This window comes from Toxorhynchites rutilus, chromosome 1 (assembly GCF_029784135.1).
Source record: "Toxorhynchites rutilus septentrionalis strain SRP chromosome 1, ASM2978413v1, whole genome shotgun sequence".
NCBI classification, from domain to species: Eukaryota; Metazoa; Arthropoda; class Insecta; order Diptera; family Culicidae; genus Toxorhynchites; species Toxorhynchites rutilus.
The window spans coordinates 66,032,389-66,104,477 of NC_073744.1; the positions used below are offsets into that span (position 1 = coordinate 66,032,389).

A 72,089-nucleotide genomic window follows, 5' to 3' on the forward strand; every position below is an offset into this window, starting at 1 on the left:
AGCCAGGTCAGACAGATCTTGAGATATCGATACCACCAACTGAAAAAACATCGTTTCGAGAAAAAAACACTTTAAAAAAATCGTACCTTCGGTCACCTTGCAGTTATATCACAGATATAACCCACTTCTAGTATTTTCTAAAATTTCAAGATTCGAAAGGATGAAGATAACGAATAAAGTTATTTAAAATATATTACATATCATTGTTCAGCATATCAGCATACAAATAAAATCTCATATTAGGAAAAAATGCAGCTATCAACGTACCTCCTGAAAATTCAGAACTGTTCGCTAGCCACTCTAATGTAAAAATTGGCTTATAAATCTAGTTGAATTACTTGTCAAATGCATTCAGTATGAACGGTCACCGTCTTCTTCATACCTATCAACGTTCATATATACATGTCATCATCGTAAATGACGGAATACATAGTTCATTTGATGCAATAATTTGGTGATGAACCAATTGCGGTTTAATCATTAACTTGAGAAAGAATGTGTTATGGTTCGCCCTCACTCTGTCTTTCTTCTACCCTCGGACTCCCGGGATCCTGAGCTAGGGGCTTTAGCTGGAATTGTTTCCATCTTTTATCCGACACATGGCATATATCATCGAAAAATCAGCTTGGTTTCATGAGAAGGGATATCTAGAAATCACCATCGAAGAAAACAACACTGTTTTGGAAGCTGAAAAGCCTAACTTTTTCATCCTAAGGAACCTTATTATCGCTATGAAAAATACCCTACAGATTAGTTACATTGTAAAACCGCCAGTAACATGATAGATAAATAAACGAAAACAAGACGCAACGATCGAAATCATAGCCAATCATAAATTTTTACAACCGTAAGTGCGAAAACCGATCCAATGTAATTTATTGCTTTTATAAACAGCCTTCACCATCATCCTATTCCTATGCACAAAGCGAACATTCCTTTCATCGGAGTAATGGGGGGATTTTTAAATTACATGAGTATCAATGCTCGAAAGTAGCAACACCGAAATGCTGCCCATATGCTGCTCAAACGGAGCATATTCGGAATGTTTCGATCTCATTTTCCCTTCGCAAACATTCGCGTGCATGGCAGGCACTCGTTGCTCAGTGCTAATGACATGAAGAAAATGAGGAGCATTGCACGGAATACGAACTAATGAAGTTCCTTTGATTTGAACTGAAGGAAAAATGAATGAGAACGCGATTAGGATTTTCATGCTTGAGCCGGTGCTTGAGCTTGGGTAAATCGTGAACTTCGTAGTTGATCTTCGTGATTGACCTGAATCAGCGAAATTGATAAAAGAATACACTGCTTTGGAGTAACAATCATTTTTCCAGGTGCAAGTTTCGGTGACTCGAATGTTGAATAGATAACAACGACGCCGGCCACATCCTTACAGTGATTTGATCTACGTTCTGTCCGTAATTTCCGTTTTGTCGGTTGTTATATAATTGTTCTACAAAGAACTAACGAAATTCACACAATGCTATAGAGGCATAATTAATATTATCTAGCAATATCCATTCACTGAAAATAATAGCTTCTTTCGTTTTGTTTTTTGTCAGATTTTATTTTTGTGTTGCTAATAACATTGCACACACGACACATACCAGTTCATTTCTCTCGAGAATTAAAGTTCAACGTTTGACGGTTGAAATCGTGGTGTGCACACACACACAAACACGCCAAATCTGCTAAAGGACTTTCACGATGATTTACCACCCAAGCCTTGCAAGTTCGCCATACATACCGAAGCGCTTTTGTTGGTCATTGTTGTACGAGGTAGAAAGTGAAATTGGTTGTTTTTCCCATCCCCACTACCATACCGCTAACGAGTGAACATAACCTATTCAAGGTTCTTTTACTACAACAACGGCCATGAATAATACATTCATCTAGTTAACTTTCAGTGAAACCGAAACGAACAAACGTTCGTTCCGTGGGCATGTGGGTACCGTGTGTGTGTTGAGTGCTCGATTCTACTGCATATAGCCCTCTCAATTCTTTTATCCGTGGCGTCAGCCTGCGAGGATCCTTCAGGCGTAACGCACATTCATCTCGCTCGGCTGCTGGGGAACGCTGCAAGTAAGAAAAACTTTTCCATCCAGTCATGCGCTGCGGGGCGATCATTCGAAGCGGTAATTTTCCTCGGCCAATAGTTGCATCACGCAAGGCAGCACCAAAGTCCACGAGGCTCGAAAGAAAGTGAAACGCCAGCACCAATTGCTGGACTTACTGAGCCTGACTCAATTTGCGGAGTCTGACACACTTTCCAGCAGACCTTGCATGCCTTCCGAGGCACTAGGGAGGGGTGGACCATCGGAAGGACGTTTTTCATTTCTGTGGTTATATCGGAGCACGTCGACTCGACACGACGATCTGCTCGAAGATGGTGGGCTTTTGCATACAAGTAGTGATGTAAAATTGTTATCAGGTTACAGTTATCCGTGTTTGGAATCGAAAACAAACCCATTACAGCTGCAGCATTGTAATACCAGTCGAAGCCTGGTTATTGATATTAATAGTTTTCCACTCAAATTAATCATTACTTTCCATACATTGTAGATAGTTTAGCTGACGATGCGAAACATCCAGCTATGGACACCAGTTTTATCGGTGCAACAATCTTTTTCAACGAGCGTAGCTGCATCTTCGCTTTTGATTGATTGCGCTTCGGGTATCAATTGGAATAACAATCTGGATATTCTTAGAATGTAAACTTGAGTAATCCTACCACTTAGACTTCGGAATATAACTAATAAAACCTTTGCTGTTTTCACAGAACCTTTGTGTGCCTTAATGCAGCCATTCCATGTCAAACCGATATACACTCTGTCCCACTTCTATGAGACCACCCTGATTCTATTTCGTTGCAACACAAACAGATAGAACTTCAACAAGATATATTCACACATTGTTGAATGAAATGAATAAAGTACATTTAACGTCAATTCCGTTCAAAAAAGTTGTTTATTTATTTATTGTGCTCAAATATGATAATTTCAGCTGTCCAGTTTCTATAAGTTTCTATAAGTCCAAAAACTTTCGGTCCTTAATCCCTTGCTTAGTTTCTTTGCTGATGAACAGTAGCATTGTTTTGCTGGAATGCGAATTTTTTGCGACGATATCCACGCGAAAACGGTAAGAGAGAGGATTCTAGAACATGTATGTAATCCTTGAATGATGTGAAAGCTATCTTGAGCATTCCGGTTGCGCAGAATCCCACCCAAACCATGCACGAGTATCCACCAAAATTCCTGGATTCGATTTGATGGATTTGATTTGATTTATTGATCAAAACAACTAAAACAACGGATAAACGTAACCGGTCTTATAGAAACTTGACGCTTGAAAATGACAAAACCTTTGGTTTACGCTCAGCGCTTGGACACACACATATAATAAAATAAGTAAAAAAACACTTTTTAAGTTAAACGGTTTAATTGTGATTAAACATAATAATGTACTAAAAGCTAGAAAATAAGGTTGCGTTACTTAATGTGACATAGGGGGTGGGGGGTAGTCGTGATCGTAACATAAAAAATCCATTTTTATTCCTAAATAAATTCACGTGCCCCTATATTCTCGGGCAGCTATATTCGATTCTGGGATCGAATAAGGTGTGTTTTCTCAACCAAAATGATAAAGCACATGTTGTACTTGGCAGCCAGTAAGCATGCACCGAATGCATCTCGAATCTCGCGTTAATCTATCATTATTTTGTTATGACCAGTGTTGCCACACGTACAGATTTATCTGGAAAGGTACAGATTTTTTCGTTAATTTTGGTACGGATTCTACAGGGTACAGATTTTCGTCAAAAAGTACAGATTGAATCAGATTTTTTCCATGTGTGAAATTTCTTACATTTGAACAAAGCAACATCGAGGTGCTCCCGTGGCCGAGTGGTTAGCGTCATAACTAACATGCCGGGTGTTCGGGTTCGATTCCCGTTCTGGTCGGGGAAATTTTTCGTCAAAGAAATTTCCTCCGACTTGCACTGTGATCACGCGTATTCAAGAGCTTGCCACTCAGAATGCATTCAAGGCGTATTATTTGGCATAGAAATCTCAACTAAGTACTAATAAAAAATGACGTAAGTAATACTACGTTGAGACGGCGAAGTTCCTCTAGGAACGTTAGTGCCATTAAAGAAGAAGAAGAAGAAGAAGAAGAACATCGAGGTGCATGACGACTTTTACGCCACAATATCGCTTGGTGCTGCAATCTGGATTCAGAAAAAAATATGTATATGCATCATAAAACACACGAATGGCTTGCAAATGTAAATGTAGTGTTCGTAATAAATAAATGAGTATTTTTTCATGCTTTATTAGCATGATAGATTTCTCTCTACCACTAATAGTTTCGATGGAACAGATCTTTGGTGGGTCGAAAAAGTACAGACGAGAAAGATTCTTAACCCCTCTGGTACAGATAAAAATGTGGTAACACTGGTCATGGCTGCTAAACGTAAGATTATTACGTCTGTTATCACTTTGATCATGCTGAAGTAGTTCAATACGGTGGTCCAATGTAAGTTGCAGTTCGTTCAAGAAGACACCGTTCTTCGAACGCATTTTGTCATGGTCTCGATTTTAGAAGGGTGTGCGAGCTGCCTGAATTCGAATTTATTCGGTATCGAGGTATAATAAAGCCAGTAATCATAATTATTGTGGATGGAGGACCTGATGAGAATCCTCGTTTCGAAAGGGTCATAAATATTTTCGATATATTATTTTAATCAATTGAATTGATGCTATATTCGTTGCTACAAATGCTCCAGACGCAGTGCTCTCAATCGAGTTGAACATCGGATGGCTCCTCTTTCCAGGGAGTTCAATACTTCTTCGTGATCATGAGGAATTTCACTTGGATGAGAAACTAAAAACAACGGACCCGGAACTGGAAACGAAACATTTTGAGTATGCAGGGGAATCGTTAGCTGATTTGTGGAATAATCTACCGATCGATGAATATCCAGTCGAAGCAGAATATATTGAGGGGGGTTTCATGCACTCTAGAAACGGCTGTATACGGCTGTGGTTTCTCAAGCAACGGGAACTTGACAATAGCATTTCTTTTGAAATGATTTACTTGCAGGTTAAGGTAAGGTAAGGTATTGTATTATAGAGACTTTAAACTTTTGCAGTTCATTCTTCTCTAGCCTTGAGAAAGGCCCTTTGAAAACTCTACTCTACTCCAGCACTACCACCTCTACCCTCTTGCCTTGAGAAAGGCACTCGATCCCTCGCCGTCCAGCTCGTCCAGCAACGATGTTGTCCAGTCGGTGTCCACACAAAGAATGTTGCAGGTTAATGAAGGAAGGAAGGTATTGTATTATAGAGACTTTAAACTCTGAGAGTTCATTCGTCTCTGTTGCAGGTTAAGAAGTGTGCACCTAATTTTATAGTATCCACGTCGTTTGAGCTCGATTCATACTTGGCTTAATTTTAGGATTCGACAATGAATAGATCCAAACATAATTTTTTTTATTAAGCCAGCGCTACACGATGCTACGAACACCCTCGAATGCTGGACGCTTGATGATTCGACGCATCGTGTAGTCGACTGACGAGCTACGAACCTCCAATGTCGAGTGTCGAATATTCGCGTTGGAAGGTAATCCGTTCGTTTTGGATTACCTTCCAACGCGAGTGGCACGAGTCAAAGGATTTTGACGTAGGACTACTTCTTTCATTTCTATACCGGGGTGTAAGTTCAAAGTTTTGAAAACGAAAGCGTTACGCCGGAGAACGAGATTTTGAGCGTTAACAGCTCCTAAACAACTGAACGAAATGGTATGATATACACTTCATTTGAAAGATAAAATGTCTACGCGTTCTATGCTTGTTACTTTTTGATCCAAAAACTTGTTTCAATTGCCTTAAAATTGCTTTCAAAACAGGCTAATGAAATCACACCAATCGGTATAAAAGCGAGTGTCACTCGGAAATCCACTCAGTTATGATTGCGTAGCGTTTGAGGTACCATCGCTGGGATGAATGGATGTTTCCCTAACACAGACTTCAAAACCATGGAGCCGTTTGCGCTTTTGCAAATCGGAATGTTTCCCTAACACAGATTCCAAAACCATGGAGCCTGGGGAAATCGGCATTGAAAAATAGATACAAGCAGCGGTTACTTTTGTACTCGTTTGCTTTTTTGCAAATTGGAATGTTTCCCTAACACAGATTTCAAAACCATGGAGCCTGGGGAAACTGGCATTGCAAATTATATGCAAGCAGCGGGTACTTTTGTATTCGTTTACGTTTTTGCAAATCGGAATGTTTCCCTAACACAGACTTCAAGATCATGGAGCCTGGGAAAATCGGCATGGCAAAATAGATGCAAGCAGCGGGTACTTTTGTACTCGTTTGCCTTTTGACGTAGGACTACGTCTTTCATTTCTATACCGGGGTGTAAAACCAAAGTTTCGAGAACGAAAGCGTTACGCTGGAGACCGAGATTTTGAGCGTTAATAGCTCTTAAACAACTGAACGAAATGGTATGATAAACACTTCATTTGAAAGATAAAATGTCTACGCGTCATATACTTGTTACTTTTTCATCCAAAAACTTGTTTCAATAGTCTTAAAATTGCTTTCAAAACAGGCTATTGAAATCACCAATCGGTATATAAGCGAGCGCCGCTCGTAAACCCACTCAGTTATGATTGAACAGCGATTGGAGCATGTTGTCGCTGTTGTTGTGAAGCTAATTTCGTTAATCATGAAAACGCTGATGAACGGTGTCACCAAGAGCCTGTTTGTGCACCTAAGGCCAAAAGGGAATCCATCAGGAGGAGAGTGATGCCACGGTTCCGCTTGAAACATCGGAGCAGCCGCCACACACACACACATACACGCGCGGAATTCTCGTTGCTATCATCGTTGCTGAAAAATAATCTGCCAGTTCCCCTGGGAATTGAAAAATACATTCATGCGAAAGAGTTTATTTTAATGTTTTCTATCCATATAACACTGCAACCAAATACATTTGGTTTTGTCATTTTTCAATCAATCGCAATTAACAGGAAAGCTTCTGAATATTTTTTTTCCCCATCAGTGGAAATTTTCGTATCCAATATTGGATGCATAGCATGAAAAACGGAAAATGTTTCACATCGCGAAAATCAAGTCATTTTCGAGCGATTATTTGCTTCCTACTCATATAATGCTGCGACCAAATACATTTCGTTTTGGATTTTTTCAACAATGGCAAACAATGTTTACTCAACAATTTCTCAAACGAGAAATGGGTGTGGTGAGAAAGGATTAGCGAACGCGAAAACGACAAACGGGAGAAAGATACGTTTGGAGGTTGAAGGAAATTGGCAGAAAACTTCTTTATTCTATCATTCAAATAATGTGATTCATACCACATCGTTTTGCCAGAAAGAGATTATTAATGTTCAAAGGAGGAATCGAGTCCTCCAAGGAAATTACCCAGCGCAAATTAGAGTCGACTATCGATTGCGGCATTCGTACACAAATAATTTTATAGTGCAGTTTCACCAAAGTGATTTCTTCGAATATATTCACTACATCATGTCATGTATTTCATATTCTTCATTAAGAAATCCATATCCATGGCACCTATCGGTAACGAATTATTATCGAAACCACGATTTTCGCTAAATGCTCCTTTCAGTTCGGCCTGTAAAAAACTTTTCTGTACTCTAATCCATCAAATTTGGAGCCCTGAAAAGGGCCGTTGATTATATGCTAAGCTAATATAGCACGCTCTCCTCGGATACAATGAGCCAGCTGGATGTCCTTGGGCATGATGTGACGCGTTTTGCATGGATAGCACACAAATTGGTATCTTCGAATAAGCCTCCTGCAGCGTCATAGCCGCGGAACTTTGGAAGCGCAAGTCGGTTTTGAAGTCCTGAGCAATTCCACGATCCAAATGCTGCAAAGGTAGCTGCGAATCAGCAATTCGGTCGACTTCTGATAGCGATGAATTTCACGCAAAGTTCCCGGTCGATAGCGATGTGGCTTCTCCACCTATCCTGCTACTGGTGCGCTTATCCGAGCTGACTTCGTGTGCCTTACCACCGAATGACTAACGAGCTGTCTGCGAAAGACTAACGAGCTCTAGTCCTCACGGTGCGAGAGTATGAACGAAAGCAAAGGAAGCGTCATTTTATAAACCATATAAGTATAGAATCTAAATCCCACCCTTATTATATTCGTGAGTATACAGTAAGATTATATAATAAAGAGGGTGGGGTTTACATTCGATTCTTTTATGTTTTATAAAATGACACTTCCCTTGCTTTCGTTCATTTCTTACTCTACTCTCGCACCTTGAGGACTCGTTTCATCGGGACTAAGCAGACAGCTCGTTAGTCCTTCGGTGGTAAGGCACCACGAAAGCAGCTCGGATAAGCGCACCAGCCGCAGGAAGCGTGAAGAAGCCACATCGCTATCGACCGGGAACTTCGCATGAAATTCGTCGCTATCAGAAGTCAACCGAATTGCTGATCCGCAAGCTACCTTTGCAGCATTTGGTTCGTGGAATTGCTCAGGACTTCAAAACCGACTTGCGCTTCCAAAGTTCCGCGGTTATGATGCTGCAGGAGGCTTATTCGAAGATACCAATTTGTGTGCTATCCATGCAAAACGCGTCACATCATGCCCAAGGACATCCAGCTGGCCCATCGTATCCGAGGAGAGCGTGCTATATTAGCTTAGCATATAATCAACAGCCCTTTTCAGGGCTCCAAATTTGATGGATTAGAGTTCAGAAAAGTTTTTTACAGGCCGAACTGAAAGGAGCATTTAGCGAAAATCGTGGTGTCGATGATAATTCGATACCGATAGGTGCCATGGATATGGATTTCATAATGAAGAATATGAAATACATGACATGATGTAGTGAATATATCCCCATATCGAAGAAATCACTTTGATGAAACTGTTTACCGTTTGTCGTTTTTAATTGTTGGGAAAGGGCATTATTTCTGCTGACTAAATTCCAAGAAAAAATCCATTCCTTCTTTAAGCGTGATTCATTCTGCTTCGGATCAACGGAACAGTGATAATCATTTCATACAAAAGATAAAATGTCCAAGAGTTATATGATTGCTATTTATTGAGTCGGAAAATTGTTTCAATAGCTTAATGATAGCTTCGAAAACAGGTTATAAAATGACGCTTCCTTTGCTTTCGTTCATTTCTTACTCTACTCTCGCACCGTGACGACTCGTTTGTTTGGGACCAAGCAGATAGCAGGTTAGTCTTTCAGTGGTAAGGCACACGAAAGCAGCTCGGATAAGCGCACCAGCCGCAGGATAGGTGAAGAAGCCACATCGCTATCGACCGGGAACTTTGCGTGAAATTCATCGCTATCGGAAGTCGACCGAATTGCTGATCCGCAAGCTACCTTTGCAGCTTTTGGATCGTGGAATTGCTCAGGACTTCAAAACCGACTTGCGCTTCCAAAGTTCCGCGGTTATGACGCTGCAGGAGGCTAATTCGAAGATACAAATTTGTGTGCTATCCACGTAAAACGCGTCACATCATGCCCAAGGACATTCAGCTGGCCCGTCGAATCCAAGGAGAGGGTGCTATATTAGCTTAGCACATAATCAACGGCCCTTTTCAGGGCTCCAAATTTGATGGATTAGAGTTCAGAAAAGTTTTTTGCAGGCCAAACTGAAATGAGAATTTTCGTTTGGATGCCATACAGCATCGAGAAAATTCCGGAAAGATCTAATCGTTGCTGAAAAATAATCTGCCAGTTCCCTGGGAATTGAAGAATACATCCATGCGAAAGAGTTTATTTTAATGTTTTCTAATAATATGGCGAACACAGCGACCAAATACATTTGATTTCGTAATTTTTCAATCAAGTGTAATTAGCTGGAAAGCTTCTGAAGATTATTCTTTCCCATCAGTAGGATATTTTCGTATCCAATAATGGATGCATAACATGAAAAACGGAAAATGTTTCGTATCGCCAAAATTATATAATTTTCAATCGATTATTGCTCAGTCGCCGAAATTTTCATACTCAGAGAGTTCATTCTCCTCTAGTTTGCCTTCCAAATTGCCATCGTAAACTACACCTTCTCTCGATTCAATCACGCACGAAAAGCATACTGAAATGATATTCTGGTGGTGAAACCCATTCATTTTTCGTGAGGCGTCGTGCACAAATTACGTAACGCGATAAGGGGGGAGGGGTTAGATGTTGCGTTACTTTCTGTTTATTAGAGATAGGAAATTACGTTACGAAAGGGGGGGGGGAGGTTCAAAATCCGGATTTTTGCGTTACGTAAATTGTGCACGACGCCTGAGGACATCGACAAGACAACATCGTTACTGAACGAGCTGAACGGCGAGGGATCGAGGTATTCATTACCTGGCTTGACCTGACCTGAAATGCAATCAGTTTGTTTTAACTGTGAGGGAGCGCAGAAAAGCCGATCGATCAGAAGGAGAAGAGAAGGTGACCAAGAGAGTATCAGCATCGAAATACGGTTCCTCGGGAAGACATAGAAGCAGCCGCCACACACACACACATACACGCGCGCAACTCTTTTCGTTTGCTGGTTATCGAGAGGAAACCTGGAAAGAAATGATCGTTGCTGAAAAATAATCTGCCAGTTCCCCTTGAAATTGAAAATTACATTCAAGCGAGTTTATTTTAATGTTTTCTATCCATATAATACTGCGACCACATACATTTGGTTTTGTGATTTGTCAATCAAGTGCAGTTAACAGGAAAGCTTCTGAAGATTATTCTTCAGAACAAGGTTTTTTGTATCCAATATTGGATGCATAAAACCTTGAGTCTTCAAAGTAACACTCTCGTTTTTGAAGTCACCCAAATATTTATTTATTCATTCATTCAGGATGTATTTAGATTCAACTTCAAACAAATGATCTCTAAATCAACGATAGTCCTACGTCACCCTTGCGGTTATACCTTAGATATAACCCACTTCCTGTTTTTTGCAAATTGGAATGTTTCCCTAACACAGATTTCGAAACCATGGAGCCTGGGGAAACTGGCATTGCAAAATAGATGCAAGTTGTGGGTGCTTTTTACTCGTTTGCCTTTCTGCAAGTCGGAATATATCTCTAACACGGATTTCAAAACCATGGAGCGTGGGAAATTGGCATTGCAAATGTGACGCAAGCTGCTTGCATTTTTGCAAATCGGAATGTGTTTTCCTAACACAGATTCCGAAACCAGTAAGTTGGGTTGGCATTGCAGATCTTGGCAGTACTTTTATACTCCCATGCATTTTTACACTGCGGAATTCGTTTTGCTAACACGGTCTACAAAAGCGGGTGCAACTTCTACGCATACCGTTTGATGATTAGGCAAAATGTTGATAACTATTTGCTGCGATAACCACTAACATAATGCATGAATTGACCTAAATTGGGATTTGTTTGCAATTGAATTCGTAAAATGTTTAATTCATTCACTAGTTTAATTAATAATTTAATCAATACATACAATAGATAGCTCTGTGCAGCGGTGATATCGTACCCAATGAGGAACATCCGAGATGCGATTATTGCTAATTGAAAAAAACACAAATGATTACTAAGCCAACGACAGTCCTACGGCAACCTTGCGGTTATATCATAGGTATAACCCATCCATAGTTTTTGTCATTCGTTGATTCGACACTCGATGACATTCGATACACCGCTACACGATTCGTCCGAATATATTTTTGACAGATTGGTTTGTTTACAAGTTTTAGATGAGGGAACTATGAAATTGATTCATAAAATTCAAAATACTCGGCAAAATATTGCAGTTTAATCGATATCAGTACAATTGCTACGGCAGCAATTTCAATACTCGCATCGTCATCAAGTTTCCTAACGTTTTTGATGGTAAATAAAAACAATAAATCGATCAAAATACTCGCCGATTGTTTGGACCGATTGCATTGAATCGAACATTCACTTCACTGTGTAGCAGCACATTCGTCACAACATTTGTAGATTCATCGAGTCAAATGTTTGAGTCCAACAATCGAGTAAAACGTTGGACGAATCGTGTAGCACCCGCATTACCTGAAGACTAATGATTTGACCGTTGCTCGGGTAGTTATATAGCTATTTGTATATTACCACAATCCCAAAATCTGGGAAGAAAATAGGTCCAAAACAAATATTTAGATAATGAACACTGAATTTTTTTATTCGCTTTATTTATGATTTCTCATCCTAGGAATAAAATAGTGATAGGGAAATTGGGGGTAAGATCGGCACCCCTTGACTTTTACTAGAAGACTCTGATTATCTATGTTTTTGACCACTGAACATATTAGTATCTATTATTTCAGACGTTTTAAATCACATCGAACCCACCGTGATCCAACAAATGCCAAAATATTAATCCAAACAAACGAGGGTGATGCCGATGATGCGCAACCGGATATATTTTTTCGGTAGTGGAGTTTTAGCTTCTATTCTTGAACTAAGTTTTCAAACCCTATTTCGTTGCTCTACAATTTGTCCCCTGGACTTTCAACTATCACTGGGATTCTAGGTGAGGTATGTTGAAGCAATAAATTAATAGAAATAGTCTTCTCAAAACATGTGTGCTGTTAGGGTTAGATCGTCACCCTTCGAGTGGGCTAAGTTCGGCATGGTTTACGGTTAGTTGAAAGTTATTGAAACATATTTTTCATCTGTTTCAAAAAAGCTACCTTTTTTTCGCAGCTACCAAAGGAAATAGAATCTGGGAGTTATCCCAAGGAGAACCTCATCCTTGTAAAAGAGGCTACCGCTGGTGGAGTTTCGGTCAAACGTGGTTCCAAGGTTCCCCAGGTCAACATTACAGGATCAGCTGGTAAAGCTCAAAACTAGAACCAAGAGAGGATATTTATTTATCTATGATTTGAGGTCGAATCCTACACTATACACACCCACGGTTCAAGTTCTATAAGTCCAGGTGATGTCTCGCTGCTTTGTGTCATTGTAAACAAACAATGCTTCAATTTATATTCTAGTGTATAGGTATTGGTGACTACCATACACTGCATGATTTTCATATGTGTGTGTGCAAGTGTTGAACGTAAACGAATGTTTTTGTATTTTTCAAGTGTCTAGTTTCTGTAAGACCAGTTACATTTTCCGTTGTTTCAGTTGTTTTGATCAATAAATCTGGAAAATTCCAAAGGGAAAAGAGCTCACGGAAAGCGAAGAAAGATAAATCGATGCATTTCACCAAGAAAATGTTGGTATCAGAGAAATTGCTCGTCTGATTGGACGATCCCATCAAGTAGTGCTCAATTACTTCGCGAATTCTCAGAGATACGGTAAGGAGAAGAGAGCTCTACGTAAATCGAAGCTCTCTGACTGGGATTAGCGGGAAATAGCTAGAACCAGGTGTATGACACGATTATCGCTATCTCACTCTACCTACCGTCACCGCCTATCTCACTATCCCTCTGCTGTAAAAGTTCATCATCGACATCACGATATGTCAGATGGTGGTAAATTGGTAATTCGCGATGACGTCGACGTCTGGTGGCGACTTCAAGTTAGAGCCATAATTTGGGTCCCAAAATCGTTAGTGTAAGCCGGTTTTCAAATTTTAAAATTTGAATGAAAATTTTCACATTATGTTATTTAATTATTAGAAACACGTATTTCTGACTTTCATTCATCCATATGGTCATAAAATTCCAACATTGTTGCTGATTTTTTTCTCTATAATATAAAGTTGTCTTCATAAACAATGTTCGCGTGGTTTCATATAAATAAAACACAAATTTCTGCATAACTCGAGAACTAATGTACAGTAAATGTTTCTATGGTAGTTAAAAACTCCACCTTCCCTAAGGAGGGGCTGCCATACAAATGAAACACAAATTACAGGGGGCACACAAACACAAACTTCTGCATAACTAGAGAACTAATCAAGCAATATTTGGGATGAGAGGGTTTTTGGGTACGAGAAATTTTTTCTATGATGGTATGACACTCCTCCCACCTTCTCTGGAATGGAGATAGGGTCCCATAAAAATATTACACGTATTTCAACCAAAGATATTCCAACCAAACATGACAATTGAAAATTTTCGGAAAACTCTGAAGGAAAAAGGGAAAATTAGGAAAATTAAATCCCATATGTTCTACGCACGATGAAACGCACTTCTATATCTTCTTCTATCTATACCAATAAAAAAGTAACGCCGAATGTATTAATAAGAGCAGAACTCGAAGAAGGGATTGTCCGATTTAGGGCTGTCTTTATTCTATCATATTTTCTGTACAAAACAATTATTTCATGTAACGCAGGAACATGTTATTTGAAAGTGGTTGAAAAGTCTTGAACGAAAATTATGTCTGAAAATAATCTGATATTTTAATGATGAGTTTTGTTAGAAATACTAGGAATTTTATTGTTAAAGATATTTAATGGGGTTGATTAGAAGATCAATCAATGAACAGTTCTGGACCCATGAACTTGCTCATAGTAAGAAAACGTGAATGGTTGAAGGTATTGATAGCAAAAAAAAAACAAATTTTGGGCGGGACGAAGTTTGCCGGGTCAGCTAGTCTATAAATAAAAATGGAAGGCCAAATGTGTTGGTAAGCACAAAACCAGAGGAAGGAATGGTTCAATTTGAGTCATCTAGATTTCGTTATATTCGTCTCTTCCCGTAGATCAATATAGCGGAGAGAAAAATCGGAAAATTCGGGAAATTGAATTCCTATATGTTCTACAATTAGCTAAGCGTGGTTAGTCCATTTGATGTCCTAACGAAATTGATTTTTGTTGTTCCAAAGTGGAAAAGCATTTTCGGACGGAATAACGCATTCCTGTATCTTCTATCTATATAAACAAAAATGGAAGGCAAAATGTGTTGGCGGTCTTTAGAATTGATTCACTCAATAAAACTCATAAAACACAACACTCAAATATCGAAAAAATATTTAAAAAAATGTATATAAATATTTTTTGGCTCGCGTTTCCCGTTTTAAGCGCTGAACTGTTAAGTCTGCCTAATAATCCTACGTCAAAGGTAAAAAATAAAAACAAATATTTGTGTTACACAACCAATGTCCGGAATAAGAAGATGATTTCAAATCCGGACGGATCAAAGTTCACGATGAAAAAAGTGTCCGGATCTCAAATCACGACACAATGAAGAAATTTACAAATTACAGCAAATGTAACATGATTTTGTGGATGTCTGTTATTCATAATTTATAATTCTTCTTCTTATTCTATAGGAAAGGCAATTTTTCATGCTATGGCATGTCAATATTTTTTAGTAGCTGAAGTTATCATCGTAAGCACTTAAGTGTCCGGATTGTGATGCATTACGATACACTGAACGTAACTGATTTCATGGCGGGCTAATGCTTCGTCAAAAGCTTCCGACACATACCTCCTCATCGCATTAAAAAAAGCTAAGCACAATATCGTCGAGCACCGCTGGTAAACAGGTGATTCAGCTTTCCGCAATCGTAAGCTTTATCTCTTTCAGTATATCAGCTTTAAGAGGGGCAGAGAAGAATACTTAAAGGCGCGTAATGGCGATATCTTGAGGTGGGAAATGTCTTTCAATCGCGAGAGAGCAGCCACTTCAAGTATGGCGAAGCCTCGCAGAAGGAAATTACATTTGCGTTATCCTACTGTTTGGTAATCCAACCGTAGGGATGATTAATGGGACAGCACAGCGTTATCCGAAGGAGAAGGGAATAAACCCTACTTCATATACCTAATGCTTAAAACAGTAGGTACTCGTAAGTAATGATTTCGTCGAGCCGCTCTCGCTGTTGTACACTTACGCCAATTAGTTTTAAAAAAAAAAACATTACATTAACTTAGATAACGACAAATTGGGTAAATAAAGTAAATAAATGATTTAAGTTCAATTTGATTTCATCTCATTGATAAATAAAAACAAAGTCCATGGAAACGGTGGAAAGTTTCACCTTCACTAGAAAGCAGTCATGCATAAAACCATGAATCATTAGATTATTTTGCTCTTGCATCTTCTGTACTGGGAGCGTGGAAAAACAACGGTCCATTTGGCGCGGGAATTTCTGGTTCTACATCAGTGAGTATCAATATGTAATGGTTGAACTATGGATAATTACTGATTCGAGCTCATAAACTCTCCGGAAATATTCTGTCGAAAACATCGTTGGAGCTGTTTTTCAAAAAACAACTGACAGCTTGTAATCCTTAGAACTTTCTAGACAATATAAAACCCCTTGTGGTTACACGAGTAAGGTTGTTAGGAACATTTTATTCCGTTTCAGTAACTATAATTGCAAATTACCGGGACTTCCATCGAAATACTTCGGAGGTGCGAAAGTGCCATTAACAGACTGGTACTCACTTCATTACGAGGCTAATGTTCTCATCCCTTTTAATGTGTCGCAAATATTATACCAGAGGAACCGCTTTAATTTTTGGTACACCTGCTTGTTTACGCTCATTTTCCGAATCGTCACCCACCCATTGCGGAGGTGAAGTTCACTAACGACACAAACTATGTCCGAGTGGCAACAGCTGGGAACGGCAGAAAAGCTCTCATACGGAACCCGGTGGAAAGCATCGTTGAATTGCTACTGTACAAACAGACTGAACACTGAACGGCATGAAATCAATTTCTGCGGTTTGTTTTTTTTCTCGGCCATGTCGCGACGAATATCGGCAGATTTTCCATTTCTTTCTTTGCAAGTGGAAAAATTGCTCCGATCTGATTCTTGTCGGGCAAACTAATTCCCCCAGTGTATAAAATGTTTGTTTCAGCCTTCCGACGACATCAGTTTCCACTCGACAATAAACTGTTTCAGATCCAAACGGTTGGTCGGCACAAGAGTGAGGTCCTCCCTGTGGTGCTTGACGCTTAATTAATAATAATTAGCTGGTGAAATGGAAAAATCAAGTGCGCGGTTAGTGTTCGCAGCAGTGATGGTTGCGTTGGTGGGATGGGTGAACTTGACCTCTGCCGCCAGCAGCAGCACCAAGGACTGCGTCGGAGTGGAAAGTTCGCTCGTTTGCTTCGGAGAAAAGATGCTGCGGAACGTGATGAAACAGGTGGGGAAGGAAAAATCGTTACACGTGCTGCCGGGGGTTGAGATCGCGCAAATCGTACGGAGTGACGAAGAGAGGGAGCGGGCCTTCAACGAGATCGACGGCACGGATGAAGGCTTGCTGGGTAGACTTTCTCGATATTTGGTAGACCATGAGCTTAAGATCAACTTGGGAGCACTGGTGGATAATAGCAAACTGCAGGACGCCATGCGGTCGACAATCCTAGACGTCGGAGATGTTGAAGGTAGTTATTATGGGAAAAAATAAGTAAAAAAAACTTTTTAAGTTGAACGGTTTAATTGGGATTAAACATAATAATGTACTAAAAACTAGAAGATAATTAGGCAAGTAGCAGTTAGCCGTTATCACACCTCTCCTTCATTAGTCTAGGACATTAATAAGACTACAATAAAATCGTGGGACATATGATGAAGTCGCTAATAGTGGATAATAGAAATCCTTCATGCCCCACGATTTTATTTTAGTCTTATCAATGCCCTAGATTAATGAAGGAGAGGTGTGATAACTGCTAACTGCTACTTGCCTAATTATCTTCTAGCTTTTAGTACATTATTATGTTTAATCCCAAAGTTTTTTTTACTTAAAAGTTTTTTTTACTTATTTTATTTTCTAATTTTTAGTACATTATCTGTTTCATTAGAATATTTCTCTACAATAATACCATTGTAATGTATTCTATCAGTCAAAAAATTTCATTTGATACCAATAATGAGTGGATTGCAGAAAATACATAGTGTGTTCTCCAAATGTAGTTTGTTCGTTTGATACACATATCTCAATCAACTTTTTTTTTGAGATGATATCATGAATTCAGCTATTTTGTAGCGGCGGCCAAATTGGATTTTTCAAGATATGCAGTTTTAAAATGACAGCAGAGATAAAGGTATTTTATAAATTCGGTCAGTTCCTATTAGTCAAATTTCTATTAATGTGGGACAACCTTACAGACATACAAACATACAAACGAACAGTTCAAGCTAAATAAAACCGTTTAATAAAGTCATTTGCTATTTTGTGATTGCGGCCATCTTGGATTTGTATTTTTCATGATCTACTGTGATCTACTATTCAAGCCCATTCATTTGATAGTCATATTAATCGGGTTTTTAGAAAATATACAGCCATCATTGATTTGCATTTTTCATAAATAACTGTGTTCTACTAGTCAGGCCCTTTCATTTGATACCCATATTAATGGGGTTTTGACATAATATGTAGTCCGCCATTTGGTAGGATTTTGATGGATTTGCATTTTTCATTAATAACTGTGTTCTCATAGTCAAGCCCTTTTATTTGATACCCATAATTATAGGGTTTTGAGAGAATATATAGTCCGCCATTTTGTAGTGGCAGCCATCTTGGATTTACATTTTTCATAAATAACTGTGTTCTCATAGTCAAGGCCTTTTATTTGATACCCATAATTATAGGGTTTTGAGAGAATATGTAGTCCACCATTTTGTAGTGGCAGCCATCTTGGATTTACATTTTTCATGAATAACGGTGTTCTATTAGTCAAGCCCTTTCATTTAATACCCATATTAACGGGGTTTTGACATAATATGTAGTCCGCCATTTTGTAGTGGCAGCCATCTTGGATTTGAATTTTTCATAAATAACCGTGTTCTACTAGTCAAGCCCTTTCATTTGATTCTCATATTAATGAGGTTTTGAGAAAATATGTAGTCCGCCATTTTGTAATGGTAGCCATATTGGATTTACATTTATCATAAATAACCGTATTCTACTAGTCAAGCCCTTTCATTTGATACCCATATTGATGGGGTTTTGGAAAACCCATATTGATGAGGTTTTGAGAAAATATGTGATCCGCCATCTTGGATTTTCAAGATAATGAAATACGCAGTTTAAGAATGACTGCAGAGATAATGGTGTGTTCCAAATTTCAGATCAATCGGTCAACAGGAAGGGGGTCAAATTTCTATTAATGTGGGTCAGCGCTACAGACAAACATGTTACAAACATACAAACAGATTACAGGGCAAGCTAAATAAAACCGTTTAAAAAATTACGGAAAATGGAAAATTATTTTCGCTTTCGGGAGCTCGACCTTAGCACAATATATAGGATATTATGTGAATTCATCATTTTTTATAATAAAATTTCGTTTCACCAAAAATGATTCGACCGCTCGAGTCGTGTGGTTTTGTTTTCGATAATTAACACGTTGATCCATTCGTCGGTCCCTAGCAATTGACATTGAGCTTTTCGTTAGGATATCGTTGACCACTGGAACTGACAGTTACAAAGCAAGAAAGTAAAAGAATATGTTGTTTGTTTTCGAATGTGTTACGAACTGTGACTGCTTTCTAGTCGAATTTCTGACTATTTTATTTTTATGCAATAAATGTATATAATGTGTTTGCATGGGGAGTGCAGCGAAAACAATTCGGGGCTCAACGTGTTAAAGAGAGAACTGGAACAACCTGCAGTCCATTTCTGAACTAATCAGCAATCCTCTAGAACCAACTAAAATTTTGCAATCAAATTGTACTCGCAACTACGTCATTATTAAGGATCAGGATATTTGATCGATATATCTCTGAATACGATCATCGCCCGAAGCTTCATTCTCCATTTAAGCGTTTCCACGACAGTGTCAAAATGTCTTCACAAAATCATATGTCTTCACAGTAAGGTAAATGTCTTCAAAATGAAGACATGTCTTTAAACCTGACTTCTCTGGCTGTAGCACTTTCGAAGAAAGTACATCCAGGAATGCCATACAAACAGGTTTTTCTTTTATATTACAAATTGGATTTAAAAGGTTCCGCCTTGAAACCATTGTAGATTTTTAAAAAGTTGCGCGTACATTCAATTAGATGTTATTTTCAAAACTGAATACTTTTGTTTCTCAATTTCGCTCGTGTTAAGAAAAATCTCATGTAAAGTTTATTTTTTTTTTACAAAAAAAAGTAGATGGGTCTAGGCCTAGAGGCACGGCGGAGTTTTGACATAGGACTGTGATTGTATTTAGTAATTCCATTTGAATTGAGGTTTTTCATTGTTCAAAACCTGTAATGTTTTCTCTTTTGACACATTAAATGGTAGCCGTTTCTAAACATAGCCATTGACATTTTTAAACACAAGTCTAAATAGTTAAGATCTACATAAATATAAGCATAAGTCAAATAAATCTATGATTACAGAAATATATTATAGACAGAAATAGCACTTTATGCTTCGTTACAACGTTGTCCGGAAGATTGTTTGTAACAACTTTATAGCCCGGTGATGTATATTGAGTATTCTATGGCCATGAGTGCTCTCTTGGGAAGTTCTTGTAGATGCTGCAGTGAATTTATCTCATTCGGTGGAGTTCGATTGAGCTGATATTTTGTAGAGTGTTTTTTATCGTGTAAATCAACATTTCACAGGAAGTCCCGTATGGAAAATCAATATGACGAATCTCATTGGCATCCTAAACCATACGTTTGCTTCATATTCCGAAAAAACGACAAGTCCCAAAGTGTTTTTGACAAAAAAAAATTTCCGAGATGACAGTAGATCTCGACGATTCATGCAATGAAGACATTTGGCATCAAACATTTTTTTTCGAGAACCCCGATTTCCTTTAATCCCCCTTGGGTGATTTTTCGGTTTTCAAAAAACACAAACTTTGCCCCCGTGCGACTTTAGTAAATGAAGTCCGATTGAGCTGATATTTTGCACAGGGTAGTTTTTCGTGGGAATCAACATTTTTAATCAAGTTCGCTTTGAAAATTCAAGATGGTCTATATAGAAATCAAAGACATAGTCCTATGTCAAAAGTTTTTCATAAATTTCCCCTCATATTATTTCTTTCTGTAGTTAAAGAAACGGCATCACTGCCAGCGATTGTGCAGTTTATGATGACGGATGAAAACTTAACGATTTCATCACGTTTGAGTTGCCTCGATGTGCAGAGCTGAGTTGGAGAAGCGATTGACATCGTCAACATAGATCGGGTTGCGGTTGCCCAATGTGTGGAAGGCCTAAAAGACACTTTTGATGTGCTCCCACAGTAGTTTACATTTTTTCAATGAGGTGCAGGCAGTTCTGTCAGCCTAGTGAATCTCTATTGTTAGCCCATTCTCCTTCCTTTATGTCTTCACAAACGATCAGAACTGCTTTTGATTGCGTCGTAGATTGTCCTGTAAACGCCTAGTACAGGCAAACCTTTTTTTGTGCGGATAGGGACCGCACAAAAGAAGTCGCATAAAAAAATCGTGTAAAACTTCACCAGTAGCTTTAAAAAATCATGTTCGGTACACATTTTTGAAAAAAAAAAAATTTGTGCGGTAGCTAGGGACCGCATAAAAAAAGTTTCCCACAAGAAAATAACTCAAATCCACGCCATTCACCGTTCAATTTCCATTTGTTTCCCTGCTTTGCGATGGGACACTTTGCCTCTTCGGTTGCGCGTGGCTGTTTTGTGCTTTTAGTTGCATGTCGAAACGTTAGAAATCATGTCATGCAAAAACATAGAAAACTTAAAGCATTTGATGAGAGGAACGGGATGATTTCAGAACAGAAAATCGCACAAAAAAATCGCACAAAAAAATTGCACATAAAACACCGCACAAAAACAGGTTTTACTGTATACCTTTTGTAAAGGAAACGGTTTTACGATCGATATTCCTTGCCGGCAACTGAGAGTAAACGTTTGATTATTGAATTGCTAGTGTAAGAGTACTTGCGGAGCGCCTTAGATCTCAGTTGTTTCAGATGTACACAATTAGATATAGCTCGGCTCACGATCTCCTCGAAATAGTAAACGGCATCTATTGAAAAGTGGGAATCTCAACTGCCAATATGTCTGGGAAAATAACTGACACATTGCAACGAAATCATTGTTTTGAAAGTCGAACTCATGCACATCAGTTGTATTGTCAAAGCGAACGGGCATCGATAATTTTTTAGGCATTTCCAATGCAGGCTGGTGATTGTCGACGCCGATCAAGGTTACAGAAGAAGTTGCATCGAAAAAAAAATATGGACGATATTCAAAAGTGTATAAGGACTATTCACCTTTAAATAGAACTGATTTCATGTCAACTCGACTGACCATTGTATTGGCAGCACCATCTCAGATTGCAGTGAAATGTTGTGGGTGTAAAGATATTAGTCATTCAAGCAACTTTGTAATCTTGAAATTTTCAAAAAAATTAAGCTACTTTTCGAACAGGGCCAAAGTTTTTTTTCTTATTTTTTTGCTAAAAGTAAAAACAAAAATTATGAACGATAAAATATAATTTGCTAATGAATAATGATCGGCCAGATTATGGATTACGTCTTTCGGGAACATATTGGGGTACAAATTGAAAATCGAGCACAATGATCGGCCAGATTATGGTGGCTTTGATTTGAATAGGATCAAATTCAATTCCAAAATGACCATTCTGAAGACTGAGAGTATAGGTTAAGTTTTCTAAATTGACTTTTTCTAAGGTTAGAGGCGAATGAGTAAAAAGAAGTATTAAATTGTATGATATTCAGCTGAAATTTGATATGAACCTATAGATATTTTGTTTGGCTAAAATTTTGATTGAAGTTTGGTTTTCATCCTCTAGAAATTATTACAAATTTTACATTTCCTGAAACAATACAAAAATTTAATTGAAGTCTAGCGGAATTTACAAATTGATATTTTGCTAATGGCAATTTTATTATATTGACTAACATTCAATATACATTTTTTGAAATCTTTACCACGACACGGAGGGCCAAAAAACATAGGCTATTGACGATTCTGTTCAGGGTATGTTTAAAGAATATTTTTCAATATTAATAATATTGTTTGTTGAGGGGGTATTCTAGTGTAGAAACTTGATTTTTAATGTTTTTCTTCATATTTCTGAAGTTTAGACACTCAAGAATACATCCTAGTTTCGAAATTCCCATTATCTACCGAGTTATATCCATTTCAGTGATATCTCATCTGGTACGGCCATAACAATTAACTTCAAACGCGTTTTTCTCGAAAGTAGTTTTTTAAAACTGGCGTACACGAAATCTCAAGTTCTACTGAACCGATTTTTTGTCGATTTTATTTGAATACAATCTGTATGTATCCCTCTATCACATGAACTAATAAAAATTATCATATTTTTTATTTCACTATTTTCAAAAAATCGAGAAACGCAAAAAAATCGCTTTGAACAGCATTTTTTCTTCAATCGGCCGCCATTTTGTCATACAACATGCTTTTGACTTGTCCAAAGTTCATGCGATAGCGGCATCTTTACTGATTCAGAATCTGTTCGTGTTTTTTGTATCACATAACCAAAATGTCTGGAATCGTGTACGCCATGGTACAACTTTTTAGCTTGTTACTATTCAAACTATGAATATTTTTTCCGTTCAATGTTTGTTTTAATTGTTGTTTTGAGATATAAAGGTTTTTAATATTGAATTTAATTGTTGAGAAAGATTTTTAAACAGTACAATTAAACTGTAATTTTTCTCAGACGATTCATTTATTTTTCAACAACTTTGTCAAACATTACATTCTAATCAGATATCTGGATTTTGAGTTACGATTTTTTGAAAGATAGATCAATGATTTTGAATACGCCCTTATAAGAAATCAGTTGTAATTAAAAATGGTCATATGTTATGCTTTGGGGTGTAATTGCTCTTATATAAAAATAGGATTACAGACGAAAAGCGGAAACAACATGTGGCCGTGTAGAAACAAAAACCAACAAACAATGAAAGCAGAAGATCTTGAAAATTCGTGGATATTGCTCAAAATTTTGTCCATTTCGCATCCGTGAAAATAAAACAAACCTGTAAATTTTCGGATATATCCGCAGATCCAGCATGTCTGGAAGCATCTCTACAGTCAACGTGGAATTAAAATCTCTGTATTCCTATAACTCTACTCAACAGAAGCACGCAAAAAGGACAAGGGCCTCGGCATGGTCATGGTGATGGGCGTCATGATGGGTAAAATGCTCGGTGCGCTCGGCCTAGGTGGTGTAGCAATGCTGGCCCTGAAGGCACTTGCCGTTTCCATGATGGCCCTGCTGCTATCCTCTATTCTGGGACTGAAGAAACTTTCGGAAGGTGGCCATCATCACAAGGGGCGCGAGAATGATGAAGAATTCCACGTAACGGCCGGTGAATCACTGCGGACTGACTACGGCACGAGTTATGAAAATGAAGCCATCCGCAGGCGGAGATCTCCCGGGGAACTTTCCGGCAATCTAGCCTACCGGGGATGGACCGGTATCGTGCAATGATGCTCCAATTCCGAGGATTGACTGCTTTTCGTATCAGTATTATAAATTATTAAACCTTATTTATTTTAGATAGCTTCATAAGCTGGAATGAGGATTCATAGAATTAAAACACATTGCACACACGGCAGTGAAACGATAATTTTTCTGCCTCGAACCCTTACTAGCGAATATAAATTTAATTAAAAATTCAACAAGAAAACACCCGAAAACATTAGCAAGCGAGCTGTCATTCCCGCACTCCATTTACAGCAGCGGAAGATAGGCGGAAGTCAGGGGATAATTTTCCTAGTGTCATTAATCAAGCGTGAAAAATTATCCACTCCGTGACAGGAGCACGTGCGGCAACGGGTTTTAGGAACACAAAATAGGTACACGATTCACAAATATACGTTCACCCTTAACTCTGAAATTCCATTTCAAACATGCGTTGGGAACTGTGAGCAATTTCCACTGACACGACCCTAAATGGTTTTGTTGAGCATTGGAAGCTCAGTCGATATTTCCACAGCATTCACTAGAACTGTTGCAAGAATTCATTGAAAAAATGACTTTATTGGAGTGACACAAGCCTTGAAGTTGTGCATGGATTACCCCTATATTCAGAAATATTTACTGTTGGGTTTTGTCGTAGGATTACGTCTTTCGGGAACATATTGGGGTACAAATTGAAAATCGAGCACATCGTGAAAATTGTCCAATTTCAAACGCTAATTGCTCAATCATTTCATGATGGATTGATAAGATTTTTGCGTCAATCAATTTCGGAAATCCATAACAAGTTTTTTAATTGAATAAAATAATATATGTCATGAACCTTACTATCGAACAATTGAAAAATCTCAACCCCTATCCTAACGGAAACACCCACCCACTGATTGGTCGAAATTGACGACACAAGCAGCGGCTCATGTACTTACAATTATTGGTCAGTTATTTCCTGATGGATTTACGAGTATCAATCGATCCGAGCACTCCATAACAATTCATCACAATGAATAAAATAATATATTATATGAAACTAACTATCAAACAATCGAAAAGTCTCCAAACGGAAATACCTCGTTCTGATTGGGCGAAACCGAAGGTACGGAGAAATCGGCATTGCAAACACATCAAAGTAGGGGGAACTTTTGTTCCCACCGAAATGTGTTCCCTAACAGAGACATCAAAACCAAGCTACCTGGGAGAAATCATTTTTCCAAATACATAAAAGTATGGGGAACTTTAGTTCTTACCGAAATGTGAAATGTGCATTAAAACAAGGGTGCCCGGTTGGATCTTCCACGAGACCTTTCAACTATTTTAATTTCCAGATTTTGTTTCACTGGCCACGGTGATGTTTTTGTGTTTTGTCTCGATATTTCAAGTTATTTTTTTCAAATGTCTAAACGAAAGTGCTATTTTACCGACGAATTGCGTCAGAAGTACCCTTTTTAACAAAGATTGTAAGGGGTTGTATTTAGGGCACGACCGCATATTTTCGACGTAGAACTACGCAATTATATTATGCAATCCACTTGTTTACCACTTCGAATATTATTTTAGAATGCATCGAAATTTTTGTAATAGATTATGTTCTTCGTTACAAATAAATTTGATGAACGTCCTTTTACGTTTGATATGATGCCTAGGACGAACAAAATATGTGAACGGGAGAATTGTCAAGCGAAGATTTTATTTTATATTTCCCTCTGAAATTATTGCACATCTCATTTTTACGAAGTTCTCGAACCGTGAAAGTTCATTCACCTCTAGTATCTGAAATGACGATTTTCCCAGGCTTCTCAGTTTAAAAGTACGTTTTAGGGAAACATATTCCGGTCTGCACAAGAGCGACAAGAGAGCACAAAAGTACTCAACACCAAAAAAATATCCCCGACTTGCATGTATATTTGCAGAGCGGATTTCCACAGGTACATCGATTTGGAAGTCTGTGTTGGGGAAACCCTAAATCGGGCCAATCAAAACTTGGCAGTTAGGGTGTTTAGATAACGCTTGAAATTTTTCAGTTGTTCATTTGTTCATCTCGTGAAAAATAATATTTTATTAATTGTGATAGACGTGTAGAAATATTTCCTATCAACTGGTGCAAACATCTTTCCGATCTGTTAAGAAATGTTCGAGTTATAAGCATTCGAGATACGGGTAAGGTTAGCACACAAATCGGCAGAACAAATGTATGGGAAAAAAGGAAGTTCTTCCATTTTTCATGAATTTAAACCATTTAGAGATTAGCGAATTGTAATGTTGTCGCAGGTCGCAGGATCGCCATGTGGACACCCAGTAGTTTCTTTCGGTTATATGAAAAGACTTTCACGTACGCGTTCATACTGAGTCCGCCCAACTGGGTCAGACTCCCTTTTATTCAATTCGTTTATTTCTTACAACTAGCTACAACCTAAATTCTATTATTATGCGTGGTCAGGCGAATTGTAGTAAAACACATAACACATGTGTCCGAAAAGATGTCAACCGGAATCGAAAGCATAAATAGGAAACGTTTGCGCATTTGCGCAAGCATGTGTTTGTCATTAAATTCACGCTAGCGAAGCTAGCGAAGAAGTGCAAAAGTAAACAAAGGAAGTTAATGGTCAGCGCGTCATATTATGCAATAAATAACCATCGGAACCTTGGCCTGAATTTACGACATGGTTCGCATGTTTATTTTGGTTGCACAGCGTGACGCACTTGCTAGAATTTTGTTGCCATAAGGGCATGTGTATCGGGTTGTAGGTGGTCCAGTGATCCTGTTACACCTTCCCTCTTTTTGAGAATGATGTAATCTAATGGAATCATTCGTGTTCAGTAAATTTCGCCTAGAATTCGTCTGACCTTACAATTATTCTGGTTTTTGTATGTATAAACATGTTTGTTTAATATTTGGAATATGTACATTTTTTTTTGTATTCGAGTTAATTAACTAACTAATTACTAACTTGGTAAACTGTTGTAGTATACAATACAACATAGGTATTTGAATAGGTAATATTATAAACTCGTGATCGTCTGGGAATTTAATTTAGTTATGCATTCCCTTCCCCCTAATGGAGATGGGTTTCTCATTAGTTGCATTTTATTATGCGATTTTTATGTATAGTCTGTTTGTTTTTAGTTTTAATGTCTACAATTGTGACATTGGGATGCTCAATTGATATTATTTGGAATGGTCCAAGGTATATTTTATCTAGTTTTCTTCTGTTCTCATTCGTTAACAGGACTGAATCTCCTATTTTTATTTGTATTGGTTTGGCAAGTTCACTTTGTTTATCTGTACGCTTCTTTTTTATTTTATCAATTAACTCTTTAGTAGTCTTTGCTGTAACTTTTAGTTTGAACTGTAGCTCTTTGTGGTAGTCTTCGAGATTGTATATTGGTTCTATATGTGTAGGATTTTGGATATTGAAGGGTAGTATGGCGTTTCTGCCAAAAACGAGTTCGAAAGGTGTGTAGGAAAAGTCTGTGTGAGGAGTCGTGTTGTAACAGAATGTGTAGTAAGGCAGCCAGTCATCCCAATCACTTTGTGTAGGGTTGACAAATTGTCTTACGTATTCATTCAGACAACGGTGATTCCTTTCTAGTCCTCCTATGGATTGGGGGTGATAGGGTGTCGAAAAATGTTGTTTTATCTGTAATAGTCTAGATATGTTCTCGAATAATTCATTCTTGTATTCGGTTCCTTGATCTGTTTGGATAACAGAAGGAGTGCCGTAAACAAGGATGCAGTTTTCGACGAAAGCTCTTGCTATTGTAGATGCTTGTTTGTCGGAGGTTGGTTTTATTATTACATATTTGGAAAGGTTACATTGGATAGTTAGGGCGTATCTGTTTCCGGAATTTGATTTATTGAAGGGGCCAATCGTGTCCATGGATATATGGTCGAAGGGTTTTTGAGGGGTTTTGGTTTGTATATAATTTTCGTTAGATGTCGTTAAGTATTTGTTCTGTTTGCACTGTATGCAATTTCTGACGTAATCATAAATTTCTTGTTTCATTTTTGTCCACGAATAGAGTCTACTGAGTTTTTTGTATAGTCGGCTGGCACCAACGTGTCCGCCTATTGGTGTGTTGTGAAAATTTTTTAGGATACTTAATTTTTCTTCACTGCTTTCTATCACACGCTTGGGTGTGTAGAGCACTATTTGCAAGTCTTTTAGTGAGTCGTTACAAGTCTTCTTGAAGAGTTGAACGCTGCATAATTGGAATATTGCGCTCGATAACGCTAGAGCTATCACGCTTATTCTCAGTTTCTTGGTCATATTTTCAATTTTTTGTAATAAGTTTCCTAGGGATTTTTCGTCATTGCTTGCAATTTCAGTGTATGTCGACATTTTTTTTCTATATCCTGTTTTGTTTGTTATTGCGCATTTTATTATTTCAGTTTCATTTTCACAAGTGATTTCATTACTTTCAAATGCGCGTCCGCATTGAAGTTTGGGTAGACTCTCCCATTCTCTAGGTTCGACTGCCTCGTACACTTTAAGTTGATCAGACTCGGTGTTGTCGAGTGCAGTGAAATTCGCTTTTTCGGGGTTATTTTCAATTCTTTGTGTTTTCCTAGTCATGGCTCTAGTTTGCATGGCCATCACTGTTTTCAGTGTTTCAGAGTCAATTTTTATTCTTGATAGGGCATCAGCCGTTACATTTAGTTTTCCTTGTAAGTATTCTACGTCGAAATTAAATTCCTCTAGATCCAGCCTCATTCTAGTGAGTTTTGATGAGGGGTCTTTCATAGAAAATAGGTAAACTAAAGGTCTATGATCTGTCTTCACAGTGAATTTTCTACCATAAAGATAGGGTCTAAAATACGTTATTGCCCAGTGAATTGCAGTCAATTCCTGTTCAATCGTTGATTTATTTGCCTCACCTTTCGTGAAGGCTTTGCTCGCATAGGCTATTGGAAGTTCTATTCCGTCTTGTTCTTGGGTTAATACTGCGCCACATGCCACTTGCGAGGCGTCAGTTATTAGTTTGAATTCTCGTGTAAAATCAGGAAATTGAAGTAACGTTGGTGAAATGAGTTCATTCTTTAATTTATTAAATGCTATTTGACATTCGGGGGTCCAGTCAAATTTTACGTTTTTTCTTAGCAGTTTGTTCAATGGGTGTGCTATTTCTGCGAAATTCGGTATAAACCTTCGATAATAATTACAGAAGGCTACAAAACGCCTGACTTCATCGGGAGTCGAAGGTGTGGGGTAATTTAATATTGCTGAAAATTTTGTTTGGTCGGGCTGTATGCCGACAGCTGAAATATTGTGTCCTAGGTATGTCACGTCGGGTCTAAAAAATAAGCACTTTTGGGGATTTAATTTTAGGTTATACTTTTGTAGTTGTTGAAATACATTTTCTAAATTGTTGAGGTGATGAGTTACAGAACATCCAACAACGATTATGTCGTCAATATAAAGAAATGCACATTGGGGAGGTAGTCCGCTGAGAGCTATGGACATCATTCTCTGGAAACTGTTTGGGGATATATTAAGGCCGAAAGGTAACCTAGTGAATTCGTAGTGGCCGTTAGACGTTGAAAATGCTGTGTATTTTTTTGATTTGTCGTCAAGTTCTATTTGGTGAAAACCTGACATTAAATCTAATGTGGAAAAGTATTTTGCTCTACCTAAATTATCAAGGATTTCGTCTATTCTTGGAAGTGGAAATTTATCTGGTGTAATTTTTTTGTTTAGTTGGCGGAAATCAACCACCAATCGCCATTTCTTATCTTGGTTGTTAGATTTTTTGGGAACCAGTAATATTGGTGAGTTATATGGTGAGATGGAATGTTGAATTATTTTATTATCGAGCATGTGATTAATTTGTTTATTTATTTCTGTTGTTTGGGCTTCAGGTGTTCTGTAATTTTTTATATATACTGGAGTTTTGTCTTCTAAACATATTTTTTGCTTGTAGAAATTGTTTGTTGTTAATGTATCTTTTTCCAAAGCGAAAATGTCGTTATAAGTTGTACAAAGTTTGATAAGTTTAGTTTTCGCATTGTCTGGTGTGTTTTCCAGTTTTAATTCTTTGAGTAGTTGGGTAATTCTATTCGGAGAATCCTGATTTATTGTTGTGTTAAGTTGATTAATGGAGTATTCGCTTAAAGGTATTGCTAGTGGTTTGAAATCTGTTGGTATTGTTGTTTCACTTGTATTAGTGTTTATGAGATTAATATATGATGAATTTTTAGAGATTATTGAGTTTGCGCAGAATAGGCCTGGTTTAATTTCTTGTGCTATTATGACGGTATCCTCTTCTATGTTCGGTAAGAAAAATTGTTTTATTAACTGACATCTTGGTGGGATAACGTAATTATTATCCCAGTTATCTTGAATTGGTATCTCTATCTGCGTATTATCATAAAAGAATGTCATTAGCCATGTTTTCAGACATAGGTTACATTCAAATTTGGTTAGAAAGTCTCTACCTAAGATGCCATCAGCTTTTATTGGAAATTTATTGCTGACGATTTGGAATTGATGTGGAATTTCTATGTCATTGAATATAATGTTTGTGCATGTGCTTGCAATTGTTTCTATTTTTCCTTCTGTAACTCCGTTAATAATGCATTTATTGTTGGTGTCTATTATTTGCTTTCCGTTAATTGGGTCTTCTTTGATTATAGAGATGTCCGCACCTGTGTCGATTATTAATGTGCATGGTCTTTTAGTCATTTGCATTTTTAGGGTGACGAATATTGAACAAGTTACGTCACATTTGTAAATGTTTAACATCGGTTTCCTAACTGTTGGTTTCCCTCCAATGACATAACCGGCTCGGACTGGAGGTCGTCCGTCGGAATTTCTTCGTTTCCCGTCAATCGGATGTATTGTACCGGACGGTTAAAATTAGCATTGTGTTGGTTGTTGTGATATCGCTGCGTGTTATTATTTGTAAATTGACCTCGAACTTGGTTCTGTCGGCCCTGGTTGTTATTATTTCTTTGAGGAAAAGTTGAGTTGTTGAAAAATTGTGCGTTTCTGCGTTGTTGATTATTAAAGCTGTGTTGGTTTCTACCTCTGTTGGTAGAATTAAATGGATAACGCTGATAATTGCCCCTGTTAGCAGGGTGGTTGAAATTGTTATTGTATCGATTTGTGTTTCTGTTAATTTGCGAATAGGAGAGAATGTTAACGTTCGAACTTGTGGAATTTTCTTCCAGTGCTTTTGTTGTTGCATCTGAAAATGAGTTGAAAGTACCCGCTCTGATGATTAGAGAGGTTTTTTCGTTTTTCAGTCCGTTAGCTAGGCTTTTTATTCCTTCCTTTGTTGCCAATGATTTAGCAACCTGTGTTGGAACTTCAATTCCGATGTACGCATTTTCTAATTTGTTGACCAGTATTTCGAGATCTTGGCAAAAATTTTCTATATTACCATTTTGTCTCAGACCGGTCATTTTTGCTATTATTTGAGCGGGGGGTGTGGATTTAATTGTCGATTTAAGGGTTTGAATGATTTCTTCCAAAGAAGATGGTGTGTCGGGGAAGGCATTTCTAGCTCTTCCTTCGAGTTTTGTTAAAATAACTGTTATGATAGTCGTTTTATTGTCATTTGTTTCTAGTGTTTTTACTAGGTTCAGTGCGTCCAAAAATGATTTTAGTTTGTCGATTGTTCCGTCAAATTGAGGGACTATGGAGGAAGTGAGTTTAATAGTTTCTGGAAGGTTTGCCATTTTTGATTTTATTTTGTTCAATCCTACTGTAAATAAAACCGCTAGTCCAATCTCTTTTAGGCTACGTCTTTTATACTGTTTATTACTAGTTATAGTTTCTCTAATATTTTGGATAGCTTCTTTAGCTGTTGATATGTAGTGGGTGCAGTCCGATCCCTTAATAGTATTTATATTTAGTTTTAAAATTCGTTTTACTTCGGCATATAATTGCTCTGCTTCTTGTAGTTTAGCCCTCAATGTAGTTTTTCTAAGATTTTTTACTATTTCTTGTTGGATCGTCTTGTTGATTGTTTGTAGTTTTTGGACGTTTTTATGTAACTTAGCTGTAGTTTGATCCATCTGGTTTTATACTAGGTCGGACGCCGCTTGCATTTTACGTGCCGCCTCCACAGCTTGAGCTGTTACCCATGTTTTGTAGGCTTTAAAAAGTTTCATGAGCGTTGTTATGATAATTACGCCTAGAAGAATACAAAGGATTGTTCCTTGGTATTCGTGCATTTGACCATGATTTTCTAAGTGGTTCAATATTTGGACCTGAGGGTCTCCTGTATTTGCTACAGTTTTAGAGCTAACAAGACCCATGCTGGTCTCAAAACACATTGGGCAACAACTATCTATGTATTATCAATATATACATAGAAATACATATATGTATTTCGTTTTTTTCGTTTTTCGTTTTGGCAGACTTATCTCACTTCTTAACTAGGCGAACCTAGCCAGAATTTTCACCTGCCCCCGGGCTTCTGAATGCCAAAGGGGGACTAGGCTCTGCGGAATGCACGTATCTGCATGCTCGTGCTGTTTTAGTCCTGACCGAGGAATTGTCGGACAATCGCGCAGGTGCTAAGGATGACCGACTTTTGGATGCCGGCCAATTCCTTCTCGATGTTCAACACCTTTAGCGCTTCCAGAAGTGTCTTCGGGATAATTCCAGTTCCAGAGAGAACGACTGGAACAATTCTTGGGACCTCCCTTAGCCCCCACAGTTCCTTGAGCTCCACGGCCAATGGTCGGTACTTGCAGATTTTGCGACCGTGGGTCTCCTCCAGATTCTGGTTCAGTGGAATAGCGACATCGATGATGGTGACTTTGCGGTCGCTCTTGTCGTAAACCATTATATCTGGGCGGTTGTGGTGGATCGAGAGGTCGGTCAGAACAGTGCGATCCCAGTACAGCTTGAAACGGTCATTTTCCAGGACAGGTGCAGGCAGGTACCGGTAGTTTGGTACGTTGTCTTCCAGTAGAGCACATTGGAGCGCCAGTTGTCGATGAACAATACGGGCCACGTTGTTGTGGCGCTCGGTGTAGGCTGCGTTGGCCAAAACGGGACAGCCTCCCATAATGTGCTCTATGTTTTCACCTGGTTGATGGCACATCCGGCAAATGTCATCAACGTCTTGATGCCAGACGTACCGCCTGCAGTTTCTCGTCGGCATTATCCTGTCCTGGATGGCTATCATGTCGGCTTCTACTACTGAAGAGAGTTCACCACGCGTTAGCCACAGATTAGATGCGGCCTTGTCGACGTGTGGCCGGTCCAGTTGATGGGGGTGGGCACCATGCACTGCCTTCTGCTTCCAAGCTGCAATCTTCTCCTCCACTGTCTGCAGATTGCAGTTGAGTTGGTACTCCGCTTGCGCCAAGTGCAGAGCGCTGTATCCTCTGTCGGCGGCGCAGACAGCCCGGTATAGCGCGTTTTGGTTGGCGCGTTCTGCGAAGTACTCGCGCAGTTGTCGTACCTGGGCAACACACAGTGCAGAAATGTCGACGATTCCAAGTCCCCCTTCTTTGCGTGGTAGTGAAACTCTCTCCAGTGCCGATTGAGGATGGTGCATTCCGGCCTCTTTGAATGCTTTCCTCATCCTCCTCTCAAGGTCCTCTAGGTTAGTTTTGCTCCATTTGACTACACCAAAACTGAAGGTCAGCAGGGGAACCGCGAATGTGTTGATCGCGCGTACCTTGTTCCCCGCGTTGAGGAAAGTCCTCAGGACACAGTTCACTCGACTCAAGAACTTGTCTCGCAGCTCCGTCTTGATGTCGGAGTGGCGAATCCCGGTGAGCTGTCGGAATCCAAGATATTTATAGGATTCGCCACGAACCATGTCTCTTATAAACTCGCCGTCATAGACCTCGTAGCCTCCGGATTCGGTAAGTTGTCCTTTCAGCAGGTGGACACAGCGACACTTGTCGAGGCCGAACTCCATACAGATGTCCCTGCTTATGTCTTCGACAACCCGGATAGCTACACCTAGACGCTGACGTGAATCAGCGTAGACCTTGAGATCATCCATGTAAAAGGTATGGGTCACTTCTTCGTGGGCGCCGTCGCCATACCTTATTTTATAGCCATGACCGTTTCTATTGAGCGTCCTACTGAGGGGGTTCAGTGCCAGACAAAACCAAAGCGGGCTGAAAGAGTCGCCTTGGAATATCCCCCTCTTTATCTGCAGCGTTCTAGACTGCAACACATTTTCCCCATCACTGAGGTGCAGAGACGTACTCCACTGCCTCATCGCATGCTGCAGGAACCTAACGACGACGGGATCAATTTTGTAGAGCTCCAATACCCGGACGAGAAACGAGTGAGGTATGGAGTCATAAGCCTTCCTGTAATCGATGTAGGCCATACTTAGGTTCCGCTGGTTATATACCGCCTGGCCGACTATGGCTGCGTCGATGATGGCCTGGTCTTTGCAGCCATGCGTATTTTTCCTGCATCCTTTCTGCTCTTCTGCGATGATGTGATGCTGTTCGCAGTGAGCAGAAACTTTGGCGGTAATTATGCTGCTCAGTATTTTGTACAGACTCGATAGGCACGTTATCGGTCTGTACTTTGATGGGTTCAATGTGTTGCTGTCTTTCGGGAGGAGGAAGGTGACGCCACGGGTGGCGAATTCAGGAAGGTTGTGTGGGTCGTTCGTTCGTTTTTTTTTTTTTTTTTTTTTTTTTTTTTTTTTTTTTTATTAATAACTGCTTATATATATAATGATTTCAGGAGCTCACCCGCCTTGCTTTTCCATCCGGCACCTCTGCATGTGATGGCTGCTTCCTGTCTGACTTAGTTGATTTCCTTCTATGTTGACGAGGGGGTAACACTTAGCGATGCTGTGGTGAAGTAACGCTACTGCTGCAGGTGGTACCAGTACGATTGCAAGTACCAACGGAATCACTGTATTGCGGGAACGCCTCTTTAAATGGGAATGCCTTGCTGACCGTTGAGGCTACCCAGTGGTGTGTTTTAGCGTCATGCCCTCGCGCACCTGTTTTGCTGCTTTCAATATCGATTCGCTGATTCTGTCATGCGTCTCATTTATCAGCACTCACAAATCACAAATCACTCTCTTTTTTTTTTTCACCAGCACCAGCTAAAATAATTTTTTTGTCTTTTTGTCTCGCGCTGGGCCCCGACGGCTCGGTGGTTCTGATGTAAGGATAGGTTTGTTCAGTTGATGACTCTTTAAGGATTAGAGCACTTGCAGTTCAACGTAAACATCGATCGTGAATCAAACTTCTCAGCAGACAACGATGGCACAAACAAATGAGCTTCTCCAACCGACTCCGTGCAGGAATCATTTTCCTTCAACATGCTTTCCACTTTGCTGTATATGCTCGACAGCATGTCTTTATTGTTCAATCAATCCGGAACAAGCGATTCATTGTCGGAATTTTCTTCTTCTTTCACTATAATCTTTGACCAACGTCTATCACTCACTTTATTCTTTCGAGAGAAATAAATTTGTAGATCACTGTTTGCACCTTAATTTGCTTAATTGGTTTCTGTTCAGTCGCACAACAACACTTTCCGGCTCACCCTTAGTACCGCACAGATCACACTAGTCCCGGTCTCGGTCGCCATGTCGCAGGTCGCAGGATCGCCATGTGGACACCCAGTAGTTTCTTTCGGTTATATGAAAAGACTTTCACGTACGCGTTCATACTGAGTCCGCCCAACTGGGTCAGACTCCCTTTTATTCAATTCGTTTATTTCTTACAACTAGCTACAACCTAAATTCTATTATTATGCGTGGTCAGGCGAATTGTAGTAAAACACATAACACATGTGTCCGAAAAGATGTCAACCGGAATCGAAAGCATAAATAGGAAACGTTTGCGCATTTGCGCAAGCATGTGTTTGTCATTAAATTCACGCTAGCGAAGCTAGCGAAGAAGTGCAAAAGTAAACAAAGGAAGTTAATGGTCAGCGCGTCATATTATGCAATAAATAACCATCGGAACCTTGGCCTGAATTTACGACATGGTTCGCATGTTTATTTTGGTTGCACAGCGTGACGCACTTGCTAGAATTTTGTTGCCATAAGGGCATGTGTATCGGGTTGTAGGTGGTCCAGTGATCCTGTTACAATGTGATTGTAATTGATGGCTCTGAAACCGCCAAAAGATCATCTCTCACACACATAATCTCCGGAGTATTTTCACCTCATGGATCGCCCAAGAAAAATGTTAAATAAATAAATTTCGCGTGTTTTCATTTACTTATATCTCGGAGAATCATAATGGCTTGGTCATGATCGTAACTGTGACTGCTGTCCTGATTTACAACTCCGACCAGATGGTATCCTTATCCATACAGGACACAGGAGGCATCTCGTCTAGGGTCACAGAGGGTGGTTTTCATCATATCTCATTCCACTTCGGCATCTTCTATCTTGATACATCCAACAAACAATACCCAATAACCAAACAAAACGGCCCATTTCATAGCTACCAAATCATTTTCAAAGAGTTTAACGACGTAATTCTTCAAACATATCCAAAATCAGCATACAATATACGAAGGTAGTCCAATAAGCACTTAGCCTACAAAAAACACAAAAATTTTGGAACAGTGGCGATTTATGTCTCAACATAGTCTCCTTTTAGCTCGATACACTTGACCCAGCGATGCTTCAACTTCTTCAATCCATCTGAAAAATACGTTTTCTTGAGGCCTGCAAAGTAGGTCTCCATGGCGGCGATACCTCCTCATTCGACTCAAATTTCTGTCCGGCGAGTGACTTTTCAAGTTTGGAAACAAAAAGTCGCAAGGGCCCAAATCTTGAGAATACGGTGGATGGGCAGCAGTTCGGAGTGCAATTCGAACAATTTGGCCGTGGCGACGGAGAAATTTGCATTTTTTTTTATTTTTCTAAAATTCGCGGACACGCCCGCTTCCACACACCGTCAAAACAAAACTACTAGTCCGATTCGGTTGAAATTTTGACAGTAGCCGTTTACGAGAATGTACTACACGATAAGTAATGTCTCTTGCGATACTGACACAATCGGGCGATGAGGCTATCAGACCGCCTTCGTATAGCCTAACGGAATCCTACGTCAACTATGGGGTCGTGTCTCGGACACAACCCTCCTGCGCATTTTTATTATGGTAAGTATATGTACGATTACTGTCGATAGAAAGAGCTATCGAAATATTTTTGCAAAACTTAAGAAAGGCGATCCTCTAGTTAGGTCCGACCGAGCGTCAGCAAGCGTCGTATATCATACGTTCATCTGGTGCATCACGTTTGCAACCAGGCAATCAAAATACATGGCATGCATAATTAGCCGGGTAAACGTAACGCACCTGGTAAACGTATACCGTCCGACGCTCGCTAACGCTCGGTTGGATCTAACTGAAGGATCGGCTCCTATGTTTCGAACAAACTGAGCATTCGGTGGAACACAGGTTTGCTTCCGAGAGGCCGCCATTACATTGATCTCAGAATAAACTTCATCACGAAATAAAAAAAAAATTATAGGAGGTTGTGTCCAAGATACGACCGCATTGTTGACGTAGAACTACGCTGTTATTTTATATAAGTCGCTTGTTTATACCTTCGGATATTATTCTATAATGCTGTGAAATTTTAGAAACAACTGCTTAGTAGAATAATCTCTGAAATGATTTTTTCATTGTAGAATCAGTTGACGATAATTAATTGATGATTCATTATGGCCCTCGCAAAACAATCGTATGTCGCAATCTATTTCATGTCAAAGCATTGAAAATTTACCTCGAAGGCTATTCCGGTGGCCTTTTTCGAAATTGACATAGACTCGGCTACAGTCGATTATATACATGTTGCACCAGCACCATTATTCCATGTCTCATAACTACATCAATATATCTTTGGCACCGCATGTTAACAACAACAATGACAACACTTGCAAGTATCAAATATCATGCTACATGTTATTTAGTATCGCCTCAAAGGAATCGCACCTCTAGATATCGTTCGTACAAACTAAGCGTAAACCAAGCCCCAAACAAGCGTTCACCATAGCATACATAAAGAGCCATACATTGGTGGCTTGAAACTACTAGCAATATAAACATTTCTCATCATTTTGCGCTATTCTCAAAAGAAACGCTTCTGTTAATATTACTGGCCTCGAAAAGAGTTGCATTACTTTCTCATGCTCGAGATAAGCGCAGCTGTCTCCCTTAGTGGAGGAAGTTTTGCTACTGGCAAGTAAAACCTAATCACATACAAAGTTCCAGAACATTTACTTTCTTGATGACTAAACAAGAGAAATAAACTCTTTTTGTTAATAACAACCTCGAAAACAGTAGCAATGCTTAATTATGATCAATATTAGCGCAAATGCAATCCTAGTTGAAGGCAGTTTTGCGACTGGCACGCGAACCCAAATAACTTATAACATTCCAGTAAGATATTCAAGATGCTTAGTATTCCCAAATAATTTTCTGGTGCACCATAACGTCAGTTTAATGCATTGATGCATTCTCAAAGGCACAAACGAAGCCCTTATGAAGACGGAAAATAAACAATGTTAACTGCGAATTATGCCACACAGCTTGTACTCTGCTGTAACACCCATCGATGCGAATTCGCTGATGAGTTTGTCAAGAGCGACCGCCTTCACCACCAGCGGGGGGAGCTTGATTTTGGTTGCTGCCTGGGCGTTTACATTTTCGATCGACGCGCCGAAATCGCCTACTTCGCTGGTGCGGTGTCACATTCGCGAAGGCTTGGTTCAGTGCGAGCGCTTTTCACTGCACCAACACCGCGTGCATCATTAGATGACGCTTACCACGAAATTGTATTGCCCCTGGCAATGCGTTCGTTTTTTTGCAGGGATCGAGCCTGCCTTCCTCTTCTTCTTGCTCATTGCACACTACACGAAGCGTCCAATTTATGACGCGGAAAGAAGAACACACGATACGCATAACGCGAAAAACGAACAGAAAAATCAAACGACGATTTCCAAGTTGGATTACCACTGGTGGGGTCCAATCTTAGATCGAAGCGCAGCGAAAGCAAAGTGATCTGGATTACTCAGCAGTCCGATGCCGAATGAAAGTTTGCCTCAGCGAGATCCACTGTTTATACTCTAGGCAAGTATTCCCCTTCATTCTTCTTCTTTTCCTTTGTTCACGGAGACTTTAAATCCTACGATTTCCCCTCCGTTGGTCGTCGATAAGTTGCTCGTTATTGACAGCTCTGTTCGGAAAAGCACACAAATGGACAGAACAAATGTATGGGAAAATAGAAACACTTAAAGTTTTCATGAATTTTAACCATTCAACAAGGGGATTCTAATGTAAGGCATATCAAACAAATCTTACGGAATTTCCGATTCGTTTAGTATGTAAATCGCCAAAATCCGTTCGCGGCAAAAATAGTTATTAACGTTAACTTTATTTCATAAAAACGTGAGCTGTTTTCTGATTTGACACCCTTAATGAAAGACGTAGTTCTACGTCAAAACATGATAAAAACAGCGCTGCGGTGGTAAATGCGTAAGTACCATTTTTGACATAGGTTGATGTATTTGATTTCTATATAGGAGGGGTCACTCTACGAAAAATGTAACGATTTATTAAGAGTTTTCAAACGCATATTACTCAAAATCGTTATTGCGACATATGTTGTGTTATATACCATTAGACAGGAAATTTAACCAGATTTTTTTTGCTTGAAACATGAACAATGAATATAGTAAAAAAGTTAACAATTGGACTATTGAAATGGGTATGTTTTCTTTCGATTGCACTAACCACTCGCTTCTTCTTCGACGTAACGAGCAATCTTTTTGCCTAAATTCGGGCGTTAGCTCACAATGTGAGTTGATGCGTAGAATGTATTATTCTCCATTCACCGATAATAGACATTTATCAGTTATTGTAATGTATGTTGCCCAATCAATTCGTGCTCAATTCACGTCTTTATTGTGTGCTACTAACAATTTATGTAATTGTGGTCCAGGATGTCATTATATCGAGCATGTTGTAAAAATGCAATTAATAAATTTAACTGGCTGCTGATTTCGAAGATCGAAAAGGTATCCTCAAGCATATCACATTATGATAAGTCGCGATCTTAATATTATGCTCTGATACAGGATCATGATACACGGTCGCCATGATACATGCCTATTTAAATGGAAACTTACTTAATAACTTCACTTAATTCACCGCAGTTCGCACTCTGCCTGGTCCGCCAGGCAGAGTGTCAACGGTCGCCATGATACATGCCTGCTCGTTAGACATGTAACGTTTTCGGATTTCGGATTTATAAAGACATGCACTAGTTGATGCCTGACACAAGAATGTATTTCTCTTACCAACTAACTTACGAGCTAGGTTCACATAACCGTATGTTTTCTTTACCTGTGTACATTTGGACGTTTTATTTTTGCCTGTTTATTATTGTTGCTTATGGCTTTAGAACAATCGTCGAGCGGGGCGGTGTGTTATTGTTGTTAGTTGTTCGAGGTCGTATACAGGGAAGTTTGGAACAGCTGGCGCATCGTAATTAGCGTTCAGTCGGGGTTACGTAATTAGTCAGTTTGGGGGATTTCCGTAAGGAAATCCCAATAGTTGCTGACTAACAAAGCGGAAAAGTGTTAGGTGGAGATTATGTATATGTTGTTAGATATGGTATGCAGAAAGTGGTTATGAGAAATAAGTAAGAATGCGGAATTGAGGATGAGGAAAGAATGACGGTCAGGATGTTTTGTGTTAAATTGGAATTAGGGTTAATTAGTATGCTACAGCTCCCCGTATATGTCTTCCTAAGAAACCCGCTTCACTTCATCAAATGCCCATGCCCATTCTCCTTTCCCTTCCCTATACATAAGCAGAACTTAGCACCCAATGAGATCACTTCTCTATAGCAGCTAGTTAATTTAGGCTTGTGTATAAAAATGATACGTGGTGACTTTTTGTCTTCTGCATAGTTTAATCAACAGAAGAAAGGGGTAGTAATGACTTTAATGGTATTTTGTGTACATTTATGAACAGAATGTGGATTCTGCCACGTTATCTCATCCAACCCATTTAAAGGATACAAGTTTCATACAGAAAAAGGTTTTTTTCCTGGACTTCCATCTGATGTATCAAATGAGAAAAAATACTGATTTTGAACAATGAATAAACTCAATTCAAATGGAATTTAGGATCTCGAAAAGAAAGTGGTGTAAGTGACATCATCGACTCTCTCTTTTTTGGTCATAACATCGCTACCAACACACTCCGAGCTGTATTTGACCATGTGTAAGATAGGTCTGAACCACATCTATCGGATTCTATAGCAAACATGAATTGGAACCTTTTAGCAGTTGAGTTATTAACCAAAGAAAAAATGATGAAGAGAAAACGATCAAGTCACTTACATCCCTTTCCTTCTAAGCCCCTCAATTACTACACATTATTACAGTCCTATGTCAAGATCCCGTCCGTGCCCCATAGGCCCAGATCCATCAACTTTTTTTATCAAATCTTTTCACATTTTCTTGACATTTATGCTTTATATTTTTACATTAAAATTACTTGCTTAATTTTCGGAATATTCCATAATTCATGCTCATTTCTGAATAATCTCTTGGCCTTAACCGTTCCCCATATGTATATATTAGGCTGTCAAAAAAGTCTTGCGGTATTTCCGCGAGGTGTCGTTGTAAGCGCGTAGTTCTAGTTGTATTCATTGTATCGAGTCATACTATAGCTTGTTGGAAAGGTATTTTTGCGCGCTATAATATAGTCCTTTACAGTGTTTTGTTTGGTTAAGACGTTCGTGAGTTATAGTGTCGCAAATATGGAGCAAAATAAAGAGAAAATCCGACATATTTTACAGTACTACTATGACAAAGGCAAAAATGCATCTCAAGCTGCCAATAAAATTTGTGCAGTTTATGGACCCGATACAGTTTCCATTTCCACCGCACAACGATGGTTTCAACGTTTTCGTTCTGGTGTAGAAGTCGTCGAAAATGCGCCACGCTCCGGAAGGCCTGTCGTCGAGAATTGCGACAAAATCGCTGAATTAGCCGAGAAAGACCGGCATAGTAGCAGCCGTAGCATCGGCCAAGAGCTGGGGATAAGTCATTAAACCGTTATTAACCATTTGAAGAAGCTTGGATTCACAAAGAAGCTCGATGTGTGGGTGCCACACACGTTGACGCAAAAAAACATCTTTGACCGTATCGACGCATGTGAATCGCTGCTGAATCGCAACAAAATCGACCCGTTTCTGAAGCGGATGGTGACTGGCGATGAAAAGTGGGTCAATTACGACAACGTGAAGCGCAAACGGTCGTGGTCGAAGCCCGCTGAAGCGGCTCAGACGGTGGCCAAGCCCTCATTAACGGCCAGGAAGGTTCTGCTGTGTGTTTGGTGGGATTGTCAAGGAATAATCTATTATGAGCTGCTTCCCTATGGCCAAACGCTCAATTCGGAACTGTACTGCCAACAACTGGACCGCTTGAAGGTAGTACTCATGAAGAAGAGGCCATCTTTGATAAACACAGGCCGCATTGTCTTCCATCAGGACAACGCCAGGTCACACACTTCTTTGGTTGTGAAAATTGGCTATCCTAGTTTTTTGCCAATAAGGAAGCGAGCTTCTATAACAGGGGTATTATGAAGTTGGCATCTCGTTGGGAACAAGTCATCGAACAAAACGGCGCATATTTGACTTAAAACAGATGATTGTAACTAATTTTATGAACAAATGAAAATTCAAAAAAAATACCGTAGGACTTTTTTGACAGCCTAATATCTTCCTCAGAAGTCCGCTTGACTTTCCTAAATGCACTTGCCCTTTACCTTTCTTTTTCCTATACATAAGCAGAACTTAACACCCAATGAGATTAATTCACTACAGCAGCTACACGAACTTCTCAAGAGAGCACTCATGGCCATAGGATATTCAATATACATCACCTGACAATAAAATTATTACAACCCTCTACAAACAATGTTCCGAACAACGTGGCAACGGAGGAGAAAATGCTATTTTATCTATAATATATTTCTGTAGTCATAGATTTATTTGACTCAAGCTTATATTTATGTAGACCATAAATAGTTAAGTGTGATAAATAAATCAAATGAACGCGGGTTGACTAGGTTCAGTATGTTGGAGTTTTTTATCGACTTGGTTGAGAATATATTTTTCGAGTCTAGAGAAACATTTTAAAAAACACAAAAAATATTTTTACCGATAGAATATGCTTTTTATAAAATAAAATTAATTTGAATATGTTTGTCGCTGCTACTAGGCGAATGCCATAGCCAAGTATGGATTACAACGAAGATCTATAAAAATATTATTTTTATTCGGTTGATTTTGAGAAACCCCGATGCTTTTCTGGGAGATGACCTTGAGACGTTTCCAAAAACACGACAACACTGACACAAGACGTGGTTCGGCTTCTCAGCTATTTTCGCTAAGGTAACGGAAAATGAATACGAAGTTGACAGTTGTCGGATCTTGTCTCATCGCAGCAAACAGAACCCGTTGTATCCATTTCCATATTCTCGTCTCCACCCATTCAAGATGCCGCTGTCGGGAACACACCGTGCATCATCATCATCATCATTGATCTAGCGATTCCCGATAACATTGGCAACGCGGGTGTGCCTTTGTCATTAGTCAGAGCCACCAAAAAAGTCCTTGCTGGAGGGGTCTGATAAACGAATGTTTAATACTGCCTCCAGTGAACCAAATAGGAAGAGATTGTAAAGTGGCTTTAGATATTCAACGAGAGCGTGACTGCGTCAGGAGGGTGGAAAATGAATATTTAATTTCGGCCGGGCGGGTGTATAACGCTTCCGGCGGATGATACGACACAAAAGTTTTCGTTATGATGCGCTGAAGATTAGAGAAGATGGTCCCTATTTTCTATTCAATCCAATAATTTCAAAAACAGGTTATAATAGGCTTGCATTGACGTTGATTCAATTATATAGCTTTCCAGGGATTAGGGATTATATTGCAGTATAAACAGTAGGAAGAAGGTTCGTTTAAAGAAAGGAAAATGTTTCCAGAAATGAAACATTTTGCAGTGACGAAAATCGATGTCGGATTACGCGAAGCTGTGGTATTCCATTACACCTCGTAACACTCCCAAAACGAATGTGCGCTACATTACGAGCTGCTTCGCTGGGGTGGCGTAAAGTAACAACTTTTCTTCTCGGAGAAAGCCGAAAGCTTTTATGAGCTCAAATTGAAACGGGTGTTGCGCGAATAGTATACCTAGGGGATGAACTCTACGCTATTGCATATTTTTACTTGATTCAAAACGACTGTTAGACGGCGCCAGTGGTTGTATGGTTAGCGTAACAGCCTCACAATCCGATCGGCATGGGTTCAATCCCAGCTGGCGTCGTTGGGATTTTCTGAGGCGAAAAATCTCTGGTTACGTCTTCCTTCGGAGCGGAAGTAAAAGAAGTTGGCCCGGCTCATGAGTTGTTGAGTCTGATAGGTAGGAACAGGTGGAGTCGCCTCCCTGATGTCGGTGATTGGCACTAAAAGTGGCGGAAATAGGCCGACGAAAAATAAGCGAAGATAAAAAAAAAAAACGACTGTTCAAATCAGGGTAGGGTAGAAGCACCTATTATCGCAATAGTACCTATTATGGTAATACGAGTGAGTTTTTCATTAATTCAGAAAACATATTGTTTGAAATTCGTGTCGGTACAATTACTGAACCCACTTTAGCTATAACTATTGTTCATTGTTCGCTATAATCATTGTTGTAGTTGATATTGTTTAGTGTCTAAGAAATAAATGTTCAGTTCGAGTTGGGCATCCAAGGTGTTAAGACATTATTTCCCCAAGTCCGTCACTCCACCCAAGTCACAAATTTCCTGTCGAAGATCATTTCGACACGAGATCTCGGATTGCTGTTCCTGCTGCTGGTTGATTGCTGTTGCTATTCCTACTGCTGGTTGATTCCCGTTGCTATCCTACTGTCGGTGGATTGTTGCTGCTATTCCTGCGGTTGTTATCGATTTCTCCGATGCTGGGTTGAGAACGGTCACAACACATATCTTATTTCTGAAGGCTCTGATATGATTTTTAAACATCACAAATATCTTCTTTATCGATTTTGGTACTTGATTCTTTGCGAAACATTGTTCTTCTGTTGAAAAATCTATTTTTAAAATAGTGTGTCCCATTGATGCTTGCCTGTCAACTTTGCTAAGGAATATGCGTCAAAATAATAAGATTTTCATTCTGTGAAACGGCTGTTTTGATGCAAATACAGTGTAGACGCATATATTATAACCTTCTTGATGTTGTGATTGGACTAATTTTCATGATTTTATCGAAATGTATTTTTGTATTACCATAATTGGTACAATTTTACATCTACGTACCAATTATTGCAATATCGAAAGCAGCCATATTCCTATCATGGTTATAGGAAATCACTTTAGTATTACGATAATAGTAATAGCGACTCTGAAATCGGCTAGAAAAAACGGCTGAACGTATCAATATTAAACGTTCACAGACGTTTAAGGAATACACTAGACTTAAAATTTGCCTACAAACATTAGAACTTACTGCGATATTTGCAGAATGAAGTGGATGAAAATCCTGTTTTTGGCACTTTTTTGAAATCGATGTAAAAAATTTAAATATTTTTTTTATCGTCAGAGTTACAAATTATCCTTGTGCAGAACTCATTGGAGTTTTCAAAACTACTTTTAGATTTGCGGTGCGATGGTTGTTTATTGAATTATTAGAAATCGACTTTCCATTTCTTCCCGATATTGTTGCCCACGCCTACTATGATAAAAATATGTACGTAAAATATTCTAATACTTGGAAGTTTTTTTTTTTATCCCATTTATTTATTTAAGGCTCATTAGCATTTTAGCTGTTACAGAGCCGAATTTTAATCGTGTACATGTCACATGGTTATCATATATCTGTAATTAGCACATTACACTGTTGCCATTTTTCGGCGCTAGAGTCCCTTCTATACCATCGCATATGGTACACATTTACACAGTAGCCATTTAGGCGTAAGAGTTTTTCCTTCTGTTCATCCATTATCCAGTTAGACCGGACAGCGGAGACAGTTGATTGATCATTGTTGAGTTATCTATAGAACAGCAGCCCGATGTGTCTTGCAGAGCAGAGCAGTTGCATGGATGAATCGATCTTATTTCGACCGTGGATCGATCTCCATCGCTGATGATTGTTGCGTGGACGTAGTTATTCTGTAACAACACAAAGATGGTCAATGAGGGTCCTGAGTTTTGAACTCACGATCGATCGCTTACTAATACTTGGAAGTTGTAGCTTTAAAATTATGTACATTCCATTTCAAAGTTTGTCAGATACGCTTGATCGCTATCTTGACTTTAAACAAAATTAAGATTAGTAGTATTTTTTCCAAAAAAACATGAAAAGTTGCTGTTAGAAAAACTTTTTCCGTGTGCCCATTTTTCGATATATGAGTGACTTGTTGAAAATTGTAAAGACCATTCACGTATTTTTTTCGAAAATTTAAAAAAAATACATTTTTTTAGAATAGTCAACATAAATTTTTAGAATATTTTTTTTTCTTAAGTTTTTTTCCGTAAAAATTTTAGTTTTTCTAATGATAATTTAAAGAATTTCCTACATTATAATTTTATATTTTTAAAAAAATTTGGCCCTTTTCAAAAAGTGGTCTGCTTTTTTTCAGTAGAATGAATCTATTTCATTCAGCATGATATGTGCGAGTGTCCATTTTACCCACAGCATGTGACCACTTCAACCCTACACTAAAACATGTGCGATATTCATTTTGACGTAGGACTACGTCTTTCATTTCTATACCGGGGTGTAAAATCAAAGTTTCGAAAACGAAAGCGTTACGCCGGAGACCGAGATTTTGAGCGTTGATAGCTCCTAAACAACTGAACGAAATGGTATGATAAACACTTCATTCGAAAGATAAAATGTCTACGCGTTCTATACTTGTTACTTTCTGATCCAAAAACTTGTTTCAATAGTCTTAAAATTGCTTTCAAAACAGGCTATTGAAATCACCAATCGGTATATAAGCGAGCGCCGCTCAGAAATCCACTCAGTTCAAATTGAACAGCGATTGGAGCATGTTGTCGCTGTTGTGGTGAAGCTCTTCGTTTATCATGAAAGCGCGGATGAACGGTGTCACCAAGAGCCTGTTTGTGCACCTTAGGCCAGAAGGGAATCCATCAGGAGGAGAGTGATGCCACAAACGGTTCCCCGGGAAGATCTCGAAGCAGCCGCTACACACACATACACGCGCGGAATTCTTTCCGTTTGGATGCCATTCAGCATCGAGAAAGATCCGGAAAATAATCTGCCAGTTCCTCTGGGAATTTAAAAATACATTCATGTGAATGAGTTTATTTGAATGTTTTCTATCCATGTAACACTGTGACCAAATACATTTGGTTTTGTGATTTTTCAATCAATCGCAATTAACAGGATAGCTTCTGTAGATTATTCTTCCCCATCAGTAGGATACTTCCGTATCCAATATTGGATGCATAAAACCTTGTGCCTCCAACGTAACGCTCTCGTTTTCGAAGTCCCCCAAATATTCATTCATTCAGAATGAATTCAGATTAAACTTCAAACAAATGATCTCTAAATCAACGATAGTCCTACGTCACCCTTGCGGTTATACCGTAGATATAACCCACTTCCTGTTTTTTTATGATGAACAATGTACTATTTCTTTTTTTTTTATTTTTATATTAAAAACCGTTTGCTATCTTGAACCACAATAAGTTGAGCCACAATATTCTTCGACAAACGGGAATTGTAGCGTTGCGTGGACGCAGGACATGGGCTTTACTTCCTACGACTTCCCCTACTCGGTTGTTTCGTTTGCCTCTCAATGATTGCAATCATCATTCTTCTATTTCGAGCGAACGTAACGAGAGACAAGTGTTAAGTGCGCTACACATAGAGCGTCACCGTCACCGTCCCGTCAAATATTCTGTTGGACTTATTTTGCCGACGTCAGAGTTGCCGTGATGGTGTATGTGAATGCTACCATACGATTTCCATGAGAGAATATTTGACATTTCATTCCTTTACGTTGACTTTACTGTGACGGGACGTTGTATGTGTAGCGCACTTTAATCGTGTTAAAGTGACCGTGAAACACAATCGTAGTTAAAGGACAGACGACTCAATATTTTCCTGTCAATTGTGCATATTCTGGTTAATAAATCATTACATGAAGTGTTTAAATGCTACAATTGTAACGAGGGAACCATCGCATAACTATGTACTTGTCAACAACCAGTCTGACGGGAAAAGTTCAATCCTCAACAGCTCTCCCAATCGAATACTAGTATCGACATTGAAATTTATAAATGAATTCCATAAGCGGCTTTGCTCCATCTCGAAAAGTTCGACGTCGACGAGGAAGTTATTGTCACCATCCATCCATAGTCATCTATCACGGAGTAATGCCGAGTAACATAATTAAGGCAAAGCGGAACAGCAAAGAAATAAGTTTGATTATTATTTTTGTGGGTGGAAACGTTGCGAGAAAACATCTTCGTGGAAATATGCCGTTAAGGCGGAGGAGAGCAAAAAGATACGGAACGCGGAGCTTTCAAAAAATAGCCGAAAGTGCGTCACTCATACTCGTTCTACTTGAATATTGATGGCAACATTCGAAGGCAGAATTCGTCTTATATTGACAGTAAATTAATTAATAGCAAACGAACTGGATGCTGACTATAATGTGGCCCTACCAAACACAATCTGTTCTGCCCCCAAAAATAGATGCAAATGCTTCCGACTAACTAATTTATTTTGGCAAGGAAAAAGTCTGCTGCAGAGGAACACAAAGTACACGCCGTCAGACATGCTGTTTTCCGTAATGACTAATAAAACGGCTGCAAGACACGGCTCTCGGGGTTATAGCATACCTTCACACCGCTTCGGCTACTTTCCATTTCGAGCATTAAAAATGTGTTTGTGCTTTTCACATTGTTCGCGATATAGTGACTGCTATCTGGCACGTTGCCCAAGGTCAGCCCATAATTATTTTTTCCCCGAAAAGAAAAACATAAAAAAGTCGTATTTTCCCTCTGTCAATGATTTCCGTCGCTGGTGACGATCGAACCCTTGGTTGTCTTTCATCTTACGTCTTCATCTTTCATTGATCGAATTCATGATTCACACAGCTCACTTGTTGTTGTTATCACTTCTAATTAGTGACGGAGTAATTGCTACATTGGAACTCGAAACGGTTGTTTCGTTTGCCTAACAATGATTGCAATCATCATTCTTCTATTTCGAGCGAACATAACATGAGACAAGTGTTAATCGTGTTAAAGTAGCCGTGAAGCACAATCGTTATTACCATCACTTCACTTGAGTTCAATTATGCAAAGTTTCTGCTCTATTGCGATTCCTATAACAACCTTATTGGGGGAAGATGTTCATTATGGTAGGGAACGACGCAGTGTAGAAGATAATCTTCTCGCTTATCGAGCTCGTTACTATTTTCAATCAATCATAACGTCGTCAATTTTCAGCTCGCCTTTCATTGTGCGTTTGTCAATTGATGAGGTAGATATATGAGTGTTGAAGTCTTGAGCTTGAGCTTGAGCTTGAGCTTGGGTAGACTGTACAATTCGTAGTTGCTCTCCGTGATTGACCTGAACCAACCAAATTGCACAAAGAACACACAAAAATTTTTTTTTTCAAAATTTCAATATTTTTTTGGTACTAAAATTTTTGATGAAATTTTTTTTTTTTGATAATTTTTCTTGATACACCGTAGTAAGATGCACATTCAGTATTTTTTTTCAAATTTTTATCTCGGATATTTTGAGGATGGCGTGAAATAAACGAAAAAGTACGTTTTTCACTATAGATCTTACGTCAAACCACATAGGGGTTCAAATAAACCGCCAAATTTCTTATTTAATATCCTTTACAATATTTGCCATACAGCTAGTGATTTGGTTTGGGGGCACTTTTTACTCCCTTACCCGGCCAGGCGAGTCTAGAGAAACATTTTAAAAAACACAAAAAAATATTTTTATATGATGGTTCGAATCGACGATATGTTACGAGATCTTTCGCGTGTAGTATTCCTCTATTGTATTCCCTAAATGCTATGAATGGGCTATCTTAGAAGGTAACCGAAAAAAACTCCTCAACAATAGTTCGAATCGGCGGTATGTTGTGTGTTTTCGCGCGTTGTACTATATCACATGGCCCGAACACGAACGCCAACCCACGGTGAAAACGAACAGAAGTGTATATAATCTTGCCTACAATTAACCTTATTAACCTCTCCGTGAAGCGACGCGCGTGATCATGCCCATAGATTTAGAGCGCGACGCTGGATGCTTATTAATAGATATATTGGGTTGGGGAAAAAGAAATGTCGTATATTGTCAATATATGGCAACATTTAAACATATCTTGTGTTGTACTTATTGCATCGGGTCATACTATACGGCTATTTAAAGATGATAATCTGTTCTACAAGTGTCGTTTTGACAGTGTTGTGATTGTTCTTTTCAGTCTCAAGATGGATTCCACCTGACGCGCTATAATCAAAGATGGATTCCACCAAGCAAGAAATTCGCCATATTTGACGTTTTTACTACCTGCGAAATAAAACTGCAACGAAGGCGGCCGAAAAAATTCGTGTAGTTTATGGACCCGATACTGTAACGATTCGCACAGCACAGCGTTGGTCTGATCGATTTCGTTTTGGTGTAGCGGCTGTCGAAGATACACCCCGTACTGGTAGGCCAATCGTCGTGGAAACCGATCCTCAATTCGGTTCTCTACTGTGAACAGCTTGACCGTTTGAAGCAGGCGATTGACCAGAAGCGGCCAGAAATGATCAATGAATGAGGAATGGTGTTGTTTTCCACCAGGACAACGCTCGGCCTCACACATCTTTGATGACCCGCCAGAAGCTACGGGAGCTCCGGACCTGGCTCCAAATGATTATCATCTCTTCCGATCCATGCAAAATGCTCTTGGTGGCACTAAGTTGGCCTTGAAAGAGGCTTGCGAAAACTGGCTGTCTGAGTTTTTTGCAAATAAGGAGGGGGGTTTTATAAGTGGGGGGGGGTTTGGTGATAATGAAGTTGCCTTCTAAATGGCAACAAGTTTGCGGGCAAAATGGCGCATATTTGACTAAAATTGGATACTTAAATGTTAAATGAAGCGTCAAATTTCGATCAGAAATACGACATTTCTTTTTCCCCAACCCTATATGAGTGTTAAAGTCTATAAAGAAATTTCGCGTCAACTCGTCTGCGGATTTGGTAGCATCCTTTGTGGGAGATATTAGTTAGTTTGGCATCTATGATTTTTTCCATAGTTGATCTTGATTTTCATCTAAAAAGGGTGTAGCAACGCTAGTCAGCGAGTTTTATTTAAGCTAACTGGCTGAGAATACAGTTTTCGTTCGATAACTGAATAACTGGGCTAGTGATCCATGATTTTTGAAATTATTCGTTCATCAAGTCAGTGTTAAGTCAGACCGGACCATGTGACATTTTTATGATTTCGAGAAAAACGAGCTTGAAGTTCAGTGCTCTGCAATTTTCAAAGCATTTAATTTTTTCGTTCAATATTGTTCTCACAAATTTTAGCTTCTTTCTGGCAACACTATGACGTATGATAATTGTAAAAAACATCAAGTATCATGCCAAAAAAAAGCTCTTATTTGGCTACCTATACGTACATGGTCCACTCTGACTGAACCAATCGAAGCATTTTTTATGATTTTCTTCACTATGACTGAACAATTTCGAAATATTTCTCAATCAATTAACAGTTGTGAGTCAGTGTGCCATTCTGTTATAAAAATTAGAGCGAACAGGAGTGTGAGGTTGGATCATTCTAGACAATATCTTAGACAATATTTATATTAGGGTGTTAAAAAAGTCCTGCGGTATTTTTTTTAAATTTTCATTTGTTCATAAAATTAGTTACAGTCATCTGTTTTAAGTCAAATATGCGCCGTTTTGTTCGATGACTTGTTCCCAACGAGATGCCAACTTCATAATACCCCTGTTATAGAAGATCGCTTCCTTATTGGCAAAAAACTCGGATAGCCAATTTTCACAGGCCTCTTTTGTGGCTAACTTCTGACTACCTAGCTCGTTCGCCATGGACAAAAACAGGTGGTAGTCACTTGGTGCAAGGTCCGGACTATACGGCGGATGCAAAAGAACCTCCCATCCGAGCTCCCGGAGCTTCTGGCGCGTCACCAAAGAAGTGTGTGGCCTGGCGTTGTCCTGATGGAAGACAATGCGGCCTCTGTTTATCAAAGATGGCCTCTTCTTCATGAGTGCTACCTTCAAGCGGTCCCGTTGTTGGCAGTACAGGTCAGAATTGAGCGTTTGGCCATAGGGAAGCAGCTCATAATAGATTATTCCTTGACAATCCCCCCAAACACACAGTAGAACCTTCCTGGCCGTTAATGAGGGCTTGGTCACCGTTTGCGCTTCACGTTGTCGTAATTGACCCACTTTTCATCGCCAGTCACCATCCGCTTCAGAAACGGGTCGATTTTGTTGCGATTCAACAGCGATTCACATGCGACGATACGGTCAAAGATGTTTTTTTGCGTCAACGTGTGTGGCACCCATACATCGAGCTTCTTTGTGAATCCAAGCTTCTTCAAATGGTTAATAACGATTTGATGACTTATCCCCAGCTCTTGGCCGATGCTACGGCTGCTACTATTCCGGTCTTTCTCGGCTAATTCAGCGATTTTTTCGCAATTTTCTACGACAGGCCTTCCGGAGCGTGGCGCATCTTCGACGACCTCTACACCAGAACGAAAACGTTGAAACCATCGTTGTGCGGTGGAAATGGAAACTGTATCGGGTCCATAAACTGCACAAATTTTATGGGCAGTTTGAGATGCATTTTTGCCTTTGTCATAGTAGTACTGTAAAATATGTCGGATTTTCTCTTTATTTTGCTCCATATTTGCGACACTATAACTCACGAACGACTTAACCAAACAAAACACTGTCAAGGACTATATTATAGCGCCTTTCCAACAAGCTATAGTATGACTCGATACAATGAATACAACTAGAACTACGCGCTTACAACGACACCTCGCGGAAATACCGCAGGACTTTTGTGACAGCCTAACATATAGGATCGTTAAATTCGAATTCATTGCCATCGCTACAGTCTAAATCGCACTCTGAAATAGTACATTTTTCGATCATTTACACCAGCATTTTTCACTGATTCGTCAGTCAGAGTGAACCAAGTTTATTTTTTAATATACTCAGAATGTGCATATTTTAACTAACGGTTCAAGCACATTTCAACGAGGTACCTATTAGCTTCAAGAAAAGGTTTTGTTGGTTTGAATTTGGTTCTTGAAAATTGTGTAAATTCAATATACAAATGATTGTCACATGGTCCACTCTGTCTGCACATGGTATAGAGCCATTTGGCCATGGTAATTGGTACATGGTTCGCTCTGACTGCATACTATGAGGGGTTTTCGTTGATCAATCTTAACAATTTCGATCAATGATTCCTGCTGTATGCGTGATTTTCCAAATCAGATAAATGTGGTATGTATCTTACATAATGCTTAACCAAATGTAATCAATAACTCGAAATTTCCAATTTTGCGACTTGGTCCCCTCTGACTTAACACCGACCAACTATTCGAATACTTTTCAGCCATTTGTTATTGCACCCTAAAACCGTCACATGCCAAATTTGGCAATCAAGCGATTCCATTTGTTTGATTTAACCTCGAGTTTGTGCTCCCTTGGCCGAGTGGTTAGCGTCATAACTAACATGCCGGGTGTTCGAGTTCGATTCCCGTTCTGGTCGGGGCAATTTATCGTCAAAGAAATTTCCTCCGACTTGCACTGTGATCACGCGTATTCTAGAGCTTGCCACTCAGAATGCATTCAAGGCGTGTTATTTGGCATAGGAATCTAAACTAAGTACTAATAAAAATGACGCAAGTAATACTACGTTGAGACGGTGAAGTTCCTCTAGGAACGTTAGTGCCATTGAAGAAGAAGAAGAACCTCGAGTTATGAAAAAAAACAAGAAGTGGGTTATATCTGTGATATAACCGCAAGGTAGACGTAGGACTACCGTTGGCTCGGTAATCATTTATTTGAAATTACATATGCATCAATTCTAAATGAATGAATGAATATTATGAAAGATTGCTGAAAGTTTTTCTTGTTACTGTGTGGTTGGATGAGTATAAGTATGAAATTGTTATTACCATAAAACTCAACTCTTTCGAACTTGTTGGTGGTCCCGAAACGAACCGATGGGATTTGAGTGTCCTTGTAAATGCAACTGAAGATATTTGATACATGATTCTTTTTTTTCGTGAGAATAACACGAGATTTTTCATGATCACTCCATGCGCAGAATTGAAACTGAGGTCTATAGTCTATATAACCTTGCATAGAATTAATTTCGTTTTTATCGTGATGAGGCAATTTTTCATTATTGTTCCATGCGAAAGCAGAAGAACAGAAACTGATGCTATTGACGAATTTACGTTAGATTTACAACCAGATGGCGCAGCGAGTAAAATGATGATGTTTTGCTTTTTTTGTCGTTCAATTTTTTTAGAAAAATCAGAATTTATCTTGAAATTTTCCGGTTTCACGTATTCTTTCTACGCTAAAAAGGTTAGAAAATCGCCATTTTACAATGTGGTATGTATGTTTTGAAGAATGGCTTGGTATAAGTGTTGTAACTTTATTTTTGTTTTCAACTAGATAAACGATGAGTAGCATGTGTTGCGCTAAAAATACTGCAAATCCTTCTTGTATCGGCCCTTACATTATCAATGATATAATCCAACTCAATATGATATTTATTTCATCACCATTATCCACAGTATTCATAACCTGTATGCATTATCAAACTCAAAATTTTCGAAGATTATCAATGACTTTGATCCAATCGCGGGTTGAAATCATCATAAATATACAAAGTCCTACCTTTCTTACCATATACTGAAGACATTTAATGGTTGAAATGAATCTAAATAGAAATAAAATGAATAATCACGACCGAATCTTGCTTTTCAGAGCGTAGAATAAACAAACATTATTACTTTTGTGGTTCTGAACTTCAATGTAGGTGTCGAATGAGCTGATTCAGCTTTGCGTAAATTCGTCAATTGAATTGCATCACGGGAACACCAAGTCGAATGCGTAAATGCGAATATTCCTTCGCTTGGACACATTCACACGCGAACAATTTTTCATGACTGTTCCATGCGAAAGCAGAACAGAAACTGATGCGAGTAAAAGTACTCACGCCTTGCATGTGTTCGCTGTGGTTTCCCAAACACTAATGCAAGCGAGCAAAAGAAGTCGCAGCTTGCATGTATTCGCTATGACGGTTTCTCCAGGCGCCTAGATTTTGCGTCCGTGTTTGGGAACACATTGCGATCACCAATCATCATCAATGAGCAATGATGATTTCAATAACTTGCTTTCGAAGTAGTTTTTAAGCTATTGAAACAATTTTTTGGACCAATAAGTGACAATAATATAACTCGTTGACATTTTATCTTTCGGATGAAGTGATTATTATACCGCTCCATTCAGCCGGTAAAGAGGTATTAACGTGCAAAACCTTGCGTTTTCGAAACATTGAACTTACACCCCGGTACAGAAATGAAAGACGTAGTTCTACGTCAAAAATTGTGTTTCATTTGTATAGCAGGAGGGGTCTCGAACTATCATAAAAACCTTCCCCGGCCTCACATACAAATTTTCACGTCGATCGGTTCAGTATTTTCCTAGTCCATAAGAATCAGAAAGACAGGCAGAAAGACAAACATCCATTTATATATACAGCCATTCCATGCCAAACCGATATAGTGGTTCTCAGATTTTCGTGAAAAGTGGTAATTTTGTTCTTTATCGCAAAACATTAGACCCGTATATTTCCTCAGTAGGTTAACCATTTTCATTTTAGGGTTGTCCGAAAAATCCTCTTTTTTTCCAAAAATAACTTTTTTCAAAAATCCATAACTTTTGAACTACTAGACCGATTCAGATGATCGACATATCAAATTAAAGCCAATCAGCAATTATTTTTTTGAAAAAATACCATATTTGCAGAAAATTTAAATTCCGTTTTCTTCATTTTTAATTGTATTTGTTTTTTATTGTTTTCATAGTCTCGGGGCCATGATTTTCAAAGTTAACCGATGTCACCCTAAAAGGGTCTAATATTTTTGCAATAAGAAATAAAACGACCACTTTTTTTGAGAATCACTATATCGGTTCGGAATGGTATGGCTGTATAACAACATTCAGAAAGCAATTTCTTTATATACTATAAATAAAATAAAAGCATGTACAATTAAGGTTAATTTGAGATAACTATATCGAATAACGGAGATAGCGGTTCGAAGTGTTGGTAAAGTCCTATATATTATTCATATATTGTTGGTGTTTGCATGTTCACACAAAATTTTGTCTACACTACGATTGCGTCAAATTGACGCATATCCATAGAAACAGGTATACCACACAGAGAATTTCGATATTCCAAAACTTTTGAAGAAAATAGACTTGACGATCAATGGAGAAAAGTCATCACAAGAAATAACATAAAAATGCAACCATTTTTTGTAATTTTCCTTATTAAATTCGAAATGCGTCAAAATAACGCGTCCCGTAAACCTAGTGTTAAAATGCAACCCATTTCCTAACAATTGATAAACTGAATTTTTATTACATGCTACAATCATGATATCTGTTTCTCCTCTTATTTCTCAGCTACTAATCAGTGATACAATACAAACTTATTTCGTAAAGAGTCACATCAATTAGCACATAAAATCTTTTTACATTGCAGTCTTTTTACGCGGTTCATACGTACCTGTATTTTTTTATTTTTCCTGTATTTTCTTTTCTTTTACTGCACTCAGGGTCAGAAATCTTCGGAGGTGAAAAATGAAGATCGACTCTACTCTCAGTAGCTTCGTTTCGACTAGGACTACTTGGGCTTTCGCCGTCAACAGAAAGTGAATTGACTAGAAAATGAATTGACGAGCGTTGAGAGCAAGGATGACTGATGAATTATTCTAGTCAATACTTATTCTAATTGACGTGACTAATGAATACAAATCTGCCTCTTTATTCAACTGACTTCAATCCACACTTCTATTTCCCTCTGACAATAAATCTTACCCGTGTACACAATCTTTTTTTTACGTCCATATAAAATGAAACGAAAACTTGATTTCTGACGCAAAAAAGTCGTTACACCATTAATTGACGGTTTATTGTCTACACATTGTGAACTCAACCCAACGAACTTAGACAGCTATTAGGTATGCTATAATGGTCCTCGCATTAGTAAATAGCGTGCAATTTGGGACAACATTGCACGCCATTTTATACGTGTGAGTAACTTTCGTGTACGATACAAAACAATCTAGCTCACCTGTAGTATATGTCAAACCACGTTGAACACAAACATCGATACATGCACCCAGAAAATGAATCACTTAAAAAAGCTACCTAATCTTTGTTAGTGTAAACATCAATGAAATGTACATTGTTAGTTCGATAAGCTTGAGGGCGGAGGCTCTGGTCGGATGCATGGTGCACCGTTTCACTGGGGAAAACGTACCAATGGACGTCTGAACTTGCAAAGTTCCCAGCGGAAACACTTTTGGGAAATAGTTTGCGTGATTACACAAATAAAAAGCACGATGCGACAAGAATACAGTAAAAAATACACGAGGTCCTTTATTAACGTTTGACAAAAAATCTCAACTTTACACTGTCAAATATGGTGGAGGGAGAAACATGTTCCAACACGTTTCAGGTTTCTTGTTCTGCTTCTATTTTGGTTTTAGTTGATTGGTAGTGGTTGGTGATGGTATTGATGTTTTGGTTGATGTGCACTGTTTCACGGATGGGAAATACTCTCTTCTTCTCGCTGCTGGACCGCTATGCCAGGTGACAGAAGAATCATAAAAGGTGGACGGAATGAATTTGCGATGTAATGTTTCTGTTCTCTTCAGGGACTGAACATACTTATTTTCTATAAATAATTTTCTGTAAATATTACACCCAAACTAGCGTTGCTAGAAAGCATTTCATTTTTGGCAGAAACAAATGAGCAAATAATGTCTTCTGTCCCCCAACGCTTCAAAATGTTTGTATGTATGAAAGCAGACATCTTTTTCTTTTTTTTTCTTTTTTCATTTTTTTGGGATTGCACCCAAAAAAAACAGTCCAAACGACGTCAACGACGTCGAACCAAAGCCGGCTGGAATACAAGACTGTATTACACGACCACGCTATCCACATAGCTATTGATGCTGTTGCACAGAGGCGTGATAATATTACATCTCATTAGAAATTGAAGATGGAAAGTATTTTCTAAGAGTAAAATTAGAGCATAAAGAAGATCTATATCCATCTCGGTCTGGGCCTCGTACATATGTGGAAAAATAATGCGTGCTTATTTGCAACGAGTCTCTTGTTTTAATCACTCGTATTAATCTTATATGGTCGTATCATATATGAGGGGCTTAGAATGAAAGGGGTGTAAGTGATTTGATCGATTTCTCTACATCGACTCTCTCTTTTGTTCATAACTTAGCTGCAAATATATTCCCAGCTCCCACATTCCGTTTTGCCTGCCAAGATCGGGTCGATGAAATGTCAACAATCGACCTCAAATGCTGCCACCTTGCAATCGAGTTATCGACCTTTCATATGCATTCATCGAACAACTTGACGCCACTTTTTCGCCAACATGTGCAAGGCGTCGACCTGCTTGCAGCGCTGCTTCCAGCACTGCTTGCTGCTTGTTTGTATTGGTTTGTTATTGAGAAGAAATGAAGCATTAAAAGGAAAATACATTTATGAATAATTTCAATTTTTGTAATTTTATTATTATCGAAAACGGAAATAAAAATACATGCACACTCAACCATTCTTGAGCATACCTCGAAGAAGAATGTGGCCGGACAATACTGTATCGGCACTACGAACATGCGCTAACCACAATTCTCTTTCCTCATGTGGCACTCGTTCCGGTAGAGTTTGTTGTTCGATCCACAAACATAGTATGTAAGAATCTTTTTACAATTAGATGTCTTAGCAGTTCCTCGGCAATATCAAAACAACACGAAGTTCGCAGGTCTTTTGCATCAGCTTGCACATGAATCGGTAGGTGTAGCCATCGGAGCCACGGATGGGAGTAGCCAACATCATTTATCCCAAAGGCGGATCTCTATCATCTTGGTGTGATAGTAACGCGTGTTCCCGCACCTAAATAATTGTAATATGATACATCTAAGAGGAACATGTGATATTTATTGGCCTACCGATAATATTCAGATTCTGGTGATCGACAGTTCAGAAAATACGCGCAATATCTGCCACGAACAATCTTCATGCTACGTAATATCTAGAATGAGTATCAAGCGGCAATGAATGGAAAAATATAGACAATTTTTTACTGTCAAGCTCGCCTATTTTTCAGTCCTTCCCCCATCGTTTTTAAATCCATCGGGTATTTGATATAATTATAATAATCAGGAATCTCAGCCGGTTTCACCGAATAGCTAGACGGCGGTATGTTTTCGAACCGATTGTAACACACGAGTTCATGTGTTTGCCAACTTGTTTGTCATGGTCTACGGGCTCCGCTAACGGCCGAGAAACATGTTGAGTCCGAAACTGTGGTCTCCAATCAACTTCTTGCAAGCCTGGAATTAATTCGATGGGGATGTTTTTGAACATTATGAAAATGTGATATACATACTCCTTCTCCGAAAAATATCAATCCAAAATTCACCTTTCGTATTTTCTTCTGGCGCTGACGCTGAAGGGGAATCAATTTTTCGAATAGTGTTCGCAGGCTGGAATTGACATGCAGCGGATTCTCTTCTGCTTGCAACGATATGTAATAGATAGATAAATTTGCCAAAGACTATCTGAAATATAAATAAATAAATTATAAACTGAAAACATAAATAGTTTTCATACTCACCAGTTGTATGTTCCATTTGTTTTGTATAAGATGACAGTTTACCGTTGAAGAAAAAGCAACTACCAGTGATGCTGATTCGTTTCGCTAATCATTCCGTATTTTCGATCAACGAACGATAGACAAGGGGAGGCAAGACGGGAATGTTGTTCCATGTTAGGTCGATGTTATTTACGTCGATTAGATTGTGGGCTGTATTTGAAGATGTGGAAGATATGTCAGAACCTCATCTATCGGATTGTATAGCAAACTTAAATTGGAACGTTTTCGCAGTTGAGTTATTAACTAAATAAAAAGTTGATGAAGAGAAATCGATCAAGTCACTTACACCCTGTTCACGCACATCATATGTCGCGCGTGAATTCTATGTAATGCTCCTTCCGAGCACCCCCGTAAAAACTACTAAGCAAGCTTTGCTTTTTCCTGTTTTCTAGTATCCATAGAGATAATAATTTTTTTTTTCGGAAAAAGACAGCCAACCGCGTCGGTCGCTATAGAACATTGTAGCAAATAAATTAGTTCGAGAAAATTGCTTCGTTTTTGAGTGCGTGTACTGAAGAAAGAAGAATCGAAATAGGTGAACCCAGACCCTCTGAACATCAAACCGAGACGGGTCCGAACACACCCCTTGTATATTATACAAATGCTTACCAGTATTTGACAGTCATGACATTTTCTGTTATTTTTACGCTCATTAATGTAATAAATCGGGTCGACAAAACATGAGCTAAAAGTCAATTTTGGGTGTAGAACAAATGTTTGATGTAATACATATCCCTACCATCGATTGGTACATTTGTTTACGTGGTATTGATAACTTTGACGATTAACATAAATGGCAACCGCAAAGAAAATGTAAACATAAAATTATTAACCCAATTGTCGAGCTGATAATTCGGTTGAACGGAACTACTTTTCTAAATTGATTTCTCCACAGAAGAAGATATAATTAACCCAGATTCAGGACAGGTGAGTTACGTTCTTGAAAATCAATTCAACTTATGTTCTTCAATATTGATACAAATTGGACAGCCAAACAATGATCCGTGCCCGTCTGCTGCAGGAGAATGCGAAGACATTACTACAATAATGAGGGACCTGGGTACTTCGAGGTACTAAAACGAGCCCTGCTGAGCCCTAATTCCACCGTTATGCTGCCGGATTGGGTCAAGGGCAACTTCAGAAACGATTTGCCGAAGATTTTAATCGGTAGTTCGATCAATTAGATGTTTTCGGAATCGTCAAGACGAGGGTTCCGTTCCTACTGGCGCTGCACTCCAACTCAATGTTGCAACGAGGCATATAGCTGGTATCACTTATTGCCGCGCGGGTTTTGTCAGCTTCATGGTATTTTCCGAATTTGGTTGATAAGTGTTTACACGCTGAACCTGGGTGAGAATAATGGTGAGAATTGTCTATCGTCTATCGTAGTTGTTTGTAGTAATCATAGTGTATTTTTACTAATTTGTAACCGCGGATCAGACTCAATCGATGCAGGATCAGATGTCGGGCGCTGCAATAGCCATGTTACAGATTAATATGCAATGTAATGCTGTTAACACATTGCGGACCGCTCACGAGATTTCTCGTGTTTCGCGTTCCGTCTGTTACGGATGGATTATGAAATTACTCGTGTTTTCTATACTTGAAGGTTGAATTCTTGGTTTGCCAAGAATCTAACAAGGCCTACCGATAGCTCGCCTTCGTCTCATGCACATCGAAGGAAACGATCTCATTCGTAGAATCCAAACAAATGATGCGTTCAAGTTTGCCCCAAAACGTTCGGTCGTTAATGTGTTAATATCGAATTTTAGATAGTTCAATGAATGACTAAAACTGCATATAATAGTTCAATGTATACTAAATAAACCAATAACAAAACATACATAAAGGTTGGGTTAACATAATAATTTTAGAATATATGTCAAACCAACGTTGGGCCTACGGCTTATACTGGGCTATACTGGTCGGTCTGTGTTAACGTAGGAATACGATATGACGAAATTACCAAGCAAGAGGATGCAGTCATTCATCTCCATTAATTGTTTGGTTCAGCGAAGAGTAGAGATATGTTAATTCATAACCACCGAGCGAACAAAATGTTGACGACTAATGTAGTTCAAAAAAGTATGTTTTATTCCCCTTTTTTTCGCAAAGAAAAGCAAAGTTTGTTCTCGATGATCATTGATCCTTTTGGATCAAGTTGGCCTCCATTTGAAGTAGTTTCAATATTTGTTGCGTTGCTCTCACCGACGATGATCGATTGGGGTAATCATCAACCATTGCATTCCACATACACACACACACGCTGTTCGGGGAGAAATCCCGGTCCGTAAATAGTAATCAATTAAGTCAGAGTCATAAATTTTAAGTAACCATTGCTGCTGTCATTCATCGATCGTTGGTCTGGTCGACCAAATCTTGTGTACACACATATTTCCGTTGCATTCCTCCGGAGCGCCCATACATCCCGTCAACGCTCCAAAGATAGCCCTACCCTAGAGAATCGAGATGAAAGTTGAAACACATCGAAAACGCTAACACCGCGCGGAATCGATACATGCTTGTTACTTTTTTTTCTTTTCCCCATCGGAGTGATTATCATTAGCTCTTGGGAGTCTTGGATGGATCAATAATTATGATGATTTGTATCGCGAGCTTCAGAATGGGACGGTGATTATTAATACAACTTTCCGAATTGATCGGTTTGCCGCTCTCGCCGTATCCAGAGGCAAGTTTTTTTTCTTCTCGAACTAAAGCACGTTTTGGTAAGCTGGTTCCGCCATTTGTTGTACTGTAACTTTATCGTTTACGTAAACGTATTACTTTTCCCGGGCGCTTCATTAGTATTCTGTTGATCGTGCGTTGTAGTTGATTGAATTGAAGCATTGTATGGAAGCAAAACAAGAGCGGAATTGAGGTCCGACGTAATATCATTTTTGGGAGTAGCCATAACTTTACGAACACGAATGATGCGCACCTTTAATACTTAATTGTGTTATTTTTCCAAATTTAATCTACGAGTTATTCTTTTCTGGCTAACTCAGAAACCGGTGTCGGAGCTTTGGGTGCACAATGATGATGAATGTTGGAATGGGAGTTACCCCTGTTCTGAAAGTAGTTATTGAATCGGGTTGGAGGGGCAATTACGATAAAAAGTACTGGGATGTGGCCTATGTGGCTGAGTGGTAGCATCGCACATATGATGCCAGGAGTTCTCATATGATTTTACATACCTTATTACTTCTCGAGGTCAGATGGACCTACCGCAACACCTCGGTTCCTGGTCTGAGCCTTAGGAACCTTTGAGGTTGGGATCTCAAGGCCTCTTTTATGTTGGCAAGCTCGAGCTTGAGGTCAATCGCTCTCAATCGGCTCTTCGGGGAAACGCTAATCATGGTTCGGATGTGGAGTGTAATTAAAAAGTCACAGAAAGGTTGTGTCCGAGACACGACCGCATTGTTGACGTAGGATTCCGTAAGGCTATATGTTGATTTTGGTTATGTTTGAAGAATTACATCGTTTAACTCTTTGATAATGATTTGGTGGCCCTGAAAAGGGCAACTATGTTTGGTTGTTGAGTATTGTTTGTTTACTCCATCAGTGTTTACCGAGTGATGATGACAGAAGGATGATAAACAGTCGTTGGATGGTGCGTATCAGATAAAAGATCCCGAAGTGGAACGAGATATGATGAAAACCGCCCTCTGTGATCCTAGACGAGATGCCTCCTGTGTTATGTATGCATGAAATAAAGAAAAAAACTCACCAATGTAATAAAAGATAATTACCAATCCCGAACACAATTATCATTTTTTCTCATCAGTAAAACATGTTATTTTCTTTTATAATTTTTTACATTCTGAGTGTTTATTGACCCAATGCGATTTAGAATTGGACTAACAACAGCTAATACTATATGTAGAGCAATCACTTTTTCTAATATTTCTTCACTTTTCCAATTTTTCTCGCCGTATAAACTTTCCTTGGGTGGAAATGAAAACAACAAAACATACAGCTTGAACCAAACGACCCGTTCTCGAAAATTGAAATAAATTGGATTTCAATTTTTGACACAACTGCTACCATATACACTTTTACACTTGTGCTAAATTTTTTACACGGTCGGTCATTGTTATGAAATTTCACGAAGCAACCAACATTAAAGTTCCAAATTTTAATTTTATCTGATAGAATCAATCGTATCACTCTTGCAAAATAAAAATGCCCCTGACTTTCATATATTTGCAATGCCGGTTTCCCCAGGGCACCTTGGTTTTGATGTCTCTGTTAGGGAACACATTTCGGTAGGAATAAAAGTTCCGAAATCGATTGACACAAAAATTTCATCAATCCATCGTAAAATGACTGAGCAATAAACGTTTGAAATTGGACAATTTTCACGATGTGCTCGATTTTCGATTTTCAGTTTGTACCCCAATATGTTCCCGAAAGACGTAATCCTACGTCAAAAGTGGGAATATATTTTTTTCGTTTTTATTACCTAACCTTTATAATTCTGTGTGGTGGGTATCAGTGTCCAATGGATCCTCTGCTGGAATCTGTTTTGCCGGCTGGATACGCTGGATACAACGCTGCTCGCTGAGTATTATGGGGTTATGATGACGATGCTCCAAAGTGCTCCCGTGGCCGAGTGGTTAGCGTCATAACTAACATGCCGGGTGTTCGGGTTCGATTCCCGTTCTGGTCGGGGGAATTTTTCGTCAAAGAAATTTCCTCCGACTTGCACTGTGATCACGCGTATTCTAGAGCTTGCCACTCAGAATGCATTCAAGGCGTGTTATTTGGCATAGAAATCTCAACTAAGTACTAATAAAAATGACGCAAGTAATACTACGTTGAGACGGCGAAGTTCCTCTAGGGACGTTAGTGCCATTGAAGAAGAAGAAGATATCAAGCATGTCAAGTTATTTATAAAGAGTGTCCGAAATATGATTCAGAACGGTACAAACATTACAAACATGACGAACAAACAAACTTAATAATACAAACGATAACAACCCAACATCGCTTTGATGTTGACTTACATGGCGGAATACAACCAACAAATTTTCCAACTAAACCACTCAAAAAAGTTAATATGTATGATGCAAAAATTACATCTAAATCACTTATGATTTTCGATTTTTGTTTCACTTTTCAGTTTTTTATTAGTCGTCATTGCCATACGGTGGTATAATATTATAGAATAACATGTAGGAAGAATTTTTACTAACAGAAATATAAAATTCAGATGCGCGAATCAATTTTTCCCTGTTAAGCATCTTGGTATTAATTGCTGAATATACCTCGTACCTCGCAATCCTTACCTCTTATTGTCAGGGTTATAATTCGGTTTTATATCGTTCGAAAAAATTGGGGCAAGGCGATAATCTAGGACAACATTCTCGAAAATCTGCTTAGCGTGTTTTAATAGTACAATTCCCTTCTGAAGCGAATTATATTGATCGTCAGAAGATTCAATTAAAAAAGCGGAATACACGTGCCCCTGCGAGATAACGTTTCCAATTAATTCGGTTCGCATATTTTCTGCAAGATTGAAACATAAGCATAAGCTATTTTTCATCTCCATTCTCCTAGCCGCGATTGATGTTGTAGCTGCAGAGCAGCTCTGTTAATCCGAGCAAATTGCTATTGCGCTTTGAAAAGAACGTAATTATTTTTGCTATAATTGTGTCCGACCACTTGAGTCGTGAGTCGTTGGCAGGTTGCATATTCTACTGGTTTGCATCGGGCTTCTCCTGGTGCGGTACGATATTTAGTGTTTCGTTGCAGCAGCGACCACGTGGTAATTGTGGAGATTATCTCGTCTCCAAAAAACAAACTGCCGTTGCACTATTGATGCACCTGCAATGATAGAAACATTATTGAAGTTCAATTAAAACTCGATTCATTGGAATTCCGATAGAATTCAATTGTTTGGAAGATTATCTCTATTTAAGTGATGGAAGTTATGTTCAAATTCCTTGAGTTTAAAATAAATTGAAGTAGTTGAAAGCCGACAGAAAAAAATTTGTCATCCACGTTGGAAATCCGAATATTACGAAATCGTAGAATTTGGCTAAAATTACCACCTTTAAAGTCCTAAAACGGTCTCACGAACGGAAAAATACGACGGAGGACGTAGTGGAAAATACAACCTGGTCTGGCCTTATCGGCCATATTAACAAACGAAAATTTTCGATCATATTAATAAATAACAAATTTGAACGATAATTGTTGGTTGTCAACATGATCCATTTGTTTAAGTCCAATATCTGGCCTTTGTCAAATTGAGAGTGAGGCGTTCCATTGTATCCCACAGCTGGTATGAATAGATTCATTTTCGGCATCAACTATAATTGTTGATTGGAGACGCCATAATTTTTAAATCCATTTTCTATTCTAGATTAATCCTTTGAGGCACAGAATTTTAGAAAATAAAAATGTCGCAGAGAAATTTCATATCATTCAAAATTGATAAAAATTACTCATTGACGCATTGACGCATCCCAATCAAGCTCCTGGAGTCTTGTGGCCTTCCGTTGTCCTGATGGAACAAAACACCTCCTCTGATGGCTGATTTTGGACGTTTCTGGTCAACCGCTAGCATCAAGGAGTCCATTTGGTGACAGTAGATATCTTAATTTAGTGTATTGCACTAAAAGAAAAATAAAAAAAAATAAAAAAAAATATTAATAAAAAAATAAATAAAACACAAATTTCTGCATTACTCGAAAATTAATCAAGCTAACGAAACCAAATTTGGAATGTGAATGTTTTAGGGGTCAAGAAACGTTTCTATCGTGAATAGACACTCCTCTCCCCTCTCTAAGTGAGGGCTGCCAAACAAACGAAGCATAAATATCTGCATAACTCAACAACTAACTAATCAAGCAAATAGAGCCAAATTCGGTTTTAGTGCGCTTAGTAAAAAACGTGACGTGAATGTCATAACGAAAAATAAATTTTGGGTGGGACGAAGTTTGCTAGGTCAACTAGTATATATTAAAAATGGATCGCCAAATGTGTGGTAAGCACAAAACTGTTTTTTGCAAAAAGATTAAAACATCTTGAACGAGAATTGTGCCTGATTATAATTTCATATTATGATGACGAGTTACGTTAGATGTATCAGAAGATTTAGAGAAAGAGAAAATTGTATATACGTCAATGAAAAGATAAATTAATGAACAGTTCTGGGATTTAACCCAAGATCGTGTCTTACTAGAAAATATGAATGTTCGAATGTAGACGACATATTAAAAATCATCAGGCGGAATGAAGTTCGCCGGGTCAGCTAGTTATCAAATACGGAGGAAAATGACAGTCGCGTGCGAGTTAGCAAGTACAACACAACGAGCGGACATTAGGAATGAATATTCCTAATGCTGATATCACACACATAAACATATACAGCTGATTACAAATAAATTCACTAAAACTGCCTCGAAGAAAAAGGAATTCCTCTGAGGATACATTCTAGAATAATATCCAAAGTATTAAACAAGCAAATTGAATAATATAATTTAGTAGTGCTACGTCGAAAAGTCGGTCGTTTCCTAGAAACAACCCCTCATAATTTTGACGTAGGACTAGGTCTTTCATTTCTGTACCGGGGTGTAAGTTCAAATTTCGAAGACGAGAGAGTGACGCTGAAGTGCAAGGTTTTGAACGTTTATACCTCATTACCGGCTGAATGGAGTGGGACAATAATCACTTCATTCGAAAGATAAAATGTCAAAGATTTATATGATTGTCACTTATTGGTCCAAAAAAACGTTTCAATAGCTCAAAAATTGCTTTGAAAACAGGCTATTGAAATCTTTACAATCTAGCTCATTGATGATGGTTACTTTTGTGGTGATCGGAATGTGTTCCCGAACACGGACGCAAAATCAAGGCATCTGCTTGCAAATGCGCTCGAGCAAAGGAAAATTGGCGCATTCGGTTCCCGTGATGCAATCGTGTCCAAGAGCATCAGTTTCTGTTTTGCTTCCGCAGGGAATGGTCATGAAAACTCGCGTGTATTATTCTCACGAGAACAAAATAGAATTACGTATCAAACTTCATCAGTTTGCTTTTGCACGCAAACCCAACGGTTTTTTTGTTTCTGAACCACCAACAAGTTCGAAATAGTTGAATTTCTTGTTAATAACAATTTCATACTCATACTCATCCACTCACTCACTAACAAGAAAAACTTTCAGGAATCTTTAGAAATTCATTCATTGAGAATTGATTCAGATGCAATTTCAAACAAATGATTACAGAGCCAGCGGTAGTCCTACGTCTACTTTCGTATCACAGATATAACCCACTTCTATTTTTTTTTAGAAAGCAATCAACAGCCTCCGTAAAATCTAAGTAGAAAACTTATTCTTTTTTTAATTACTCGATGATGATGGTGTTTTGAGTTATATAGCTTGAGCTTAGGTGCACTGTACACTTCGTAGTTGCTCTCCGTGATTGACCTGATTCAGTTCAAGTTCCGGTGATTTAGATAATGTTTTGAATTACAGAGGCTTTAAACTTTTTCAGTCATTTCATCTCTGGCCTTGATTTGAATAATTTAAACTGAGGGGCTTAGAATGAAAGTGGTGTAAGTGATTTGATCGATTTCTCTACATCGACTCTCTCTTTTGGTCATAACTTAGCTGCAAACTCATTCCCAGCTGTATTTGATAATGTGGAAGGTAGGTCAGAACCTCATCTATCGTGTTCTATAGCAAACTAAAAATTGGAACGTTTTTGTAGTTGAGTTATTAATCAAAGAAAAAGTTGACGAAGAGAAATCTAAGTCACTTACACCCCTTGTATTCTAAGCCCCTCAACTAAAATCTTGACTCGAGAAAGACCGAGAAAGACTCTCCCAAAATCTTACTGCTTTGTGTCATTGTAAACAAACAATGCTTCAATTTACATTCTAGTGTGTGGGTATTGGTGTCTACCATACACTGCATGATTTTCATATGTGTGTGTGTGCAAACGCTGAGCGTAAACGAATGTTTTTGTATTTTCAACTGTCAAGTTTCTATAAGACCAGTTACATTTTCCGTTGTTTTAATTGTTTTGATCAATAAATCTGGCAAATGCCGAAGGGAAAAGTCCTCACGGAGAGAGAAGAAAGACAAATCGATGCATTTCACCAAGAAAATGTTGTTATCAGAGAAATTTCTCGTCGGATCAAGTATTGCTCCATTATTTGGCGAATTCTCAAGGATACGGTAAGAAGGAGAGATCTCCACGTAAATCGAAGCTCTCTGACCGGGATAAGCGAGAAAAAGCTAGAACAGGTTCGAATACTTCAAAATCGCATGTGCAAATAAAGCAATATTTCAACTACTCAACTGCTCGGGTGACAATTCGTCAAATTTTGGTAAAAAAATCCTCACATAAAGAGGGCTTTAAAGGTTAAAACTCCTCATCTTACACCAGCTCACATCGGAAGACGTCTGAGTTTTGCCAAAGCTCACATGAACCGACAGCGGGACAAGGTATGTTGTGACAAAGAATTATTCAAAAGAATACATTTTGCTATATACCATAACGAAAAGAATTGAAGAATCAATGTATAGGTTATCTTCACTGACGAAAAAAAGTTCAATTTGGATGGTCCTCATGGTTTCAACTGATACTGGCGTGATTTACGGTAGAAGGATCAGTATTTTTCAACCAGGAATTTTGGTGGAGAAGCTTTCGCATCATTCGAGGATTACACACATGTTCTGGAATCCTCTCTCCTACCGTTTTTGCGTGGATATCGTCACAAAAAATCGCATTCCAGAAAAACAGTGCTACTATTCATACCAGCAAGGAAACTAAGCAAATGGATTAAGGGAACTAGAATCCTGTTGAAAATCTTAAGGGGATCCTTGTACGCAAAATCTACACTGAAGGAAAACTGTACATCACGATTGAAGAGCTCAAGATCGCAGTTTCGGAAACATGGAAAAATATCAAGTAATCCCTACAGCAGAATTTGGTAAATAGTATTCCAACACGAATTTTCCAGGTTATTAGTCGAAATGGCAAGGTTACCAATTATTGACATGTAAATCAGCCGATCGTTTTGAATTTTTCATTGATAATACTTATGAATTCTGAAGTCGTTTTATAGAAACTGGACAGCTGAAATTATCATATTTAAGCACAATAAATAAACAAACAACTATTTTGAACGAAATTGACGTTAAATATATTTTATTCTAAGCATTCAACAATGTATGAATATATCTTGTTGAAATTCTAACTGTTTGTGTTGCAACGAAATAGAATCAGGGTGGTCTGGGTGGTCAGGGTGGAAGTTGGACAGAGTGTATATAAAAATGGATTTCTTTCTGTCTGTCTGTCTGATTTTTATGGACTCAGAAACTACTGAATCGATCGACATGAACTTCGGTATGTAGGGGTTTTTGGGGTCGGGGAAGGTTCTTTTGATAGTTCAAGACCCCTACCCCCTCTCTAAAGGATCTGCCATACAAATGAAACACACATTTCTGCATCACTCGAGAATTAATCAAGCAGATGAAACCAAATTAGGCGTATGGAGGTTTTAGGGTGCAATAAATGTTTTTATGGTGGTAAGACACTTCACTTCCCTCTCTAAAGGGGGGCTGCCATACAAACTAAACACAAATCTCTGCAAAACTCGAGAACTAATCAAGCAAATGAAACCAAATTTGACATGCGAAGGTTTTAGGGAGCAATAAATGTTTTTATTGTGGTTTGACACTCCACTCCTCTCTCTAAAGAGGGGCGGGGGAGGGTGCTGAACAACTCTAGAACTAATCAATCAAATGGAATCAAACTAAGCATATAGAGGTTTTAGGGGTCGATAAACGTTTCTATGGTAATTCGACACTCCTAATCAAGTAAATGAAGCTAAATTTGGGATGTGATGGTTTTCGGGTACGAGAAATGTTTCTATGATGGTATGAAACCCCTTCCTCCTCTGGAATAGTGAAGGGTCCCATAAAAATAATGCACATATTTCAACCAAACATGACAATTGAAAATTTTCAGAAAACTCTGAAGGAAAATGGGAAAATCCGAAAAATTCAATTCGCATGTGTTTTAAAATTACATATTGACAAGCGTTGTTAGTCGGTAACGGTAACATTTGCGGTAACGAAATTGATCTTCGTTCGAAAGTTGAAATGGATTTTAATGTGATAAAACGTACTCCTATATCGTCTTCTGTATATATATATATATATATATATATATATATATATATATATATATATATATATATATATATATATATATATTTTCAGTATCAAACATTAATTCCATGTAACTGAGAAACATGTTATTTGCAAGTGGATGAACAATCTTGATCGAGAATTGTGTCTGGAAGTAATCTGATATTATAATGTCGAGTTTTAGTAGGAGTACTGAAATTTTATAGTAAAAAATTATTTTAAATGGTAGATTAGAAGATCAATCAATGAACAGTTCTGCGATTGGATCCATGAACGTGCGCTTAGTAAGAAAACGTGGATGTGATAACGAAAAATAAATTTTGAGCGGGACGAAGTTTGTCGGGTCAGCTAGTTCCCAATAAAAAACTAGAACAGGGATATATCTATGATATAACTACGAGGTGAAAGTAGTACTACCATTGACTAATCAATCAATAAGTAACACGCATATAGCTCTTAGACATTACATATTAGGCTGTCAAAAAAGTCCTGCGGTATTTTTTTTGAATTTTCATTTGTTCATAAAATTAGTTACAATCATCTGTTTTAAGTCAAATATGCGCCGTTTTGTTCATGACTTGTTCCCAACGAGATGCCAACTTCATAATACCCCTGTTATAGA

General features: G+C 38.6%; 1 protein-coding gene and 1 pseudogene across 1 annotated transcript; both read left to right on the forward strand.

The window, feature by feature from the left end:
* The first annotated feature begins 11,485 nt into the window (after positions 1-11,485).
* LOC129763729 (U4 spliceosomal RNA) lies at positions 11,486-11,652 on the forward strand (annotated as a pseudogene).
* Positions 11,653-16,797: 5,145 nt separating this feature from the next.
* On the forward strand, positions 16,798-24,525 carry LOC129763322 (uncharacterized). Its single transcript, XM_055762263.1, has 2 exons — positions 16,798-17,287; positions 23,959-24,525. Exons 1-2 carry the CDS (start codon positions 16,882-16,884, stop codon positions 24,309-24,311), a joined length of 759 nt encoding a protein of 252 aa, XP_055618238.1. The 5' UTR covers positions 16,798-16,881; the 3' UTR covers positions 24,312-24,525.
* The last annotated feature ends 47,564 nt before the right edge of the window (positions 24,526-72,089 follow it).

Coding starts and splice junctions, on each gene's coding strand:
- LOC129763322 (XM_055762263.1), top strand. CDS start 16,882: ATGGAAAAATCAAGTGCGCGGTTAGTGTTCGCAGCAGTGATGGTTGCG. Junction 17,288..23,958: donor AGACGTCGGAGATGTTGAAG/GTAGTTATTATG, acceptor TCTACTCAACAG/AAGCACGCAAAAAGGACAAG.